This window comes from Triticum urartu, chromosome 6A (genome assembly GCF_056163025.1).
Source record: "Triticum urartu cultivar PI428250 chromosome 6A, HENAU_Tu73, whole genome shotgun sequence".
NCBI lineage: Eukaryota > Viridiplantae > Streptophyta > Magnoliopsida > Poales > Poaceae > Triticum > Triticum urartu.
This window is the reverse complement of record NC_141878.1, coordinates 14,299,150-14,370,608: the sequence shown is the minus strand read 5'-3', so window position 1 is coordinate 14,370,608 and position 71,459 is coordinate 14,299,150. Positions and strand designations below refer to the sequence as shown.

General features: G+C 46.1%; 4 protein-coding genes and 2 pseudogenes across 5 annotated transcripts in view; 4 read left to right on the top strand and 2 right to left on the bottom strand.

The window, feature by feature from the left end:
• Positions 1–833, top strand: part of LOC125513466 (outer envelope protein 61-like) — a 16,450-nt gene extending 15,617 nt beyond the window's left edge. Inside the window, exon 2 of the mRNA XM_087527961.1 lies at positions 123–833. Coding sequence (XP_087384087.1) covers positions 123–833 — 711 coding nt within the window. The remainder of the gene's footprint in view (positions 1–122) is intronic.
• Positions 834–5,075: 4,242 nt separating this feature from the next.
• On the top strand, positions 5,076–8,419 carry LOC125515929 (uncharacterized). 2 transcript variants are annotated; one of them, XM_087527804.1, is made up of 3 exons: positions 5,076–6,382; positions 7,062–7,215; positions 7,346–8,419. In XM_087527804.1, exon 1 carries the CDS (start codon positions 5,170–5,172, stop codon positions 6,325–6,327), a length of 1,158 nt encoding a protein of 385 aa, XP_087383930.1. In that variant the 5' UTR covers positions 5,076–5,169; the 3' UTR covers positions 6,328–6,382; positions 7,062–7,215; positions 7,346–8,419. The 2 variants fall into 2 exon arrangements, with proteins under 2 accessions (XP_087383930.1, XP_087383931.1); XM_087527805.1 differs by lacking the exon at positions 7,062–7,215 and having other exon boundaries at positions 7,346–8,418.
• An 18,578-nt stretch (positions 8,420–26,997) lies between these two features.
• On the top strand, positions 26,998–38,291 carry LOC147963217 (uncharacterized). Its single transcript, XM_087528252.1, has 5 exons — positions 26,998–28,028; positions 34,946–35,210; positions 35,416–35,536; positions 37,199–37,258; positions 37,376–38,291. Exons 1-5 carry the CDS (start codon positions 27,017–27,019, stop codon positions 38,162–38,164), a joined length of 2,247 nt encoding a protein of 748 aa, XP_087384378.1. The 5' UTR covers positions 26,998–27,016; the 3' UTR covers positions 38,165–38,291.
• On the top strand, positions 28,133–34,852 carry LOC125513051 (uncharacterized). Its single transcript, XM_087527617.1, has 5 exons — positions 28,133–28,293; positions 28,499–28,619; positions 34,394–34,453; positions 34,564–34,707; positions 34,802–34,852. Exons 1-5 carry the CDS (start codon positions 28,133–28,135, stop codon positions 34,850–34,852), a joined length of 537 nt encoding a protein of 178 aa, XP_087383743.1.
• Positions 38,292–40,858: 2,567 nt separating the features above from the next.
• LOC125516861 (methylthioribose kinase 1-like) lies at positions 40,859–42,275 on the bottom strand (annotated as a pseudogene).
• A 9,294-nt stretch (positions 42,276–51,569) lies between these two features.
• Positions 51,570–52,274, bottom strand: LOC147963216 (uncharacterized; annotated as a pseudogene).
• Between the last annotated feature and the right edge of the window lie 19,185 nt (positions 52,275–71,459).

Genomic DNA, 71,459 nt, shown 5'->3' with positions numbered 1-71,459 from the left:
ATGTGATATGTTCATCTGCTATGCTAGTTCGCATGATTAGTTTAATCTCTGCTGCTGTGATCATGATTTATATTCTGTTTATTCGGATTAAATCTCGTAGTAATTTGCTCATATTTCCTTCACTTCAAGCTGCCGTCGCTGACTTGAGTAAAGCCCATGAAATCTCTCCAGAAGATGAAACCATTGCTGAGGTCCTTAGAGAGACAGAGGGAGAACTTGCAGCTGAACGAAATCTGCCAAAAGGATTTGTTATTGAAGAGGTTGTAGAAGAACTTCCAAAAGGAGTTGTTATTGAAGAGATTGTAGAAGAACTTCCAACCTTCCAACCTCCGTCTTTGCAAAATGTTGCGGACAACCATGATGAAATAGTAGTAAACAACCAAAAAATGGACCAGTCCCCATCCACAAGTTCCCTACCTTCTATAGTTGATATGCAAGAAGCCATGAGAAAATCCTTGGAAGACCCGGCTATGCGGCAGATGTTTGTGTCCATGATGGAGAACATGAGTCCTGATGTGATGGCAGACTTGAGTCAGAAGTTCGGCATGAAGCTCTCCAAGGAGGATGCTGCCAAAGCGCAACAAGCTATGTCTTCATTATCTCCAGAAGGTCTAGACAGAATGATGAGATGGACGGCCAGAGCACAGCGAGGAGTAGAAGTAGCAAACAAGACAAAGAACTGGCTCCTAGCCAGGAAGGGCTTGGTCATTGCCATTGTCATGCTGATCTTGTCCATGATCCTCCTGCGGCTTAGATTCAGTGTCAAATCCACGTTATGGGTGTGTAGTCAATTAACTACATGGCTTTTCGCCAAAACAAATAAATACAAGTGAAATTTCACATCTAAATTTGTGAAATATTGTAAGATTTAGAGATGGGTTATACTTGACATCATAGGTAGTTCTGGCAACCCCACCACTTTCATTCATCTATATGTTTTGTCCTAGATATCCCTCTGATGCCGACCACACCGTGTATCCTAGAAATTGGGAATGAATACTTAGCCTTGTTTGTTCTTTTGTCATATGTATTTATATATTGTATATATTAGAAGTAATTGGACAAGGTTCTTTTACCTTGAGGTATATATAGGCTGACCGCTAAATTGTGATGTTATGAATGTCTTATGTTATATTATTAATTGATACTCCATCCGTTCCATAATGTACTGCGTATAGATTTTGAAAAATCAAACTAAGCAGACTTTGACCGAGTTTATAAAGAAAATTTGACCGTAAATCAGTGATATAATTTTTCACCCCGCCGTAGTCGGTGTCGTTGGTTAAATTTACGGTCAAACTTGGATCTCGGAAAACATAGGCGCACTACATTATGGAATGAAGGGAGTATGTCCGAACTGTGTTGAATAATGAATATTTGTGTACAAGATATCTATTTCTACTATTAAAGGGGGACTTGATAGTGCGGTATCTACGATTTATTTTTGTCTCACCTCCCACCATTGATTTTTTTTTCTTAATGAACCCCATCTTTCCGCTGGTTTTTCTGTTGTTGCTTTTCTTAACTCAATCTAATCTTCTCAACTACCTAAAAGAAATGGAGTGTTCCGTTTCCCGTCATACGTCGTCGAACCTTCGTCGATCCCCTTACCCACGCGAGCAATGGTTTTCCCGATTTTTCTTTCTCAATTTTTTTGCGAAACAACGAGCGCATGTCAGCCCAGTTTTCTCTCCCGTCTTAGTCTAATGTACCCCCCACTCAAGTTGATTGTTTAGCCGTGTGCGGTGCCCCCCTTCACAGATTTCCACCTCGGTCATATCGTTGCAGTGCTTAGGCGAAGCCCTGCGCCGGTAGCTTCATCATCACCGTCATCACGCCGTCGTGCTGACGAAACTCTTCCTCGGCCTCAGCTGGATCTAGAGTTCGTGGGACATCACCGAGCTGAACGTGTGCAGATCGCGGAGGTGTCGTACCTTTGGTGCTAGGATCGGTCGGATCATGAAGACGTATGACTACATCAACCGCGTTGTCATAACGCTTCCGCTTACGGTCTACGAGGATACGTGGACAACACTCTCCCCTCTCGTTGCTATGCATTACCAGATGGATCTTGCGTATGCGTAGGAATTCTTTAAAATTACTGCGTTCTCTAACAAGTACAACATAAATTAGGAGTAAAAAAACAGATCAACGGATCGAGAAAATTAGAGAACTAATTAACAGGAAGAGGCCAACGGTTGGCCGAAGCTTATGTGATAACATCAGCCTGCTCAGCTCCATGGATCAGGAATTGGTGCAACCTTAAATGAGTCCATAGGCGTAAGGTTTCAGTTGACATTCTTACCAAAACGACCGCCAGACCACCACAGCAGCAAGTACAACCATACAACTAGATCGACAATTCAGCAAAATAGCATAGAGCAACAGACTACAACACCAGAGAATGCTATCTAATCAGCTGAAGAGGCTGCATTTTTTTTACCAGCAAAAAAAAAGAGGCTGCATTTTTAATCACATCAGTTCAACACAAACACCTGATCAACAACATCTGGGGCAATATCTATCCACATAGCTGCATGCATAAACTACAGAAGCTAACAAGCTACATCAGGTAAGAAAAATAGAAGGCACAGGAGTTCGTTCCTGGTGGTAGAATCCTGTCTGCCAACTAAAAACAATTCAAGTACAGATTCAGGAAATTTGTAGTGCATTTTTCATTCACCGGTACAATGGAACATCATATTCAAGTTAAAATAACTTAAAGAACCTGTTGTACGACCGCTTGCCTGTGCATGATCACAAACGTCGACATGGGTGTGCCGCCGAGCCTCCTGGCAGCCAGTGTGTGGTCCTTCCAATGGATTGTGAGGAAAGAAGCAGCAGTGACCGGTGATTGGGTCATGGGAGTAACGAGATGAGGTGTTCCTTGTAGGAATAGGTCGGCAGGGGTGCACCGCTGCAGCCTCCTAGTCGCCGCCGTCGGCGGGAAAGAATCGCTTGGATCGCATGATGGTAGCTGAAACATATCTCATGCTAGTCGTGCCTAGAGAACATCGGACCCTGCGGAGAGAGATTACCGGTCTACCCTTTAAAAAATAATTACAAGTATTGAACCCACCAAAATTTTGCACCGGTCCCATCGTTATATTTAGTTTTCTGTAATTTTAGTTTCGTAATTACTCGTAACTCCTATTTTTCACCATTGGATTAGGGTGGATGGATGGCTCCTAAAATCGCCAATTACCGTAATAGTTGTAGGAATAAATACCCAACTTTTTTATCAAAAAAACGTGTCTGACATATTATAGCAAGTTTAATAAATATCTAATTTTTTCCATAAATAGGATGTGTAGAGGGCGACGAAAAATAAGATCACCAAGCTCAAGAACTCTAATGATAATTGGGTGACATCTCAGAATGATATGGAGGCCACACTAATCTCCGGCACTGGCCATGGCGACGTCATATTTCCAGGAGTTGTTCACACGTGAACTCAGTTTAAACCCGAAGGAAATTATTCAATTGGTCAATCGCAAGGTCTCACATGAAATGAATAAGAATTTGTATGAAATTTTTCCGAATAGAAAATTGTGGATGCCTTATTTGAGATTGGTGTATTGAAGGCTCCAGAGACCGACGGTTTTCCGGCGAGGTTCTACCAGCAAAATTGGCGTATTCTCAATACTAATTTCGTTAAGAAATAAAAATTCGTACAGGATTGACTTGTCGAAGACCTACGACCGGGTGGACTGGTACTTCCTAGCGAAGACGATGTAATGTTTAGATTTCGGTCACCAATGGAAAAAATCTTACGTTTTATGTGCAAAACGCTTAAACACCACCATCTCTTAAATTTGTTAAAGAGTTTTTTTTTCAAATTGGTGACAAAAAAAACTTAAAAACAAATATTTACAAATAGTTGGGTGGTCAAAAAAGATGTTTCGGGTCCGTTAGTTATACATGCATCAGTTGTGTCTTAATTGATTGGTTACTTAATTTTTCAAATATTACATGCACATAATCAGTTTATCATTTTTTAAAACTTAATTCAAGTTCTCGGTGTGCCTAATTAGTATTGAATTAAAGCCAGCATTGTTCAACCAAAATTGGACTCACAAGATGAAACTAAATGTATATATTAATTTTTTAACTTATTTATAACTCATTTTTTAAAGCAGAATATTATATAGTATAGTTAGTTACACAATGAACTAAATGACGATAATGTTAACTTTTAATAATAATATTCTTTATGATACATTTGTGTTATGTTGTTTTCAGAAAACACATTCATAATGTCAAATTTGACCTATTTTTTATGAAAGGTATATTTTTTGGGGGGTACAATGCACATTAAAATAGATATTTAAACCTAATGCGTGTAAATGTGACAAAATAAGAAGGAGCGCAAATGACATGCTATCTTGAAATAATTTGTGTCTATATATGTTTGTTTTGTATCTTTAATATCTTGGTAGAGATCTTTAATGCGACCGGTTCTAAAATATTCGTATAGTGGTTTCTGGATTATCATTAGGTATACGTAAATAGGAAACTCTAGAGCATACTAAAAGTTTTCAAAGAGCTTGCCGTGACGCATTAGCACATTAACATGTTGTTTATCAATTTTCCCTTTGAATAGAGTGATGATAGCACTGCGTGTTGGCTTAACCAACCTCCCCCTTGTCTTGCTGAGCTAGTCGTTGCCAATGGTAATCCTGTGAATCTGGAATAAATACCCAAATTTTCATCGGAAAAAAAGTTTGTCTTCCCCTAAACAAAGTGTGTCTACCCCTAAAAAGAAGTGTGTCTGACATATTATAGCGTGTTTAATAATCTATTGATACAAGTACAAGTGTCTGCTCTACGTCGGGTGTTTTAGGCCTATATATATTTTTTCCTAGCCAAGTAATGTACGTAGGTCTACAATATACTACGATTTCAGATATATTTCTCACATAATTACTGTTTGAAAGAGATTAGTCCTACATATGATTCAGGTGTGGCTCAATAATCAGGAAGAACAAACAAAATCAAAAGGAGAAGAGAAAGAAAACAAATCTTTTGAGCCCGATTAAAGCCCAGCCCAGTGCTACAGAGACTGGGCCAGATGATGGAAAGAAAACTAATCTGCACGAATCTCCTCCGCCTCGCCATCGTTCCCCATTCCACCGCCGCCGCCGGCGTTGCCGCACCCCCGCCTGCGCCATGCTCCGCCTCCGGAGCTGCGTCCTCTCCCACCTCCTATCCTCTCCCGCCACCTCCCCACTCCCCTCTCTCCACCGCCTCCTATCCAGCGCCGCGGCACCCGCCGTCTCCCCCGACTCCGGCTTCGAAGTGGAGCGCTACCTCGTCTCCACCTGCGGGCTGACCCGAGCGCAGGCGCTCAAGGCCTCCGCCAAGCTCTCCCACCTCAAGTCGCCCGCCAGGCCCGACGCCGTGCTCGCCTTCCTCGCCGGCCTCGGCCTCTCCACCGCCGACGTCGCCGCGGTCGTCGCCAAAGACCCGCTCTTCCTCTGCGCCGGCGTGGAGGGAAACCTGGGCCCCACCGTCGCCGGGCTCACCGGCCTCGGCCTCTCGCGCCCCGAGGTCGCGCGCCTCGTCTCGCTCTCCCCCGACCGATTCCGCCGCAAGAACGTCGTCCCCAAGGTGCGCTCCTACCTGCCTCTCTTCGGCTCCGCCGAGGACCTCCTCTCCGGGGTCAAGCGCGGCTTGTTCCTTCTCTCAGTCGACATCGACCGGGTGGTCAAGCCCAACGTCGCGGTCCTGCGGGAGTGCGGGCTAGGTGCTCGCGACATTGCCAAGCTGCTCATCCAAATGCCGAGGATCGTCACCGCAAGCCCGGAGCGCGCCCTCGCAATGGTTGCGTGCGCCGAGCGTATTGGTGTGCCCCGTGGCTCTGGGATGTTTAGGCAAGCGCTGCAGGCTGTCGCGTGCTTCAGTGAGGAGAAGATTGCCGCCAAAGTGGAACAGTTAAAGAAGACATTACGGTGGTCGGATGCTGATGTCGGCATTGCTCTGTGCAAGTGGCCCACTGTGCTGAGGTGGTCAAAGGACATGCTGCAGCGCAAGTCCGAGTTCCTCTTCTCTAAGGTGGGCTTGGAACCGGCGTACATTGCTCACCGTCCGGTAATACTCGGTCTTAGCTTGGAGCGCCGGCTCGAGCCCCGGTACTATGTTATGAGGTTTCTTAAGGAGAATGGATTGTTGAGTCATGGCAGAGACTACAATAGTATGGTCTTGGTCAGCGAGAAGGTATTTGTGGAGAGGTTCATACGCCCCCACAAGCAAGCTGCACCACTCATTGCTGAAGACTATGCAGCCGCTTGCACAGGGGAGGTGCCTGCTAGATTCAGATTTACATGAACCAAGAACAGGCTATGAAAATAACAACAGAATTTCCACTCATCGTATTAAGCTGGTAATTCATGATTAGGTGTTCTTTTCATGACTGAATTTTGGTTTTGTTGTGGCCAATGCTTGACATAAATGATAACTTGATTTCTGAACCCCAATATGTTGATTTCGTCATTTGGTGGAGAAGAAAGCTTGACCTGTGATATATTTTCATGTCAAGTTTATCTAGCATGTTCAGTTGTCATTTCATTGTCTTTTTTGTTCTGTCATATGTCAGTTAGTACTGAAATTGCAGTTCATTGTTTAGTATTTTGATTATGCTTCGAAAAATATATTTCTGTTGGGTGTATGTTTACTTTATGCCTTTGATTTCTTGGCCCTTCTTCTTCGAAGGCTGATTAGTTTTGTTACTAGATCTTGTAGTTGACCTACTTTTGCTAGGAAACAATTCAAATTTGAAAACGTAACCAAAGTGGGAGTAGGACTAAGCATGATCAGCAAATGAAGTTGTCTTATCATTTATCTCTTAGGTATAGACTAGTGTCAAAAACGCTCTTATATTATGGGGCGGAGGGAGTACAATTTTGTCGATAAAGCTGATTTTTCCTGAGCCTGATACTGCCTGTCAAGCGGAGCATGTCTTGTTGTATTTTGGATTTGCCACACTCACAGTATTTGAGACGTGTCTTTGTCTAAAGTTTTACAAATGTATATTGTTCCTCTTGTCTGCCGAGCGGCAACAGGGAGCGGATTGTGATCTCTTGATGAAATCTGCAATGGGCAGCTGTTATGTCCTTCATGTTATGTTCCTGGCTTCCTACCTAGCATGGTCCGTGGTGCCTGGATGATGCCCTGGCATCTGGTGTGTATGTACAGCCTGCGCCTGGACAATGCGTAGTATGTACTGATAACATCATCATCTACATTTTTCTTTCTCTGTAGGCTGATGGCATCTGGTGTGTATGCAGCCTCTTGTTACCATGGTCTCTTGCATAGTATGTACTGATAACATCATCTTTCGCTGTAGGCTGATGGCCAAGTAGATCGGACGGGGCGAGGCCGGCTAAGGTCCTTCGTGCCGCCACGGTGTTGTTCCACTCATGGAAGCCTGTGGTATCCTCGTGAGGCGGACGTCGGTCACCGATGTTCCCGGTGTTGCTAAAAAAAAGCAACCAAGGACGGCGGTGGCGAGGCACCTCTGTTGACCTTGGTTCTTTGCAGTGGATGACGCCACCGCTATTGGTCGTCTCAGGTGTGCCGCCGCCCATCTCCGTCGTCCCTCGCCATTGCCCTCCACTTCTTTTGGTCATGTCGTGTTGATCCAGAGTCGTGGCTACCATCGCCGCCCCTCCGTCATCTCAAGTTGGGACTGGCCATCCGACCGCCGGATCCCACCATCAGACACGGACATCCCGTATCCGTATACGGTTGTTCCTCCTTCGATCTTGTGCTCCAGGATCCACTTGGTTGTTTGCTGGTGGAGCTGGCCTTCCTGTCGCCGGATCCGATCACCCCCCTCGCGGGATCTGTTGCTCCCGCGCGCCCATTCAGCTACTGCTCGCTCGGGATCGTCATCGCCATTTTGGCCATTCAATCACCTATTGGAGGCTCATCTTCTGTTGGTGTTGGTCATTGGTTGCAGGTTGATTTCTGCCTCATCTTTTGCTAGTGGCAGTGTTGGTCGTTGGTTGTAGGTTGTTTTCTGCCCGGGGCGAACCTCGCAATGCCTCCCTCTTGGTCGTCGGCCGTGGCATGCTTTGTCCCCGGCGAGAGTGTGTTCCCCGCTCCCCTCCGGTCGATGCCCGTTTCTTCATGGTCCTCCTTCTATGGCCTAGGTCACGGTCGATCGAGCTGCATTGGGCTGGTGGCCTCTTCCTCGGTGATGTTGTACCTAGGCTTCTACGTGTGGTTCTATCTCAAGGCTGATGGCAGATATGTCCATTTGATGTTTCTCGCTTTTTTGCCTCGTGTTGTACTCTTGCTCTAGCTAGTTTAGTATTGGTCGTCTCAGGGTTGTGGATCGATCGGGTCAGTAATCTTTAGGTCGTGTCGTTGTGGCGCTGTACTGGTCATGCCTTTTTTTTCTCTTCTTAATGAATATGCATGCAGCTCTCTTGCATGGTTCAGAAAAAAAAGTAAATTTAAAATGGTTAAAAGTCAAACATTGTTGAATGTTTCGAGTGCTTGTAAAGTTCCTTGAAAAAGCATCGACGTTGTTTTTTTTTCTTTTGCCACGGCTTTCATAAATGTCACTACCTCATGAAACTTTGCAAGCACTCCCCGAAACATTCAATAATGTTTGCCACAATGATTTTTTAAAACATTTTTAAAAAATTACTGTTCATCCGGTCCATTTGTGCTCGTGCGCAGATACTCTAGAGATACCCATAAAAACATATCCTACAATGGGGTATTTCTTAGTCCCCCGAAACATGTTTTCACCTTGCTTTATATATAAAGCACCCCGGGCAAACGATATGTAAGGTAGTGATGGAGGCCTCATATTATAAGAAGATCAAATAAACAACCGGATAAAAAAAAACTGCACCACAAAGAAAGATCCATGACGACAACCCCAAGAGGATAACATCGCAAAAGCGTTGCCATAGTTGAGTCCAAAGAGATGGACAAGCGTTTCATTTTAAGCAATATGGTACAGAGAAAAGAACCACTATGGCGCCTCGCTAGGGAAATGATACCGGAAGGCACCAAAGCGTAGAGTCTTTCCTTAGTAACTCGCCCATACCTTTCCTCAAAAAAAAAAAAAAGTAACTCGCCCATACCAGTGTACCACGACGAGACACCTTGACCAATGACCATCCGTGAGCACGTCAAATCCTCCTCCAGATCCAGGTCTGGGCGCCACCAATGCCGGCCGCAAGAACCACCCGTCGCCACATCCTTCGCTGCCCACACGGCCAAGGAACGCGACCACCGCCACCACTACAAGACTCACCCGGAGAGTCAAACGGTAATCCCGCCACCCGAAGTCGCCTCCCCTCACCAATGCCATAATTTTTTTTGACGAAAAGATGGCCATAGGGCCATATTCCATTGATTAATCAGAAGGAGAAATACAAATTGCAGTAGAGCTACAATTAGGGCACCAATGCCATAATGCAAGGCCACTGTCAACCACAGGAGAAGCACTGCCACCCCCCACCATCATGCTCATCTCCACCTTGACTTGGACGGAGGAGGCTAGAATACAAGTTATCCTGACTCCCCAGCGACCAACCATCCGACGTCACGCGGAAAAGGCCCACCCTCATGCAAGGGAGCATAGCCCCTGCATCGGCGACCAGCCCACCCCACCAAACCACCAGTACGTCGGTGGTGTTGGCATCAGGTTCTATAATCTCTACTTCTAATGGAGCAGTTGGTAGTCTCGCTTTTAGATTTTTTTTCGTCCCACCACTTTTGTCCGGTTTTTTTCGTAGGTTAACCGTCGTAGATTTTTTTCGTCGCCTCTCTTACTTCATCGGTTTATTTTCACTTCACCCTCTCACACAACGAAAAAAACTGAACGGATCAGAACTTTCCATACTGATGCAAATTATTTAGTAATGTCTTTATGTAAAAGAATCAATCACAATCAATCACAATTAATCTTCATAACGTTTGTTTCTTTCCGAATCATGTTCATAACTTTCCTTCCTTGTTTGGGCAGAAACTGTTTGGTAGCAGAGATTAGGAAGCTTCCTATGAGTGTAGTAATAGGAAGTATTCTTTTTTTTGATGATTCGTTTCCATGCATGATGATAGTAAATTAGGCCAACATTCACCACTATTTATCAACGTCATCAATCGTATCCATTCCTACCAGTTTTAAGGGAATCTGCTCGCTATGTCTTTTTTAAGGGGATCCGCTCGCTAAGTCATCGTCGCACGTTATTTTCACAAGCAATTCCCCTAAAAAAAAGGCGTGGGTATTGATAGTTGAACGCCCGCTAGGTTTTCCGCCTGTCCCATCCTCGCGCTGTGCCGCCGCCACCCGCCGAATTTCCAGCCACCCGAGCCCGTTAACTTCGCTAGCCATCGGGTCGACTGCCCCCGTCCCAAACCCCCATCCCCAAGCACTAGCTATCGCCGCGTTGCCGCCCCAAGCTCCACGCCACCGGGAACGAATCAAGCGCCATCCTGACACCGCCGTCGCCGGCCCAGCACCTCCAGCCTTGCATGGACGGCTTCAATGTGCAGTCTCCCTTGCTGTCTCACCTTCTGCCAGCGCATGCAGCGGCGGGGTTGGACGCGTGCGTGCTTGCTAGCTTGCTCTCCGTGCGTACGTACTTGCTCTGCGTGCGTCGCACCGGCCAATGCGCATGATGCGTGTGTGCCTGCTTTTTTGTATGTGTATGCCAGCGTGATGCATGTGTGCGTTGCTGTGTGTGTATGATATAGATGGCCCGAGTGTGTGCATGCTGTGCTCTGCTCTCTGCTGATCCATGTGTTGGTGCTCCTGCTATATGTTCATGCCATACAAATGAAATTTCTGTTAATCTTCTGACATTTTGAGTTGGTTCTCTCTGTCTTCTGAGGGGGTGAATGCAAAGCAGTCTATTAAGCCAGGCACTATTGCTGAGCTAAATTGACAAAAAAATATTCGTAGCCATAGTTGTAGTTTAAGTAGTAGCGAGTTGTCTGATATGTATAAAGAGCCCGTTGCAACTGAGCCTGTTGCTAAATTGACAAAAAAGGTTGCCAGTGTCACTTGATATGTATGAGAATATTAAATGTATTATTAACATGATTAATATTGAACTCTTAAAGTTAATGTGGCCCCGTTACAACGCACAGGCGTTCTTCTAGTGGTAGGAATATAGGTATTCGGGTCGACTAGACACCCCTCGTACCAAGGGGGAAGAGGAAAATGAATTTGTCTTTATTCTGTCTAAATTCTCTAGCCACCCAAACAAAATGAATGTAATTCAGCATATGTTTTTTCTGTAAATGTTTGAAGCTTGAAACATATTAACTTGGACAAATTTCAGAAAAAAAAGGAATTACTACATTCTTTTCCCTGGAGTAGAATTCAGGAAAGTGATAGCAGCAGACCACACGAATCTCACTCGAATCTCACTCGAGACAACCACCTTCACACTGTAACCCATCACGGTTAAGCTAACCACCGCGCCGTCGCCGCCGCCATGCTCCAAATCAGCAGATGCTTCCTCACCCACCTCCTCTCTTCCCCATCCGCCTCTCTCATCTCTTCTCTCCACCACCTCCTCTCAACCATGACGCCGGTGTCCCCCGTTCCGACAAACCCACCTTCGATGTCGAGGACTACCTTGTCGACACTTGCGGCCTCACCCAAGCACTCACTGCCTCCACCAAGATCCCCCACCTCAAGTTCTCCTCTAATCCGGACATCGGCCTCTCCGGCGCCGATGTCACTGCCCTCACCGCCAAGGACCCCCATTTTCTTCACGCTGGTGTGGAGACAACTCTGGCCCGCTCATCTCGGTCTCACCGGCCTCGATCTATCCCCTTCTGATATAGCATGCATCATCCCGCTTGTCCAGAGACAATTCCGCCATAGATCGTCGTCTTCAAGCTAGAGTACTACCTGCCGCTCTTCGGCTCCATCGATAACATGCTCCGGCCGCTCAATTACAGCCCCGGCTTCCTCCGCTCCCACCTCAAGAGGGTGGTCAAGCCCAACGTGGCCTTTCCTACAGGAGTGCGGGATAGGTACTCGTGATATTGCCAAGCAGTTCATCCAAATGTTGCTGATCATCACCGTCAGCCTAGAGCGCGTCCTAGGGATGGTTGCATGCGCCGAACGCATAGGTGTGCCCCGTGTCTCTAGGATGTTCACGAGCGAGGGGAAGATTGCTGCCAAGGTGGAACTTTTATAATAGATTTGATATTTCGCAAAAAAAAATGGCCGAGCCCGACCAAATGGATCGGCCGGTTGGGCGCACTTCCCAGAAATGTGTAGACTCAGATCTATCTAAGCAGACGAATACAGAAAAAAAAACATGTGTGTTTGGGTCTCTGCGTTGATGTTCTCTTTACGGCGCTACGGCAGGCTTACGCTCAGGACATCGATAAACGTTGCAGGTCCTCTTTTGGGCAGGTCAGGAAAAAGTTCTGTCAGGGGAGGGGGGAGGGGGCAGTGCAAAGTGGCTTCAGACTTTGTTTGTGCGCCGTTGTCAGATGGGGGGTCTAGGTTTGTTCAACACTTAAACTCTGGCTTACTAAACTTCACTCATAAATTGCTTCTAGGAGTAGGTCACACCTTGTTGTTAAATATGGATGGTCTGATACACATGATCTTGATTCTTCGCATCTCTTTGAGACTAGTCACAATGGGTAGTAATTTAGACTAGTAACATACGAGTCTACAACCTAATAAATGAAGTGTTGCATGATATCAAATATATGTTACTCCCCACTATAGAGATGTGTGATGTTAGCACCTATATTAGGCTGGCCATAGTGGGGATAACATAAGTAGTATCATGCACTTGGGACTCATAAACATGCTTATGTGGCAGGCAATTGAAGAAGAAAGAGAAGGTTATAGTAACATAGGTAGATACTGTAACATAATAAATGTGATGCTACTATGTGTCATGCATGGCAATAAATGAGACCACCTACGATACTAATCTATAAGACTACCCACAATGGGAGTAACATAGGTAGTAACATCACACATATCACTAGTAGAAAACAGGGCTTTGGTCCAGGCCGGGTCAGCCCATTAGTCCCGGTTCAGTCCAGAACCGGGACCAATGTGGGCATTGGTCCCGGTTCGTGAGCCCAGGGGGCCGGCCGGGCCACGTGGGCCATTGGTCCCGGTTCATCTGGACCTTTTGGTCCCCATTGGTGGGATGAACTGGGACCAATGGGCCTCGCTCCTGGCCCACCACCATTGGTCCCGGTTGGTGGCTTGAACCGGGACCAAAGGCTCCCCTTTAGTCCCGGCTCATGTCACCAACCGGGACCAATGAGGTGCCTATATATACCCCTCGCTCACGAGAAGAGCACCCCAGTGCTCTGTTTTTCTCTGGCCGAGGGGGAGAGGGCTTTGTGGTGCTCTAGCTCACCTCCTATGCACATGAGGTGTTCGATGGAATGCCCGAGCCACACTACTTAAGCTTTCTCCTCTCGAAGCTCGACCTCCAAACTCCATTTTCCTCGAGATTTGTCTAGATTTAGCGGTCTGTCACGCCCCGTCCCCGTCTTCACCGCCGTCGATCACCCGCGCCGACCTCATCAACGACACCACCGTGGTGAGCCTCTTGTTCTTATCTTCTTTCTGAAAGGAAAAATATTCTTACTTGTATGTTTAGATAGATACTTGTATCATTTTCTTACATTTATTATTGCATCTTATATAGTGCGATGGTTTTGGTATCCGCCCCCGTTGGCCCTCATCCTGTCTATGATTCGGATGTGGTATGTATATTATCTTTATAACTATTGGTTAATTTATTGTTTATGAAAATTATGCCGACCAACGTGACATAGATTTTATTTATCTAGGATGTATGTGAATCGGAAATGCCAACCGACCCTATTGTCGAGAGGTTAAATTTAGTTGAAGAAGAAAACAATTTGTTGAAGGAAAAAATAAAAAAAATTGAGGAGAAGATGATATTGGAGTTGCATGTTGCGGATGTCGTCGATGATCACAAGATCCAGATGGATGCAATGCGCTTGAAGATTAGAAAGATTAGAAAATATGCCATTCATACCGAGGCTTGGTATCATTATGCCGTTGGATCAATTGTTACCTTGGTTGCGATTATGATCGCATTTGTTTTCGCATTGAAATGTTTTACATAGTTTCAATGTATGGTTTAATTAATTAGATGCTCTGGAGAGCTATATGTTGTTAGATGAGAACTATGTATGCACTTTGGTTTTAATATGATGATGAACTTCTATTAATTTGGACACTTAATTATATATAATGCACGCAGATAAACCGGAAATGGATGTACGGTGACAGACACACCCGCGAGTACATTAAGGGCATGCATGAGTTTCTCGATGCGGCTGAGGCAAACAAGCAGAATGGTTTTATGTGTTGTCTATGCACTGAATGTGGGAATACGAGGTCTTACTCTAACCGGAAAATCCTTCACTCCCACCTGCTTTACAAGGGTTTCATGCCACACTATAATGTTTGGACGAGGCACGGAGAAATAGGGGTTATGATGGAAGACGGCGAAGAAGAAGACTACGATGACAATTATGTGCCCCCTGAATACGGTGATGCTGCAACGGGGGGAGCTGGTGAAGATCAAGAGGAACCAGATGATGTGCCCAATGATGCTGCAACGGGTGAAGCTGCTGAAGATTAAGAGGAACCAGACGATGTGCCCGATGATGATGATCTCCGCCGGGTCATTGTCGATGCAAGGACGCAATGCATTAGTCAAAAGGAGAAGCTGAAGTTCGATCACATGTTAGAGGATCACAAAAAAGGGTTATACCCCAATTGCGAAGATGGCAACACAAAGCTCGGTACCGTACTGGAATTGCTGCAGTGGAAGGCAGAGAATGCTGTGGCTGACAAAGGATTTGAGAAGCTACTGAAAATATTGAAGAAGAAGCTTCCAAAGGATAACGAATTGCCCGACAGTACATACGCAGCAAAGAAGGTCGTATGCCCTCTAGGATTGGAGGTGGAGAAGATACGTGCATGCCCTAATGACTGCATCCTCTACCGCGGTGCATACAAGGATCTGAACGCATGCCCGGTATGCGGTGCATTGCGGTATAAGATCAGACGAGATGCCCCTGGTGATGTTGACGACGAGCCCCCCAGGAAGTGGGTTCCTGCGAAGGTGATGTGGTATGCTCCTATAATACCACGGTTGAAACGTCTGTTCAAAAACGAAGAGCATGCCAAGTTGATGCGATGGCACAGTGAGAACCGAAAAAAAGATGGGAAGTTGAGAGCACTCGCTGACGGGTCGCAGTGGAGAAAAATCGAGAGAAAGTACTGGGATGAGTTTGCAAAGGACCTAAGGAATGTATGGTTTGCTTTAAGCGCGGATGGCATTAATCCTTTCGGGGAGCAGAGCAGCAATCACAGCACCTGGCCCGTGACTATGTATGTATAACCTTCCTCCTTGGATGTGCATGAAGCGGAAGTTCATTATGATGCCAGTTCTCATCCAAGGCCCTAAGCAACCCGGCAACGAAATTGATGTGTACCTAAGGCCATTAGTTGAAGAACTTTTACAGCTGTGGAATGAAAACGGTGTACGTACGTGGGATGTGCACAGATAGGAGGAATTTAACCTTAAGGCGTTGCTGTTCATGACCATCAACGATTGGCCCGCTCTCAGTAACCTTTCAGGACAGACAAACAAAGGATACCATGCTTGCACGTACTGTTTAGATGACACTGAAAGTATATACCTGGACAAATGCAGGAAGAATGTGTACCTGGGCCATCGTCAATTTCTTCCGACCAACCATCAATGTCGAAAGAAAGGCAAGCATTTCAAAGGCGAGGCAGATCACCGGAAGAAGCCCGCCATGCGCACCGGTGATCACGTGCTTGCTAGGTCAATGATTTACACTACGTAATCTTTGGAAAGGGTCCCGGTGGACTAGCTGTTCTGAATGACGCTGAGGGACACGCACCCATGTGGAAGAAGAAATCTATATTTGGGGACCTACCCTACTGGAAAGACCTAGAGGTCCGCTCCTCAATCGACGTGATGCACGTGACGAAGAACCTTTGCGTGAACCTGCTAGGCTTCTTGGGCGTGTATGGGAAGACAAAAGATACACCTGAGGCACGGGAGGACCTGCAACGTTTGCACGAAAAAGACGACATGCCTCGGAAGCAGTATAAAGGTCCTGCCAGCTACGCTCTTACGAAAGAAGAGAAAGAAATCTTCTTTGAATGCCTGCTCAGTATGAAGGTCACGGCTGGCTTCTCGTCGAATATAAAGGGAATAATAAATATGCCAGAGAAAAAGTTTCAGAACCTAAAGTCTCATGACTGCCACGTGATTATGATGCAACTGCTTCCGGTTGCATTGAGGGGGCTTCTACCGGAAAACGTCCGATTAGCCATTGTGAAGCTATGTGCATTCCTCAATGCAATCTCTAAGAAGGTGATCGATCCAGAAATCGTACCAAGGCTAAGGAGTGATGTGGCGCAATGTCTTGTCAGTTTCGAGCTGGTGTTCCCACCATCCTTCTTCAATATCATGACGCACGTCCTAGTTCATCTAGTCGACGAGATTGTCATCCTGGGGCCCGTATTTCTACACAATATGTTCCTCTTTGAGAGGTTCATGGGAGTCCTAAAGAAATATGTCCGTAACCATGCTAGGCCAGAAGGAAGCATCTCCATGGGCCATCAAACAGAGGATGTTATCGGGTTTTGTGTTGACTTCATTCCAGGCCTTAACAAGATAGGTCACCCTAAATCGCGGTATGAGGGGAGACTGACTGGAAAAGGCACTCTTGGAAGAGACTCAATAATATGCAGGGACGGATATTCTTGGTCTCAAGCACACTACACAGTTCTACAGAACTCTACCTTGGTGACCCCGTATGTCGATGAACACAAGAACAGTCTGCGCTCCAAACACCCGGAGCAGTGCGACGACTGGATTACATGTGAACACATCAGAACTTTCAGTAGTTGGTTGGAAACACGTCTCAGAGGTGACAACACTGTTTGTGATGAGTTGTACTTGTTGTCCAGGGGACCATCTTTGACTGTATTGACTTACAAAGGATACGAGATAAATGGGAATACATTTTACACGATCGCCCAAGATCAAAAGAGCACCAACCAAAACAGTGATGTCCGCTTTGATGCAGCAACCGGGAGTGGAAAGGATACATATTATGGTTACATAGTCGACATATGGGAACTTGACTACGGACCTGATTTTAAGGTCCCTTTGTTTAAGTGCAAATGGGTTAATCTGTTAGGCGGCGGGGTACAGGTAAACCCACAGTACGGAATGACAACAGTGGATCTGAAAAATCTTGGGTACACTGACGAACCGTTCGTCCTAGCCAATGATGTGGCACAGGTTATCTATGTGAAGGACATATCTACCAAACCGAGAAAAAGAAAAGATAAGGAAGCGAATACATCATACGATGAGCCAAAGCGCCACATAGTTCTTTCAGGAAAAAGGGACATCCTGGGAGTGGACGGCAAGACAGACATGTCTGAAGATTATGAAAAGTTTCATGAAATTCCTCCCTTCAATGTCAAGGCTGACCCAAGCATCCTGATAAACAATGAAGATTATCCATGGTTACGGCGCAATAAGCAAATGACACAAGCGAAGAAAAAGTGAAGACTTTCTCCCGCAACTTTGTAACACACGAACATGCTACCATTGTCCGTTTTGTACATGCACATGCTATGTGGGTGAAATTATGATACCATCCCAACTTTCAACTTTTTCAGAGTTTATTTGAAATGCTTTCATGTCTTATGGTTCGGCCCACGTAATACCATGACCATTAGTCCCTGGCCCATGCCAACTTTCAACTAATGGCACTAACAGAAAGTTTATAATTTTTTTAAAACTAATGGCACTAACAGAAAGTTTATAATTTTGCTAACCTAAAAGCAAACAAAATTAAAAATTAAAGCAAAAAACAAAAGAAAATAAATAATGCAAAAAAACAAATCAAAAAAAAGGAAAAAACTATTTTTATAGTAAAGTTAATCACAAAAATAAATAAATAAAGCAACAACGAAAACAAAAAAACTTAAAAAGTGTTTTCTAATTTGAAAACTAATGGCACTAACAGAAAGTTTATAATTTTTCTAAAACTAATGGCACTAACAGAAAGTTTATAATTTTGCTAACCTAAAAGCAAACAGAATTAAAAACTAAAACAAAAAACAAAGAAAATAAATAATGCAAAAAACAAATAAAAAAACAGGAAAAAACTATTTTTATAGTAAAGTTAATCACAAAATAAAATAAATAAAGCAACAAAGAAAACAAAAAAACTAAAAAAGTGTTTTCAAATTTGAAAACTAATGGCACTAACAGAAAGTTTATAATTTTTCTAAAACTAATGGCACTAACAGAAAGTTTATAATTTTGCTAACCTAAAAGCAAACAGAATTAAAAATTAAAGCAAAAAACAAAAGAAAATAAATAATGCAAAAAACAAATCGAAAAAACAGGAAAAAACTATTATTATAGTAAAGTTAATCACAAAATAAAATAAGTAAAGCAACAAAGAAAACAAAAAAACTAAAAAATTATTTTCAAATTTGAAAACTAATGGCATTAACAAAAAGTTTATAATTTTTCTAAAACTAAAAGCATAAAGAATTAAAAAAAGCAAAAAACAAAAGAAAATAAATAAAGCAACAAAAAAATGCCACCTACTGGGCCACCACGGCCTGAATACGACTAGAAACCCTACCGTGGGCCAGGATTCAGGCCCGCAGCAGGCCCAGTAGGCCCACAGGCATTGCAGTGACAGATTAGGCCCGAAAGCATGCAGTTGAGAGGAGCTCGGGAGGGTGGGCGCAGCAGTGCTTATAAACCACTCCCGAGCCCTCTCAACTAGCGAGGTGGGACTAAACTTTTGGGCGCGGGGCAGCACAAGGCCATTGGTCCCGGTTGGTGGCACCAACCGGGACTAAAGGGGGCATTGGTCATGGTTCGTGTCACCAACCGTGACCAATGCCCCCCTTTAGTCCCGGTTGGTGCCACCAACCGGGACCATAGGCCTCTGCTTCCCGCCCTTTTGGCTGCTGAAAAGAGACCTATGGTCCCGGTTGGTGCCACCAACCGAGACCAATGCCCCCTTTAGTCCCGGTTTGTGCCATGAACCGGGACCAAAGGCGTGGGTATATAAGTAGCACTTGGGAAAATTTGACGAACTCATCGCCAGTTGCCCCCCAGCCCGCCCGACGACGCCGAGCTCATCGACGCCGCCAGGCTGCCCAGATCGACGCTGATCCGCTGCCCCGACGCCGCCCGCCGCCCAGACGCCGTCCGCGCGCCCCCGTCGTCGCCCATGCCCCGTCGCTGCCAGGCTGCCCCGAAGCCGCCCGCCGCCCCCGCTGACGCTGTCATCGTCGCCCGCACCGATTCCGGCCGGCGACCTCGACCCCTCCCCGCGCTGTGAGCCCCTGCCTCCTCCCCTTTTCCTTCTCATTGCCGTCCCCGCACGTCATCCGTAAGCGCGCGCCACCGCCAACCATCATCGCCGTCGCCGTATAATGCTCATGTATATGCTCACTGTATGTATGTATGTATGTATGTATGTATGTTCATTGTATAATGCTCTGTATATGCTGTATATATAATGCTTGTTTTTGCATTTTTTTTTGTTACCAAGAAAAAGGTCTATTTTTTGTTGATATGTATGTTCATATGCTCATTAATATTTAAAAAAATGTTCATATGCTCATTTAAGAAAATGTTCATATGTAACATTTAAGAAAAAAAGTAAATGTATGTATGTTCATATGCAAAGAATTATTTTTGGATGAAATGAGATGAGATGAGATGTGTTTTGTGTTGGAGAAGAAAAGAGGAAGAAGGAAGAAGAAGTAAAAGAGGGTCGAGGGGGGGGGGTCGATATACTCCCTCCCGATAACAATTTTTTCCATGTATATATGCAAAAGTTACATTTTTAGAAAAGTTTTATATATCTAGCTAGAAAGAAGGAAGAAGAAGAAAAAGAAGGAGAGGAAAAAGGAAAATAAGAAGAGGAAGAAAGGAGAAGAAGAGGAGAGGAAGAAGGGGAAAAATAAATAAGAAAAAGAAAAAAAAGAAGAGGAGAAGAAGAAAGGAATAGAGGAGAAGAAGAGAAAATAGAATATATTCCCTCCCCGATAACAATTTTTTCCATGTATATATGCAAAAGTTACATTTTTAGAAAAGTTTTATATATCTAGCTAGAAAGAAGGAAGAAGAAGAAAAAGAAGGAGAGGAAAAAGGAAAATAAGAAGAGGAAGAAAGGAGAAGAAGAGGAGAGGACGAAGGGGAAAAATAAATAAGAAAAAGAAAAAAAGAAGAGGAGAAGAAGAAAGGAATAGAGGAGAAGAAGAGAAAATAGAATATATTCTATTTTCTCTTCTTCTCCTCTTTTTTTTTCTTCTTTTTTTTCTTCGATCTTCTCCTCTAGATATTCCTTTCTTCTTCTCCTCTTTTTATTTCAGGGTCGTCTAGGGGTCGAGGGTTCCAGGGTCGTCGAGGGTTCGAGGGGTCGAGGATCGCCGAGGGGTCGAGAGAGGTTTCCTAGTGTCAAAGTATTGAAGAAATCCATGGCTTCATCATTAGCCGGAAGTAACCAGGGCATGACGAAGTCCTCCAAAGTTATTTTGGAATGGTGTCCCGGATAGGATAATTTGCCTTTTTGTATGAATTTCAGCAAAGGCCTTCCAAATCACGATATTTGGAAGGTTCTTGCTGAACTTTGTACCAAAAAGCGAATTATCCTATCTAGGATTCCGTTCCAAAATAACTTTGGAGAGCTTCGTACCATCATGCACCTGTTACTTTCGCCTAATGATGAAGACATGGTTTTGTTGAATCCTTTGATGCTAGGCAACCTTCCGACCCCTCGGCGATCCTCTCGAACATGAGAGGAAGAAGAGGATAAAAAAAGAAGAGGAAGAAGAAAAAAAAAGAGGAGAAGAAAGAATAGTCTTCTCCTCTATTCTTTCTTCTCCTCTTTTTTTTCTTCTTCTTCCTCTTTTTTTATCGGGAACGAGGGTCGTCGAGGGACATATAGATGTAGTGTCGTCATTGTCGATATATACCCCCTCCCGATAGCTTCAACACGTGGGGGGGGGGTCGAGGCCACTAATTAATATATATGATTCCTAACTATGATTAGGTAGCTAGTTCTACGTTTGGCACTAATATATCCATCTGTCATGTTTGAATAATAATTGCCATGTTGTAAATATTTGTAGAAACTATGGACACTGCCCGAGACGAAGCAAAAGAAGCGTTGTTGAGGGACATAATCGCAGAAGGAAGTGATGCCGTCTCGTTGTTTCTCAATGACACCGATGGTCTGGAAGGAGAGGGTGAAGAAGCTGGCTACGGTGACCTAATGCCGGTGCAAGAAGAAGAACATGAGGACGGCTCCGGTGACCCAATGCCGGTGCAAGAAGGAGACCGTGATGACGGCTCCGGTGACTGAACCGAGTCTGGCCAGGTATATATATTAGTTAAGCCTGTGCTGACTAGCTGATTGATGCATTCATTGTTTTGGTATGTACACATATTAATTAAGTCTTTGTTCTTTTTTCTAGCCCCCCGGATCGAGCACAACTTCGGTAAAGAGACGAGGCCCGAAGAAAAAGTTGAGCTCGGATGAAAAGTTTGAGATCATAGCAATCGCGCCCGACGGCCAACCGATTGAACCCCTCCGGACAAAGAGTGCATTTGTTGCTCAGTGCGGGGTTCTGGTTAGGGACAAGATCCCGATAAGCATCCAGCAATGGTTTAAGCCGGCTACAGAAGACCCTGAGGTGTCTTATGTCAATGATATGCAGAAAAATGATCTTTGGACTGAGCTGAAGTCAAATTTCACCCTACCGCCAGAGGATAATCCAGAGAACCCAGTTAAAGAGCAATTAATCAAGTCTTTTGCTCTTAAGAGGATGGCAGAACTATTCAGGAGGTGGAAGAAAGAGCTGAATAAGTTTGTCAAAAATAATGAGACACTAGAATTCAAGGGCAGATATGAGAAGATCAGAGATCACTGGCCCGCATTTGTGGCCCACAAGACATCAAAAAAGAGTAAGAAGATGTCGGCGACAAACAAGCAAAATGCTGTGAAGAAGATGCTTCACCATCACACGGGGTCAGGTGGCTACCTCGTACCCCGGTCTAAGTGGGCCAAGACTGAGAATGATCTGGTTGATAAAGGGATCGAACCAGAGACAATTAGTTGGCCAGACCGTTGCCGGACTTGGTTCTTCGGGGCTGGCGGAACCTTGGACCCTGTAACAGGGAAGTGCATTTGGGCGAACGATCAAATGGACATACCAGTCAGGAAGCTTAATCAGTATATCGAAGCAGCGCAGCAAGGGAAGTTCTTTCCAGACAGAGAGAACGACGAGCTCACAATGGCCCTCGGGAATCCTGAGCACCCTGGACGGACACGAGGCACGCCAGGCTCCATTCCGTGGAAGGTTGGGTTTCCGGACTCAGGCGGTTACAAATCCCATGAGAGGAGGAAAAAAGTGCAGCAGACCCAAATGCAGGCGCTGCAAGCAAGGGTAGACACCATAGAGGAACGAGAAGCAAATCGCAGCAAACGTACTGCCGAAGCTTCTCCCGAAGCTACCCCGCCATCTCAGCGCAGAAGCAGCGTGGCTTCCACCGAGCTGCTTCAGCTGGAGCATGCCTTGATGGCTCCTGCCAGCTATCCCGTGGATGCTATCACGGAGTCTCAAAATTGCCACCTTATGACGCAATGGATGAATTTGAAGGTCAGGGCGGCTGTTGGCTCTGTTTATCCTACTGAACCCGGCGCAACTTTTCACTGCCGGCCGATTCCAGAAGGATATGCTAGGGTGATGGTGGATGAAACAACGGAGGGATTTGAGGACCTCCAGCTTGACCACCCTACCGGTGAAGGGGAGACTCGGCTAGGGTCTGCTCTGAAGACTCCATGCCTATGGCGGAAGGAGCTCATCAACCTTCCGAACTGGACGCCTCCGCCTCCTCCTCCTCCTCCTCCTCCTCCGGCGAGTCAGGGCACTCCGCCTCCTCCGGCGCGTGGCGGCACTCCGCCTGCGCCGGCGCGCCCGAGCAGCCAGCCTCCTCCTTCTCCGCCTCGTCAGCAAGGGCGGAAGAGACCCGCCGCCGCTCCAGCAGCTGCTCCGGCGCGTCGTAGTCCTTCTCCTCTGCCTCGTAAGCAAGTAAAGAAGACAAGCGCTTCGTCTGCTCGGCCGACATCTAGCAGTACAACCAGAGGCGGGAGGACATACAGATTCGGTCCTTCTCTGAAGAGTCCACAGAAGTTACCATACGAGAGGACCCCAGAGGAGAACGCGAAGATCGCGCGAACCGAAGTGGATGACTGGTTTCAAGGGTTGAGAGCAAAGAGACATCCACCTCCGGAGGAGAAGGTAGATCCGGTGAAAGTGAAGTGCACTCTGGCTGCCCTGGCAAAACCACCCAAGTCTCCGCCGAAAGGCAACTATGAGCGCATTATTGCAAAGACATGGGCCGAAGCGGAGCGGTCGGGAAGTATAGTCAGTGATCAAAGGCTGAAAGAACGACGAGCAGCTGAGAAACAAATTGCCCAGCTCGGCAAACAAGCGAAGCAATCGTGCCCCCCCCTCAAGGTGCCTAGCGACATCGTCGATCCGAGGATGGTGCCCGGTTATGGCAATGCTGACGATTACCTGCCCGACGATGTACATTATGATCCCATGGAGGTGCAGATACACAGATACGAGTACAGGAAGCCTCTCGTCAAAGATAAAAAGTCTTTAACAACGATGATGCGAAGATTATATGATTGGTACTTGAAAATTTGCAGAGAGTCTGGGGGAGGAGTACTTTGTATGCGAGAGTTAAACTGGAGCATGACCTCGTTGGAATTGAACTGTTGCCTATTCCATTTGAGTTCTATCAGTTTTTCAATCAATTGGCCCTCGATAAAACAACGATCACCTGCTACTGTCTGTAAGTACTACTACTTCTGTCATTAAGTCTCTCTATATAGCTCATCTCTTTCATTGCATGTATTTATAATTATCCTCACTATATTATGCAGAATGAAGATCGCCGAATTGAAGAAAAGACAAATCGGTGATATTGGGTTCGCTAACACATATCTCATAGATGCAACTGAGGTTGAACATCGTCCCGGAGATACCGAGGCCAACTTGCTACGATCATTCAAAAAAATGAAAACAAAGATATAATACTCTTTCCTTACAACTTCAAGTGAGTGTTACTGTCTTGTGCATATTCGGTTTCCCTTATATATTAGTCCAGGTTATAGTAATGTAATTGATGAGTTATGCATGCGTGTGCAATTTCCACTATATTCTCCTAGAGATTAGACTTGAGCAGGGAGTAGTAACCGTCTTGGACTCTAAACGAAAAGATCCCCAAGAGTATGCGGACATGACTGAAATCCTCAAGAAGTAAGTTAAATCGATCATTATCCACCATATCAGCAACTTTGTTCATTTCCTGATATCAAGTAATTGTTTTCTTTGTCCGGCAGGGTTTGGAGAAAATTCACCAAAAAAGTTCCGGGACTGCCGAAGGAGCTGAAATTTAGACACCCGAAAGTAAGTAGTATAGTAGCATGTTCCGTGCATCTCCTAGTGATTCAAGCGCTAGTTTCATCAATACCATTTAGCATTCTTGCTTATCAATTTGATTGACCTTTATTTCTTGTAAAGTGGTTGTGGCGGGACCAAGGGAATGATTTCTGTGGATACTACGTCTGCGAGTCCATCCGCCACACGACCTATGAGCGGGGCGGGTACTCTGACGAACAATATGAAGTACGTAAATAACAACATTCACAATTTTATTTTATTACCATTATTTGTATTGAGTTTCATTCATTCATATATATATGTATTGACCCCCTTCTTCAAATTAGATGTTTCGGAAGCGGAATGAACTCCTAGCACCAGCTCGCATGCGAGCAATTCAAGAGGAATTGGCGGCATTCTTTCTTGACCACGTGATCGCTGAAGACGGAGAATACTATGTGGACCATGAGTCTGTATGATTATATTTGTAAGAGATAATTATTGTATATATGTAGCCGGTAGTGTCGGATAGATATACGAGAACTTGTTGTTCGACCAATCTCTCGGAGAAGGAGAGGTGGTCGATATCACTTCTCTCTGTATGCATATATATTCATGACGATCTTCTATTTCCTTCGTTTGCTTACTAGCTAACTAGCGTGTCTAGTCCTCTCTATACGTATGTATAGTACGTAGCGTCGACCAAGCACGGACATAAGAGAGGACACTTCTCTCTATTAATTATAGCTAGCTAACACAATATATGAAACACTTAAATTAACTCCCCAAAACCCCCAACCCCCCCCCCTTTCAAAACAAAAAACAAAAACCCCAGCCACAGAAATGCTGACGCGTGGATGCCTATTGGTCCCGGTTGGTGCCACCAACCGGGATCAAAGGGTCTCCTGCCTGGGCTCCGCGCACAGGCCATGTGGAGGCCCATCAAAGGGACAGGGCATCAGTACCGACACTTTAGTCCCAGTTCAGGAACCGGGACTAAAGGCCCTTATGAACCGGGACAACAAGCCCTTTTTCTACCAGTGTATCTAGGTTAAATAAATGATGTGGCATGCAATAAATGAAAAAAGAGATGAAAGTGATAACATAGCTAGTTACTACTGGTATAAGTAACATCACACATATCAAAGCAAGATGTATCTATAGCCTAATAAATGTAGTGATCCATGTTACCACACATATGTTACTCCCCACTATAGAGGTAGTAACATAGACTAGTAACATGGACATGTTACTAGTCTATGTTACTATCCATTGTGGCTAGTCTTTCACTATAGAGGTGGTAACATAGACTAGTAACACATGCATGTTACTAGTCTAAGTTACTCCCCACTATGACGAGCCTTACTCCCATCGTGGGTAGTCTGAGAGGGTGCTTGGATCCAAGAGACTTATTTTAGTCTGGCTAAAAATAATCTCTTTAAGAGGCTAAAGTTCCAAGCACCCCAGACTAAAGAGGGCTTAAACTAGTGTTGAGACTAAATTTTTTTAGTCAGGGGTACCCCTACTAAAATGTGGATTAGTCCTCTCTCTCCTCATTTAACTCCTCTCCTTTAACACAGGCGAGTTCTGGATTGCAGGGTTTGGAGAATAATAAATGCTCATTAACTTGATTTTAGTCTTTTTAGTATTTGGATCCAAACATGGGTAAGGCTAGCAAGTTTTAGTCTCACTAAAGTCATGAGACTAAGAGGGTGCTTGGATACGTTTTATTCTCATGACTAAAAGTAGTGGGACTAAATGTTTTATTCTCATGACTAAAAGTAGTGGGACTAAAACTTGCTAGCCTCACCCATGCTTGGATCCAAATACTAAAGACTAAAATCAAGTTAATGAACATTTATTATCCTCCAAACCCTTCAATCCAGAACTCGCATGTGTTAAAGGCAAGGAGTTAACGAGGAGAGAGCGGACTAATTCACATTTTAGTAGGGGTACCCCTGACTAAAAAAATTTAGTCTCAAGACTAATTTTAGCTTCTCTTTAGTCAGGGGTGCTTGGAACTTTAGTCTCTTAAAGAGACTATTTTTAGTTAGACTAAAATAAATCCTTTGTATCCAAGCACGCTCTAAAACATGATATCGCCAAGGCGCTAAAATTGAAGCTTTGGCCCCAGGCGCGAGCTGCGTCCAAGGAGTAAAGATCGGGTTGAGGGAAAATACTAGTATTAAAAAGGAAACCCAAGCGTCAATTTTGCCCACGCCGCCGTCTGCTCGTCTTCAAATCCTCGAAAAATACAGGAGAGCGAACCCTAGCACGGGACTCCGCTCCGCCATCGCCGCCCTCCGGCCTCCGCGCCGGGCTCTACGCCGCCTCCACCCCGTCCGCACCGAGGTGAGCTCTCCGGCACACGCCTAGCAGTTGGTTTGGTATATGGCGTGGTAGCAGAACCCTAGCCAGTTAACTCCCTTCCGCCATGGATTGGTCTCTCGTCTCACCTGTAGCAGCGCGATGGAGCTCACGAAGCAGGGGCGGCCGCCATTGCCTTCGCGGCCGCGGAGAAGCTCCGTGCCCATGACGAGCCAGCAGCCAGGGCGGCCGTCGCAGCCGTCGCCGCCGCCCAAGGCCAATCCGCAGATGCTCGAGTCCCTGAGATCCAAACTCAGGGAGGCTCTGGCCGCTGCCTTGAGCATCATGGATTCTTGGCAGCAATCCTCTGGAAATTCGGGTTCAGCTGGCGAGTACAGGATCCGTAAGGCCCGAAGCCTAGCATCTAACATTGAAGAGGAGCTGTTCAAATTGTTCGGAGGGGTCAGCAGGAAGTACAAGGAGAAAGGCGCGTCGCTCGTGTTTAATCTGGAAGGTGAACACAATCCCGTGCTGAGGGAAATGGTTTTGTCCGAACAAATATCACCTAAATGGTTGTGCGCAATGACTATTGGAGAGCTTGTAAAAATGTTTCGGCTTAAGATACAAGTCGATGATAGAGGCTTGGTGAGGAAACCACACATGGGAGAATTTCTAGTTGAGGAGGAAGAAACTGACGACGATGTTTTTCGGGTATCAGCTCGGCCTCGGGGTGATTCACTTCCTTGTGTTGTTCCATCAGAACCCATTATTGCAGCTCAAACCAAATCTGAGGATGATAAAACAGCAAGTGCACAATGCAGGGAGATCGTCAAGGAATTGGACGGCAGTACTGTGCAAGATGATGAAGTTGTTGGGACGTGGAACAGCAACACATCAAGTGATTTAGAATATCTAGCGGGTGAGATGAATGATCTTGTGCTGCAACCAAGGTATGATGTCTTGAATGGGCCAGAGATTGTCTCATTCTCTGATTTCCTGCGGATCGTTGCTTCAGAACCACATTCTAAACATCGGCCCATTGGTGCCCCACTGCAAGATGATCGTAATACTAACAAAGCTGAGAAAGTCAACTCAGCAAATTTCCCCAAAACTATGGACACGGCTGCTGAATCAGAATTCCAATTTCATTCTGACGGTGTGTCATCTCCACAAGGTTACTGTCAATCCAAGTTAGAATCACCCATAAACAAACCAGCTTCAGTTCGGGATCCAGTTGATGAACCAAAGGGAGATGTGTTAGCCAAATCCTGCCCACAAATGGTGGATGCTGAAGAATCACGTGTTGTTAATGGCTTGACTGCTGAATTTGGTATGCAGTGTGAGATAACTCCTGATGTTGCATTGACGCATGACAGTATATGGGAGGCAACGCTTCGACACGAGTCTTCGCGCACAAATATTGTTGCTCTCTTCAAAAGGTTTGTTTCATTAACCTTGCTTATAGTAATTGTACGCAATTAAATTTTGGTAAGAGAGATACACAATTAACTACAAGATGTACTTCATTTGTAATTTCTATATGCATTTTTAACAAACAACACACCAGTTCATTAAGTACGTAGAGCATCACATAAAGTTTTGGCAGCATTCTTAATTCATTGTTATGTTGTTTCCGTTTTGCAGTGGTGAAAAACCATGTACACGTGAGTGGCACCGCTTTCTTGAGATTGAGGAACCAGTGAGGCTCAGTGCTCTGAAAGAATTTCTTATAGAGCTTCGTAAATCGAGGAACCATACTATAATGGTAACTATTATTTCCATGTGTGGTTTCATATTTACTATTCTAGTTTAGTGCATCCATTGCTTATTAAAATTGGCAACTTGACTATATTCTTTCTATTACTGACATACACACATCCTTGCACTTGTTTCCTTGCAAACAATTATGTCTATCACTTTGACAGGAAGATAATTGATCGTAAGAACCCGGTGGAAGCATGTGCTCCTAAGTTTGCTTTGTTGTGGTTAAATCATAGCTACATAAGCACTAAGTTGAAAAATAATAAATCCCAGAGATTCCATCTGATGTAAGCCCGTGCTACTTACAATTTACCAAATATCTGAAATGCCACGGCAAAACAGACCCTCCTTATTTTATCACCACATCTTGAAACTGTACCGTTTTTGTTAGTATCGTGGACAGCGACAAATGCCCAACTTTAGTTATTATCATGTGATCAATTTATTATAGATTGACTATGTCATGTCTTAGACTCTACCACCTTGGACTCTGAGTCGTATGGTTGCTTTTTTTAAAATTACTTTATCATAGCCAGTTATACAAGCTATGCTTTGTATCATAAAATCATAATGAAGTGATAACAATTATCTATTGTGGTCTCCACAAATCATATCCCATATCAATAGTCTCTCATCTCCACCCAGTCAAGTTGTCTTGGTAATCCTCTCAGCAATACCCCTCAGGAATATGACCGGGCAAATGCGGCGCATTGGATGGCTGGGCGGCATGCCTTGTATGGGTTGAGGAGAGACTGTATTAGAGAGACAACTTAGGGCTTAGGGGGAGAAATGCAGATAACTCACATTGCTTGATTACAGAAGCAATAACACTCTATAATGCAGGTATCTAATTTGCTGTAAATATTAACTTGCTGATAGCAAAATGATAGGCAAACTTGGATATTTCCCTGTCGTACTTTTATATAGTACCCATCTCGCCGTGTGGCTAGGGCCCCATCCCCTAAAACCCTAAACCATTGAAGCTGGTACCACCATCCTACATGTAATTCCTTCATCGTTCAACCCCATTGCTGCAATACAGTTGTCGCCTAGACCTTGTTGCTCGCCCTCATCATTCTTCCAAGCCTTGCCACCGCTATGCTTGAGCCTCGTCTTATCGGCTCTCTCTCTCATTATGAGGTCCTGCCTCTTGGCATTCAAGCTGCCAAGAGACCTTCCTCGTGCTGCCACCTGCTGGAGTTAGTCGCTGCATTGCCAGGTTATGATCCTAGTCTGCCATTGCATGGAGAAGATCTCTCGAAACAGACTTTCGTCCCGCTTTATATATAAAGCCACAACCGAACAAAGTACACGGCTGAATGATACAAGTTAAGGGGCATCCTTCTTACAAAGCCGATCCTAGGATAACCAGATCATGCAGAATGCACGCGACTTCAAAACTGAAAGATCACAAAGGAAGAAATGATAACAACGCCATACTATGCCCTCAGCAACTGGAGCCCACCCGGGCCATGAAGCAGCACAAAGGTTGTGGAGGAGCAACTCCACTTTGTTTCTACAATGTGTACAACACAAGTGTTGAAGGAACAACTTCAACGTGTTGCGCTAGATATCACTGTAGAGGCAAGTGTAGGCCGATATGGCAGCAAGTGTTCAATCCAGAACTCCTAGAGCACAAGATCTACTCCAAGACCTTAGATAAGAACAACAAGTTCTATTATAGGTAGTGGGTACATAGTCTGGTTTACAAAGTAGAGGTGAGGACCTATATTTATAGGGCTTTGGGAAGCCTTCATGCACTTCTACTTATAGCTGGAACACTCTAGAAAACATTGTTTAGGACTCATCTCACAACTACTTATAACTAGAGAACTCTAGAAACATCGCATAGGGTAAAGAAAACAAAAGAAATACTATGCTAGAAGTGGAAGCATCTAGAGGTAGCCAAACAGATCTGGCATGTGTTTTTCTTTCTTCTCATCTAGTGTTCCTCATCATTCTCCCCCTGGTTGTTTGGAACTCGCCCCCGAGTTATCTTCATAGAGCGCTTCTTCTGGATGGTAGAGAGTCAAGTCCGCAACACTAAAAGTGTTGGAGATACCCAGCACAAAGGTTGTGGAGGAGCAACTCCACTTTGCTGCTACAATGTGTACAACACAAGTGTTGAAGGAACAACTTCAACGTGCTGCTTCAGGCCACCCACCGCTAACTCGCTCATCGCCCACACGGCCAAGAGATGTAGCCGTCACCGCAGCCATGGAGCCCGTTGGAGAGCTCATCATGCGACCACCTTCCTGGGCGGCTGCCTCGGCCTCCAAGCCATGAGATAGCGCCAACTGCCCGCTTCACAATGCCCAAACCGTGACAGGTAAAGTCCGGCATCAGTCACTGAGCCAGGGTCAGCACCACCATCGTAGGTCACTCCAATCCTGGTGAACTAAGGGCGACATAGCCTAGTGACTGTCGATGACCATCTTGAGAATAGATCAGACGACGCCAAGCAACCTAAGACACCGGTCTGACAGTCGGCACACCGTTGTCCTGTCTACCACATCCATGGATCGACACCGATCCTACAACAAAAGGATGACTCCCCAACCAAGCCGCAAGCACCCACCTCGGCTTAACCGGTGGCAACCCAAAGCCGAGAAGCCCGACTCTAAGGCGACACTGTGCAGGACCTCATTCAGGGAGCACCCAACCTCGGCCATGAGGACCATGTTAAATGCCATACCCGTTGGCCAGTCTGTGTCACCGGCCCACTGACAACAAATGAAACCGAACGAGGTGAGAGCCGCCCCATCAAGAGGGGGGGCGCTCATGGCGACTAGCAACTGCTTCCGTTGAGCAGTCACGCCAACGCCAGCCTCGCCTCCCCATGCCAAGATCCGCCACCACCAGTCCAAGCCACGACCACCGCCCACCTCCCACTATCCCGCCTCCATGCCGGCGGGAAGGCCCGCCGAAATCCACCGCTTTCAACAGTCGCGCCAGTTGCCCCATGGACACTTGACCACGCCACTTCCAGCCCAAGCCGTGGGGTCACGCAGGGCACCACCGTCGCAAGCCTCCCCCCATTAGGTGCCAGACGAGCCCCGCCCTTCGCCCCGCGCCACCTATCGGCGCCCCGACGACAGATCTGGTCAGATCTGGCCGGGGACGAGTAGGCTTGCTACCACCTGTTGGGGAACGTAGTAATTTCAAAAAATTTCCTACGCACACGCAAGATCATGGTGATGCATAGCAACGAGAGAGGAGAGTGTTGTCTACGTACCCTCGTAGACCGGCAACGGAAGCGTTGACACAACGTAGAGGAAGTAGTCGTACGTCTTCCCGATCCGACCGATCCAAGTACCGAACGTACGACACCTCCGAGTTCTGCACACGTTTAACTCGGTGACGTCCCTCGAGCTCCGATCCAGCAAAGTGGTGAGGGAGAGTTTCGTCAGCACGACGGCGTGATGACGGTGATGATGTTCTACCGACGCAGGGCTTCGCCTAAGAACCGCTACGATATGACCAAGGTGGAATATGGTGGAAGGGGGCACCGAATACGGCTAAGGAACGATCACGAAGATCAACTTGTGTGTCATGGGTGCCCCCTTGCCCCTGTATATAAAGGAGGGAGAGGGGGGGGGTGCGGCCGGCCCAAGGGGTGCGCCTGGAGGAGTCCTACTCCCACCGGGAGTAGGACTCCCCCCTCTTGCCTTGTTGGAAAAGGAAGGGGGAAGGGAGAAAGAGGAAAGGGGGGCGCCGCCCCCCCCTTCCTTGTCCTATTCGGACTAGGGGGGAGGGGGCGCGCGGCCTGCCCTGGCCGGCTCTCCTCTTCTCCCTTAGGGCCCATGTAGGCCCAATAACCCTCGGGGGGGTTCCGGTAACCCCCCGGTACTCCGGTAAAATCCCGATTTCACCCGGAACGTTTCCGATATCCAAATATAGGCTTCCAATATATCAATCTTTATGTCTGGACCATTTCGAGACTCCTCGTCATGTCCGTGATCACATCCGGGACACCGAACGTCACCGAACTTTAAGCGTGCGGACCCTACGGGTTCGAGAACTATGTAGACATGACCGAGACACGTCTCCGGTCAATAACCAATAGCGGAACCTGGATGCTCATATTGGCTCCTACATATTCTACGAAGATCTTTATCGGTCAGACCGCATAACAATATACGTTGTTCCCTTTGTCATCGGTATGTTACTTGCCCGAGATTCGATGGCCGGTATCTCAATACCTAGTTCAATCTCGTTACCGGCAAGTCTCTTTACTTGTTCCGTAATACATCATCCCGCAACTAACTTATTAGTTGCAATGCTTGCAAGGCTTGAGTGATGTGCATTACCGAGAGGGCCCAGAGATACCTCTCCGACAATTGGAGTGACAAATCCTAATCTCGAAATACGCCAACCAAACAAATACCTTCGGAGACACCTGTAGAGCACCTTTATAATCACCCAGTTACGTTGTGACGTTTGGTAGCACACAAAGTGTTCCTTTGGTAAACGAGAGTTGCATAATCTCATAGTCATAGGAACATATATAAGTTATGAAGAAAGCAATAGCAACAAACTAAACGATCAAGTGCTAACCTAATGGAATGGGTCAAGTCAATCACATCATTCTCCTAATGATGTGATCTCGTTAACCAAATAACAACTCATGTCTATGGTTAGGAAACATAACCATCTTTGATCAACGGGCTAGTCAAGTAGAGGCATACTAGTGACACTCTGTTTATCTATGTATTCACACATGTATTATGTTTTCGGTTAATACAATTCTAGCATGAATAATAAACATTTATCATGATATAAGGAAATAAATAATAACTTTATTATTGCCTCTAGGGCATATTTCCTTCACCACCGGCACCCCAGAACGCCAGATCAAGAGAGGAGGTTCGCCGCCGCCCGGATGCACCACGCCTAGCGAAGCTCTCCACGCACCACCACAAGCTAGCGGCACTGCCACGAACAACGAAGCCACGTAGTTGCGCACCCATCAGCGTTGCGGCATCGGCCAAGCACAAAGCCCCACCCTGCTGACAACCGAGCACTCGCGAAGGAACCTCGCCACTACCAGCACTAAACTGGCTATGCTCGATGGTGCGAATGTGCGACGGCGAGGGAGGAAGACGGAGGGAGGGGGTTCCGGCCGGCCTGCGGCACCCTAGGGACCCCCCCCCCCCCCCCCCCCCCCCCCGCGCGCGCGGGTCGACCCGTGGGAATGACGCGGGAGGGAGAGGACTGGGTCGGGCTTGAGAAACAAGGACAACTGCTTCCTGCGTGGAGAACATAGGGATGGTTAGGAAGGGATCAGCTGACTGGTGGCCCAGTTATGGCGTGTGAAATATGTTGCCATGTGTACTGCCTTGTGGAACTGGAATCTGTATGCATGTATTGACATCCAGTTTTTTTGTGAATTGAATATTCCCTCTAATCCATATTAAGTGTCACTGATTTAGTATAAAACTGTACTAAATCAGCAACATTTAATATGGGTCGGAGGAAGTAATAAATAAACTACTCCCTCCGTCCCATAATATAAGAGCATTTTTTAAGAGCATTTTTTACACTACATAATATGTAGTGTCAAAAATGCTCTTATATTAGTGTCAAACATGCTCTTATATTATGGGACGGAGGGAGTACTATCTGGACTTCTAGTAGATTGCCATGTGCACATTGTACTGAATTCAGATGTTGAATATTTTGAATCATCTGTGCAATTTCTCGCCTTTCTAGCTTTCTTGAGTTTTAGTCCTGAAAATATATTTTTCTTACATTGATTATCTGTCACTTGTTTTATAGGTAACCGAGTTACGTTGGAAGGAGGGCTCTCCTGAGAGTGGTCGACATCATCTCTTAAAGGTTCCTCCCTACTATCCTAAAATCACTGTTCTCTAGTACCCTTGAGTCAAAGCTTAGCACGGCAACCGGTCGAGGTCCTGATTTGCTAACCATCTATTATTCTTCTGCAGATTATTGACTCGTATGTCGCTGATGAGACAGTAGGGCTAGTGAAGCCAGCTCAAGGGATCACATTGTACCTATGTCCTTCTCAAGGGAAGGCAGCTCAGATACTTGCTGACCACCTGCCAAAGGAACACTTGGGTAGTTTAACCGTGCTTGGAACATCTATCATTGGAGTCGTCGTGTGGCGAACGTCCCATGCCTCATCTATGGCGCAGAATATTAATCCAGAACCACATTCTACAGGTCAGCCCATTGGTGCCCTTCTGCAAGATGATCGTAATAGTAACAAAGTAGACAAAGTGAACTCAGCAAATTTCCCCAAAACTATGAACATGGCTGCTGTATCAGAATTCCAAATTCATTCTGAGGATGTGCCATCTCCACGAGGTTATTGTGAATCCAAGTTAGAATCACCCATAAACAAATCAGCTTCAGTTCTGGATCCAGTTGAAGAACCAAAGGGAGATGTGTTAGCCAAATCCTCCCCTCAAATGGTGGATGCTGAAGAATCACGTACTGTTAATGGCTTGACTCCTGAATCTGCTATGCAGTGTAGTATAACTCCTGATGCTGCATTGACGCATTACAGTATATGGGAGGCAACGATTCAGCATGAGTCTTCGCGCACAAATATTGTTCTTATCTTTAAAAGGTTTGTTTCATTAACCTTACTTATAAAAATTGTATGCAATTAACTTTTGTTAGAGAGATCCATGATTAACTACAAGACGTACTTCCATTTGTAATTTCTATATTTATTTTTAAAAAACAACACACCAGTTCGTTACATACGTAGACCATCACACAAAGTTTTGGCAGCATTCTTAATTCATTGTTACGTTGTTTCTCTTTTGCAGCGGTAAAAAACCATCTACACGTCAGTGGCACCGCTTTCTTAGGATCGAGGGACGAGTGAGGCTTAGTGCTCTTAAAGAATTTATTATAGAGCTTCCCAAATCCAGGAGCCGTACTATAATGGTAACTATTATTTCTGTGTGGTTTTATATATACTATTCTAGTTTAGTGCATCCGTTGCTTATTAAAATTGGCAACTTGACTATATGCTTTCTATTACTGACATATACACATCCTTGCACTTGTTTCCTTGCAGACAATTATGTCTATCACTTTGACAGGATAATAATTGATCATAAGAACCCAGTGGAAACATGTGCTCTTAAGATTGCTTTGTTGTGATTAAATCATAGCTACATAAGCACTAAATCAAAAAAATACTAAAATCCCAGAGATTCCACCTGATGTAAGCCCGTGCTACTGGCAATTTACTGAATAGCTGAAATGCCACGGCAAAACAGACCCTCCTTATTTTGTCACTTCTTGAAACTGTATCGTTTTTGTTAGGTTCGTGGACAGCGACAAATGCCCAACGACTTTAGTTATTATCATGTGGTCAATTTCTTATAGACAGACTATGCCATTTCTTAGAGATAGAGTTTGTTCTTTTTATGTATAGATTAGATTTTACTACCTTAGACTCTGAGTCATAAGTTTGCTTTTTTCCAAATTACTTTATCATAGCCAGTTATACAAGCTAAGCTTTGTATCATAAATTCATAATGAAGTGATAACAATTATCTCCTGTGGTCTCCACAAGTCATCTCCCATATCAATATTCTCTCATCTTCACCCAGTCGAGCTGACCTGGTAATCCTCTCAGCAATACCCCTCGGGAATATGACCGGGCAAATGTCGTGTATAGGATGGCTGGGCGGCATGCCTTGTAACGGATGAGGAGAGACTCTATTAGAGAGATGGCTTAGGGCTTAGGGAGACAAGGACAGATAATTCACATTGCTTTATTACGGAACAATAACACGATAATGCAGGTATCTAATTTTCTGTAAATATTAACTCGCTTATAGCACAGTGATAAGCAAACTTGGGTATTTCCCTGTTGTACTTTTATATAATACCCATCTCGTTGTGTAGTGAAGGCCCCATGCCCGAAACCCTTGAAGCTGGTACCACCTTCCTACATGTAATTCCTTCATCGTTCAACCCCCTTGCTGCAATACAGTTGTCGCCTATACCTTGTTGCTCGCCCTCCTAATCATTCTTCCAAGCCTTGCCATCGCTATGCTTCAGCCTCGTCTCATCGCCTCTCTCTCGTTATGAGGTCCTGCCTCTTGGCATTCAAGCTGCCAAGATACCTTCCTTGTGCTGCCACTTGCTGGAGTTTATCGCTGCATTTCCAGGTTATGATCCTAGTCTGCCATTGCATGGAGAAGATAGGGATGGTTAGGAAGGGATCAGCTGACTGGTGGCCCAGTTGTGGTTTATGAATTGTGTTGCCATATGTACTGCATTATGGAACTGGAATCATTATGCTTGTATGGACATCCAAATTTTTGTGTGAATTTGAATACTCCCTCCGATCCATATTAAGTGTCACTGATTTAGTATAAAGTAGTACTACTAAATCAGCGACATTTAAGATGGATCGGAGGGAGTAAAACTACTATCTAGACTTTTAGTAGGTTGCTAGGTGCACATTGTACTGAAATCAGATGTTGAATATTTTGAATAATCTGTGCCTATGTCGTGCCTTTCTGGCTTTCTTGATTTTTGGTCCAGAAAATATTGTTTTCTTACATTAAGTATCTGTCACTTGTTTTACAGGTAACTGAGTTACGTTGGAAGGAGGGCTCTCTTGAGAGTGGTCGACATCATCTCTTAAAGGTTCCTCCTCCCTACTATCCTAAAAACACTGTTCTCTAGTATTTGCCCTTGAGTCAAAGCTTAGCACGGCAACCGGTCGAGCTCCTGATTTGCTAACCATCTATTATTCTTATGCAGACTATTGATTCGTATACCGCCAATGAGACAGTAGGCCTAGTGAAGCCAGCTCAAGGGATCACGTTGTACCTATGTCCTCCTCAAGGGAAGGCAGCTCAGATACTTGCTGATCACCTGCCAAAGGAGCACTTGCATAGTTTAACCATGTCTAGAACATCTATCATCGGAGTCGTCGTGTGGCAAAGGCCCCATGCCTCATCTAGGGTACCCAGCAGGCAAGATTGCTCCAAGAGGCAGGCCACGATTTCCAGCAGTTCACCCATGATTTCCAAGCCATCATCTCGCTCTTCCAATGCTTCTCATCACGAAGTTCTAGCCGCTGACATTCCTCCGGGCGTTGGTTCTGGTGTTGTTAGGCACCAGGATGGTCTATCTGCTGAATACAATTTGGTTAGCGTCTCAAACTCAGCTGCCGATGTGACAAGGACACAGTCCTACAGGAGCCATCAGCATCCAGTGCACACTTCTGACCCGATAGAAGAAATTATTCGCAAGTATGACAAGCCATATTCTGAAGGTAATCTCCAGCAGGAGCGGATTGTTCAACAACCACACCACCCTTATCAACAGTATCATCAGCAGCTGCAGCACCATTCCATGCGTCAGTATCACATGGCACGGAATTCACAAAGCCCACTGGCATACACTCAGCACCAGCATACTGCCATGCCTGTGCGTGCACGACCCCTGATTTACGGGCACCCCATGCAGCCTGCTCAGCAATCCAACTCTGGTGTGCCCGACGATGGCAGTCAAACCCATGTCACCCGGCCATGGTATCTATGGTAGTTTTGTGCGATCTGTTTGTCATAGATCGCTCGAACCAGGACCTGTCAAGCAAGTGGTGAACTTAGCTAGTATGCTTTTAGTCGTATATTTGTTGCAGATTGCTCGAACTATCTATCTTTTGTGTATGTCCGACGCTATGCTATGCTATATCGTCTATGTGTTACAATTTGGTACTGTGTTCATATATGTTGCATTTGGAGTTGAGGGTTTGGATATGAGCAGGGCGGCTGTGGATGTGGGCAAACGAGGGTTTGGACGGGTCACGGGTGATGTCCGGTCGTTACTGTGAGGAAGAAACCAAAGAGATTATAGTGAGGTTGATCATTCGTGTGTCTGTGTAACTGGGAGGTCCAGCTGGCAGAATTTTTGTGGCCATGGGTTTGCTTTATGTGTTAAGTTGCATGTGCTAGCCCTGTTTAATGGTATACGCCTCGTTCATTGTGCTTTACACTTCTATTGAACTTCTATAATTAATAGATTTCATATTTCGCAAAAACAAATGGCCGAGCCAAACCAAATAGGTCGGCTGGTAGGGTACACTTTCCAGAAATGTGCAAGTGCTGTCCCGGGATGGCGGTCGAGCTCATCGGCGGGCAATGCACCATTGCAGCCTGGAGCGCCTGCTTCGATGCTGATTCAGTGTTGTCAAGTTTCTTAAGGTAATAGCTGAATAATGGTGAGGGTCAAGGTATTTGTTGATAACCTTACAAGGAAGCTGCCTCACGCTGCTGAATGGTATGCTGGCGCTCGCAGAAGGCAATTGAGCAGTAGATTCAGATTTGCTTGAAAAAAGTAATCAGTGAGTTCTTTTTCCCCGACTAAGGGCATTTCTAACCGACCCCCTATCCGCTGTCAGAGAAGGAGATTCGTTTTTCCTCTAACACGCACCTAGCCGATCCCCAATAACTGTTAGCGGAGGATAAATTATCCTCCGGCCCCTATCCCACCCCTATTTTTACTCCACAGCTTCGGTTCGGAGCAAAATTCATGGCCTCTCTCGCAACTCCTCACCCCCCACTACCTCGCCACCTCGGCGCCTCGGCGCCTAATTCCGACTGGCTCCACTGCCCCCGTTGTCCCCAAGCCGCCACTGTCTTGGTCGGGAATCGTCCCCAAGCTGCCGCCGTGCCATATCTCCCTCGTCCCCGCACGCCTCGTAGATGCGCCCGTCGTGCTGGGATGCTCCCTGGCGGATGGCGGCGCAGGGCCGTAGCACTATGACGGGCTAAACGCCTTAAAAAAGTTAGTAGGGAGCATAGTTTAGCGCACGTATCCAACAGGACAACGAATTTTCTGGTTCAAGAGAAAGAAGAAACATTCACTTGTATGAGAAGCAAGGTATCATGAGTTTCAAGATGGTCATGGAATTATAAGGCCGCATCAAGTTCAGTGTGTTCATGAGACTACAAAAACTAATCACTTGACACTAAATCAGTTTTAAGAGCATAAACATGCGAGAGCAAGTACTAAGAGTAAGAGCATTATAAACTGCACTTGAGACATACACCAAGTACTACATACAAAACTTGGAGGTGTCTTTTCTTTTCATAGGTACACAACCTTTAGTATGTCTCAACCAGAACAAATAAAACTATTTCGTAAGAGAATGTTCTACTGACAGAATGGGTATGGTAAAGTCTCACTGGCACATTGATGCAGAATCATCTTGTTACAAAAGAGGAAAGTCGTAATCACCAGCTGACCTGACCAATGGCCATGATTTTGTCTGTTAATCAGTCACACCTGCAATGAAGGTATAGTAGATCTATAAGTCACCAATTGTCTATTTACATAAAGCTGGGTAGAATTATGTATTTGACCTGTCAAAAGGAAAAAAATGAATCATATATTCGTACTGTTTAAAAAACTAAACTTTGTATTGTGTGACGATACTTGTCCTCGGACTCAATTCCAAGCACTTACTGCCAATCTGAAGACCAAAAACTAAATGGAATCATTAAGTTTAGACTTTTGTGCTTGCTCTGTGACAATGTTAGTGTAGCTGTGCAAATATAAGAACCAGCCAATTCCTCTTATGCATTTTCTTGGAAGAGAACAAATATATATAGTTAATTTAGTAGACATAATGGGTTTGGTTTGTTTCTAAAAGCAGAGGTACCCAATAAGCAGGAAGGATGAAATGAACCTGTTGGTAGGCTATGCTCTTAGAACACAAATGTTCATTTGTAAAACGAATCAAACTATTATTGCACACAGAATTGAACAAAGTAATGGTTTTAGTTCTCCCATGGGGCAACCTGGTGAACAATTGATCATGGAGGAAGGGGTAGGGAGACTAGTAGAAGCGTCTGGTATACCTGGAGGTGGTACAGAGATGACTCGGGAGCGACGTCTTCTCGACGCCGAGGAGCGCGGCGAAGCAGCTACCAATGAGGCTGCTTCAACATGTCCCCTTCTCGTAGCCACAGCTGTGTCCTGCAAGACACATTGAGTTATCAATTCCTATTTTCATGACATTACCCGATAGAAGGAAGAGAGTACCAAGATTTGATCAACAATTTTATACAACATATGGGAATCTAGTTAAACCCCAAATACTCCCATGAATCCTAAGAAACAACACATAGATTCTAGCATGACATATTAGTTTTATTTGAAGACGCAAGGTATCAAACATCTAGCACCAAGAGAGATTTAGTACAATTCCCACCTAACCAGTAGGCAAATACCAAGCTAGTGTGCAGGTGTACAAATAATAATGCACCCCCCACCAGAGCTGTGGCCGACGGCGTTTCCCTTTTGGGCCTTCTTGATGGTGTGCTCCTCTATGCGGAGCAGCGACATAGAAGTGCACCATGTCATGTAGTTCTTCTGCACAACACTCCAAAGCTTTGGGTTTTTGTATATGGCAGGCAGGTATGCCTCCCCATTCCCATATTTGAGTTTATTTCAGAGTCCCAAAAATTTCTGATGGAACAAATCCCGCGATTCTTCTATGTTCTTCAATATACATTACTTATAAGCCTGCAAAAGGTGGGCAGTCAAATCGCTTATTTTATAAATGGGGCAACAGGAAAGAACTAACACTTCTGCAACAGCCATGACGTAATACTGAAGATACCTGAGATTCTTATGGACTTCTAATAAGGCAAGTCATTCCAAACACGACAATCTTTTTAGGTGATAAACTCTTTCGGCAACCACCCTCCTCTACATATCGTACGACATCAGTTATTCATTCTAGTAGTAGAGAGCAGTGGCGATTCTACTAGGGGGGCTTCAATAGGCTGAAGCCTACCCTCCAAAATTCCTATTTCAACTAAATATACTACTTGCCAATTATACCGAGGTGTTTTACATCCAATAATTGCAATGCATTGCTAATTAGACCTAGGAACTTGCTTTGAGCCTACCCTTCATTTCCGTGCTAGATTCGCCACTAGTAGAGAGGACCATCGTATTTAAGCTGGGTATATGCCTTCTTTACAAAAACCATATTCATTCCTAAATAAGAAAGCCATATTCCAAATATTTATATTAGGAATTTCTAAATAAATAGTAAATGGTTGACAAGGTAATCACATACATGCATTAAAGAAACAAATTAGTTAACATAAAAGTACTACCGCAAAATGCGTGTACGAGTAAAACTGGGTGCCAGCAAGACAATGTTAACATAGAGTTGCTGTACATACTTTATGATCAATTTTTTTATTAGCGTGCCCATCTTGTGCAAACTATGCCATTAATCAGGTTCCCCAAGAAGGCCCAATGTCGTAACCCATTGGTGCGTAGAAGGCAAACTCTGGATCAATCACTTGAGCGAAATCTGTGGTCACCATGATGAAACCAGTATGGAAATCTCCATGAATCAGAGCCTTGGCTCTCTCAATAAACCTGCAGTCCAAACTTCACATAAGAAACACAACATATGCATCACCAACCAATCTGCACAAATTCAGAGCTAGCTGATTACATTTACTTCAATTCAGCAATTTCCATTTCAGCCCATCATCCTCTCGAACCGCTTCAGCGTCAAGAAGAGGCGAATCCATCAACTTTATTTAGAAGCCATGTATGGATCTGAGAATACAACCTGCTCCGTGAGCCAGCACATCTCCACGTTCTCACAGTACCGAGCAACTGCAATTCAATCACAGCAAAACAAGTAGTTTGGTGATTGCAGTCTATTTTGAAACTAAATTCAGATTTAACTCATGAGCATTGTTCAGTACAAAAGCATAAATATGTTAGGTACCATAGGATGTAGAGGAAATCAAAAGGAAGAAAAATAATTTCCTTTCGGCAAGATGTGTGTAAACAGCCTATAAATCAAAGCTATCCTATCTATTTATTATATTATTAAAGCGATAGAAAACGAACGGTAATGATTTGTCGTTTGAGAGTTAAGATATTTGTATGGCCATGATTCATTAACATATGTGATAGTATTATTTGGTACATACAAAACACAAGGTAAAAAAGTAACCTGAAAGACCAATGTACGTCCCGTGCGTGATCAAGAGTTCAAGACGGACACATCCTGCAGCTCAAAAAAAATAAAATAAAGGACCGAGACAGACAGGGTACGGACTAAAGCAAACCGTAAGGACTCACCTGATGTGCAATTAAAAAAGGAGTATCCTGTCATGTGTCCATTGTAATCCAAACAGGATCCCACTAAAAAATAGAATTCAAACACGATAAATCAAGCAGTAAAAAAGGCCCTGTACGGGGGCCACCCCACCGTTCCATTACAAAAACAAGCACTAAAAATTCACCGTTGGCGAATCCAATATTGAGAACACTCATCAGTATTTGAAGACTCAAGTATTCAAGCCAACCCACAGAACATCAGTATGGTACTTTTATCCGCTGGTCAAAACCATCGGACCAACTTACATCAACATGAATAGAACGGAGGCCAGTGAGAGCCTGCATCGGTTGACTAATGTCCAGGATAGTGAGAGAGAAAAGTGGCACTAGGAGGAACTAAAGGTTGTATACATGTTTTCAAAAGGTAAGACACGACATCGCTGTATCAACCAAGGATCACTCGAGTCATGCTCATGTGCCATAAGCAGAAGTAAGAATATTGCACAAATAAATTATTGTGTTTGTCACAAAAAAAACTGTTGCGGCCATATCAAGAAGCAATAAATTATATCATTATCAAATAAGTCACTTTGGTTGTCCACTGAAAAAATAAGTGGGATTAATTTCAGTTTCGCAAACAAAAGCTGAATAGAACATGGACATGAGACGACACGACAAACTATGAAAAGATTGCCTGGGATAATATTGATTGATGTTTGAATTTTAAATTATAACAATCCGACAAAAAAATGCAAATTCCTTTTCATAGAACATTATTTTATAAAGCATCTAAAGTACAACCAGCGCCAAGGCAAGTAGTATAAAATACATTATTCGCATACGAGTCATCAACTTTTTCAGCGAAAAATCTTACAAAATATTGGTTGAATCAATAAAAAGTAAATTGATACAAAAATAAATGGTTATGCAAGCTAGGCTGCTGACCTCGGTCAAACAAGCCAGTACATTCATCTATATTTAGACTAATACTTATGTTTGTTGACTGCGCGAACGACCACCCAAATATATTCACCATGAGCTGATTGGGCTGTATCCTACAGGCACATGGAAAAATGCACATAAACATAACATGTGTCCTACGCTATTGTTCAAACATGAAGATTTGTGGTATAATTAGCATCTGCACTCCATATAAATATGGTAGATATGAATCTGATTGTTCATAATTATAACCCGGTAACGAGTCATATCAATTGTAACCCAGAAATCTGATTGTTCACAAGATCTTTGGATATGGCACTCTTTTTTCAGCATGACTGGTTCTCACAATGATATCAACGTGCTTCAATGTTATCCGGTGTTCGCAAGGCCTGCAGAAGGCCACTGCCTAGAGGTCAACTTTAAGATCATTGGCCACCAGTACAACAAGGATACTACCTAGCGGATGGTATTTATCCTCAGTGGTCAACTCTTATGAAGACAATATCCAATCCGGAAGGAGAGAAGAAACAGATATTTGCCCTAGAACGAGAGTGCTAGGAAGGACATGGAGCGTGCTCTTGATGTGCTTCAATCTCGACGGGCTATCGTTCTACACGCTGCACTGACATGGAGCACCGAGAAGCTTTGGGGGTGATGACTACTTGTGTGATCATGCACAACACAATCGTGGAGGATGAACGTGATAAGAACATGTATGACCAAGGGTTTGAATTTTAGGTAGAAAATATTGTGCCTAAGCACCAAGAATCGGCAACATTTGAACAGTTCACGAGTTTCATCATGAAATGCGTGATTGGCAAAGTCATATACAATCCAAAATGACTTGGTCGAGCACATGTGAAATCACATTGGCAAACAATAATGTATCGATTCCATTTCATTGGATGTATTTGAGACAATTCAAATTTGGTTGTAAACTTTATGATTTTTATTCGGTTGTGAAACTATTTATTATTAGGGTTAATTATCCTTTTGCCCTCAGTGGTGTCCATGTGCTCAGTTTTGCCCTCAGATGTGAATTGTCCTCAGTTTTGCCCCTAGTCCGAGCACAGCAACTATGACGAGGCCAAGGCCATATTTGAGTCCATTCCGTCCGCCGGCGTTAGTGGTTGTGGGTCCGGAGCTTACACGTGGGACCGCGTGGACGTGGGTCCGGAGCTGACATGTAGGCCCGTGCAACTAAATCCCCAAATCATTGCAACCCATCCGCCCGGTCGGCTGTCCTACGCCGCCGCCGCCACCTGCGCCGCGGCCAGCACCTGCCCCGCCACCAGCTGCACGGCCTGCTCTGCCGCTACCTCCCTGCGCCTATGCTCCACGGCTACCTGTGACGCCCACCACCTTTCTGCGACGCCACGGGTGGGGCGCCCGCCACCTGCTCGATCCGCGGCGCGGCCTCATTCCGTGCGCCCGGCCGGAGCGCTCAAAGGTGGGGGGCTGTTGGAGCTATTTAAACTAGGAGGAAGAACCCTAGGGCAAATGGTGAGCAGCGGCAACCCCGGAGTATTTGGCAAGGCAGGCATCGGGCCGGAGATCCGCCGCGTCCACGACTGGGTTCCCGAGGGGTAAGTCTCGCCTCTTGTTTAGATTGAGCTTAGTTCTGCATTTGAACACTCGATTCGAGTAGGTTTGCCCAATTAGTGTGCTGATTGCGTCTCTGTTTTTCGCCGGTTAGGATGGAGTTGCGGTTTGCTTTCATGGTGCACATTAGAAGGGACCGGTACATGTTCGATGCAAAGGATAAGAAGAAATATCAAGGAGGTTTTGATTATCGGTTGCCAATGGCTAGTAATTGGAGTTTCAGACAATTTGGGGAGGTAATTTGTAGCCAATATCCTTGGGGTTTGCTTGATGAAGTGGTATACAAATACTATGATGGGGAAAAGAATTGGGTGACAGTTAGTAATGATGAATAGCTAGCTACCATGTTTGTTAGGCATAAAGAGAAAGATAATTTTCATGTGAGGCTGCAAGTTGATGTGCTTGAGCAGGCATTTGGACCTAGGATGGCGGGTGCAACATCTCAGGGAGAACCAAGTCGTCGTAATGGCATCTCTAGCCAAAACAGTTCAGTTGGTGCACGGCGACGTGGTGGCTCGACAAGTGTGGGCAACAGCAGTAGGGTCCCCCTTGAAGTGGAGCCTGATGGCTACAATTCTGGGGTTGATGAAGAGAAGCTATATTCTGATGTTATTCGGAATTTACGACGGGCACCTCGGACTGAAAATCAAGATGAGGCACACAATGCAGTCCGTGTGGATGATGACGCGATGGGTGAGGACGAAGACCTTGCAGCTGTTGAATGGGACCCTTTGAACCCTCATATGGAAGAAGGTACAGTTTTTGCATCCATGAATGAGTGTAGAAATGCACTTGTGACATACTGCATCAAGGTAGAACGTACTTTCAAAGTTGACAAGAGTGATCAAGTACGTTACAGAGTGCACTGTCCGACTGAAGGTTGTCCATGGAGGCTGCTTGCATCTAAAATGCGGAATAGCACTAATGTTCAGGTCAAAGTGAACCCTTTTAAGCACACATGCCAGGAATCAACCCTTAGGAAGGATACAATCAGTAGAGCCAAGTCAAGATGGGTGGCAGAAGAAGTAAGGAAGTGGGTGAAAGAAAACCAGCAAGTGGGTCCAAAGGAATTGCAGAAGAACATCAAAGATAAGTTCAAGATAGATTTACCATACATGAGGTTGTTCGATGGTAAACAACATGCTATGGATTCTATTTATGGTAACTGGCAGGAAAGTTTTCAATTGTTGTATTCATTCAAAGGTGAAGTGGAGAGGACAAGCCCAGGTAGTATTGTAGATATTGATCACCACACCGTGGAGTACACATTCAGGGGAGTGACAAAGACCAAGGAATGCTTTAGGAGGGTTTTTATCTGCTTTGAGGCTTGTCGCCGGGGTTTTTTGGCAGGCTGCAGGCCTTATTTGGCTATTGATGCCACTTTTCTCACAGGGAGGTTTAAAGGACAGTTACTAGCAGCTTGTGCAGTTGATGCACATAGTTTTGTATTTCCAGTTGCCTATGGTGTGCTGGAGACAGAGTCTGAGGAGAGCTGGACTTGGTTTTTGCATAATCTCCGCCGGGCTATTGCACATCCCAATGGGTTGGTCATTCATACAGATGCCTGCAAAGGTTTAGAAGTGGCCATGGATAATGTGTTCCCTGGAGTAGAGCATAGGGAATGCATGCGTCACCTTGCTGCAAATTTCATGAAGAAATTCAAAGGAAAGGTGTATACCGACAATTTATGTCCAGCATCTTTGACATGCAGTGTGAAGAAGCACAACTACCACTTGAGGCAGTTATACATGAACCCCAAAGTGAAAGAATACTTGGAAACACACCACTCCAAGTTATGGGCCAGAAGCCAATTCAGTGAAGTGAGCAAAGTTGACTATGTGCACAATAATCTAGCAGAGTCTTTCAACTCAACGATCCGGAAACTAAAGGGTCATTATGTGGTGGATTTGCTTGACAGGATAAGGATAGAATACATGCAGAAATTTCATTATCGTGCAGGAATAGCCGAGGCAAAATTCATGGGCCACATTATCATCCCTGCCGTGATGAATGAACTGAAGCAGAAGACAACAGGCTTGGAAATGAACATGACTCTTTGCTCGGGTACCACAGCAGAGATATCATATTTGGATAAAGAGAAGAGGGAATGGTGATATCCAGTGTATTTAGAAGCTAGAACTTGCAGTTGTAGGCAATGGCAGATAACTGGGTTGCCATGCATTCATGCCTTGTTTTTCATCACTTCTCTCCCAGGTCCAGCAGGGACATACAGCAGTATGTGCATGATTACTACTCTGTTGCAAGGTTCAAAGCCACATATGCTTATGCCTTGCCTGCTATGGAGGGAAAACAACAATGGGACATGGTGGACCCTGGATTCAAGCTTTGCGCTCCAATTCTGAAGAGAGCAGCAGGTAGACCAAGGAAGAGTTGAATCAGACCTCGCAGCGAAGGAGCTGGACTTGGAGCGAGGAAGCATAAGTGCACAAGGTGTGGTGGGTCTGGTCATTTTGGTAAGTATTGTGATAACACAGTAGATCCAGCGTTCGGAGAGAGTTTCGTTGAAGGCTTCGATGAAAATGTTGGTCAGCAGCCGATTGCCTCAACAGATGATGAAAATGATGGTCAACAGCCGGTTGCATCAGATGAGGATTTTGATGAGGTTCCAAATGATGATGGTCAACAACCGCATGATTTTGATGATGATCCAAAATATCCTCCAAATAATGATTCAAGTGAGGCTCCAAATGGTGATCCAAGTGAGGCTCTAAATGGTGATCATGGTGATCCAAGTGAGGCTCCAAATGATGATCCGAGTGAGGCTCCAAATGGTGACCAACCTTCTGTTGTTGTGAGTTCTGCTAGGTATGTAAATCTTGCAAGGGTCAAATACTACTGTACATCTATCACTTGACATGATCTCATTACCGTTTATGTTTTGCACAGTTCTATGGTAGGTTTGAAGAAGACGCGCAACGTACCGACAACCAAGAGAAGAAGAGAAGAAACAATGAGCACAAGGTGCACGAGGAGCAAAGTGATGGCAAGAAGCTCAAGGAACAGGCAGAAGCCCCAACGCTATCTATGAATAATTATGAAACATTATGAATAAGGGATGACGTTGTATTATGAAACATTTATCACTTGACATGTTGTATTTCTGTTGGATGATGTTGGACCTATGTTAGAAGTATGTTTGACATGACGTTTGAATGAGCACATGGTTTTTCCTTTTTTGATTTTTTTGAATTTTGTTTTGCTCATTTAAATTCTGGTCAAACCTAACTTTGACCAAGATTTAAACAAGTCTAAAACATCAAAATGAAAAACTAAGCCTGGATACTTCTTAGTCAATCCAAAATGAAGTTGTGGTGAGCTTTTTGAAATTTTCATGAAAAATGTGCTAAAAAGAGGGGTCCAAAGGTAGGGTAAACGACCTCATTTCTAAGCAAAAAAAAATTCAACCTTGTCTAAATCAGCCAAATAACTTTCCTACATATATATTCTATATGTACAGACTATGTGCGCTGGTTTTTCCATTTTTTTGATTTTTTTTAAATTTGTTTTGCTCATTTGAATTCTGGTCAAACTTAACTTTGACCAATATTTAAACAAGTGTAAAACATCAAAATAAAAAACTAAGCCTGGATCCTTCTTAGTCACTCCAAAATGAAGCTGTGGTTAGTTTTTTGAAATTTTCATGTTCATTTCCCCAAAACACTTCTCTTCACTTCATACAAGAGAGTTTGAGATACTCGAGATATCATACAATACACATGAACTTATCATTTAAATGTATGTAAAGCTTGTTTATCAACTTAAATCGTTAGTATATGACATAAGAAGACTATGTGCGCAGGTTTTTTATTTTTCTGATTTTTATTTAATTTATCATGCTCATTTGAAATCTGGTCAAACATAGCTTTGACTGCTCCAAACCCCTCCCAAACCCCGCTAACCCTAGCGCTGAACAAGGACCGTTCATCTAAACCTAGCGGCGATCAAGGGCCGTCGATCTAACCCTTCTAGAAGGAATTTGCGGGGAGGAGGGGGGCGATCCGCGAGATGCAATCTGATTGGCTGGGAGACCCATTGTTTTTTTAACAAATACTGGGCGCGCTGGATGGACCGTTGGGCCGTCTCGTGCTCTGGGCCTGAGACCGCAGTAAATAGCCCGTCTCAGCCTTTCCAGGCCTTGCATGCATGGAGGCGGTGACGTGGGTTTGCATGCACGGGAGGCGGCGACGTGCATGCATGCGAGCGAGGCACGCTAGGTGAGCTAGGCTAGCGAGGCGAGCTAGGTGGTTCAGTGCAGTGGTTCAGGGCAGCAATTCACATGCACCGCCCGGTCAAAGAGCTATGCAGTGATTCAGATGCACGCACGCGTCCCATGCATTGTTTTGTGCAAAAATTTAAGTGTGCAAAACGTAACGGATACACACATGCGTCCGGATTCACACACGCACCGTTCTCATCCTTTCTCTCTTCCTCTCCCACGCACAGGCCTATAAATGGGGTGCCTCTCTTCCTCTCCCACCCACAAGCCAGATCCGATCCTCTCCAACTTCAAACACCCAAGCGACCGAGCCCTCCCCAAGCGAGACCAAGTGAAGATGCAGTTCAACGGGCCGACCTTCAACCGTCTGCCTGTCATGCCGGAGCTGCGCTACCCACCGGGCGTGCTCGTGGAGAGGGAGCTCCGTGTGTGGGCTATTTCAAGGTGGAGGGGTTCCGTCGAACTCACCCGTGCCTTCCTCAGAGCCGGCTATGCCCACCTCCCACGGGGCTCGCCAAGGATGTTCACCCTCAACGAGGTTCGTGACCGCGGCGGCATCCTCCTACTGCTCACGGTCACCTTCACCAACCCGTTTGACGCGCGCGAGCTCCTCGGCCAAGTCTTTTGGTGCGGCTGCGAGGCCATCTTCTTCACCGTCTACAACATCTACACCAACTATGAACGCATCTTCCCCGCTCCAGGCCAGATGCACTCCCTTCCCTACGACGAGGAGGAGGAGGTGTGAAGATGAAGACGGTGTTCAAGGGGCGCGCGCGGCCAAGGTGGAAGAAGAAGGTCAAGATGAAGATGTTCAAGCCCGGAGTCAAGCTCGTCATGTTTCGTTTTTTATTTTGTTGCTTTTCTATGTCGTGTCGTGTCGTGTCATGTTTCGTCATGTGTCTGTGAACTGTGAACTTATCTAAGTTATTGCAATGGTACGGTGTGTTCCATCTTATCTAAGTTATTAGGGTTTATTATGTGTGTTAAAAAATGTCCGTGCCCAAACATATCATTTCTTCCCTAAACAAGTCATGAACTTCGAGAACTTGTGGTTTTCATTAATGAAAATCAGAGGGGGTGAGAAGCCCTCTGTTTCATTCAAACAAAAAGTCATGAACTAACATGCAAATTTATTCCCTTTAAATCCTAAACCAAGTGCCACTCTATCCCTAGACCAAGTGCCACTCTGACCAAAATCATGTGGTAGTGCAACATACATTTTCAACCTTCCAACCCTCCAAAATTTAAGTGCAAAACAATGGAAAAACACTCTCACGCGTGTCCAAACATTCACGGTCTCACTATTTTTTTTAAAAAAATTCAAAATCTCACTATGTATACCTTCCTTCCCTATCCATGTCAAAATCTTGCCATTTGTCCTAGCGGTTACCAGCGCAGCCCTAAACACCACACACCCACGCGGTCCTGGGTTCGAGTCCCCAACCGCACCAATTTTTTGTGCATTTTCCACCCTTCATTTTTTAGACAAATTATGTTTTTCTCAATGTAATGCCCTTAAAAATTGTTCATTTATTTTGGCACCTGGCGTAAACCTCTACCAGAGCTGAGGCACATTTTCCATGACATTTTGGTCTTTGATTTAAATCACGGTGTATTTGAATTGGATTAATTAACAGCTCCAAAAAATTTCTAACCTTAATTGTTTGGCTCCGGAATAATTCAATTAGCTTCCACAAAAAGTTCCAGCATTATGATTTACTGCCTAAATTAAATCAGAATAGAAAACAGAAAAATACGCAAGAGAACCCCTGAATGGGCCTAATTGGATGCAGTTGGCCCATTAGTCTAGCCTGCACTTGGCTCTACGCTCTGAATTTGGCCCAAGAGCAACCTTTTTTTTGGACAGAAAGGCAGAGCAGAGAGCTGCATTTCATTGATCAAAAGTTTCTGAATTCCTAATTTCTTCTCTTTTTTCCAACATATTTAAATGTTGGTCACTTCTTCTCTTTTTGTTTCAACATTTAAACAACCTTTAAACAACTTTAACCAACATTTAAACTAGGTGGATTTCTCAAACAATTTCAAGATTACAAATTCCTCCATAATTCATGCCTTTCCATACATTTTCAACATTACAACCAGTGCAATTACCATACCTACAAATGCCCAAAAGTATTTGCAAATGGGTATTGGTAGTGCTTGATCTTCAAGCTTCCTAACCTTCTTCTTCAACATCCTAAGCTCAACAGCTAGCTCTCTATCAGTGCGTGCTTCGCCCTCCATCCCTTCTTCCGGAGCTCGTGGTGCGGCCACTGCCGTTCGTGGCAGCATGCGCAACCATTCTTCATGCTCTTCTTGCAGTTCATTCATCAGTCTTGGCCAGAGCATCGACCCAAAGAAAGAAGCATGTCACCTGCATGAACACCAAACAGATCAACCCACTGCTCAAAGATCCTGACCACGAAAATGGTGCAATTGCCTCGATTCTTACCCCATTCTCGCTGCACACGTAGAACGGACGATTCTGGTTCCTCGGTGTCTGAGAAACCCTCCGATCAATGCCCGCCCGGCACCGCGGACAGACGAAGACAGGCATGTCCACACGCGCCCGGCTCTGCATCCGCGAGGTGGCGCGGGAGCTTGAGGAAGACATGGAGCTCGGAGCCGAAGGGATCTCAACGCCGCCGCGCCCTCCACTGCTAGCTTCCCACCGCCGCGCCCTCCACAGCTAGCTTCCCGCCGCCGTGCTCTCTCTCTCTCGCCGTGGTCACTGCCGTCCTCTCTGTCGCCGTGGTCACCGCCGCTGTCGCCCGCTTATATAGCACACCCGCCAATGGCTCTCTGCTCAACGGCTCTCTGCTGGGTCCCACAAGCCACGCGTGCAACGGTCTGAATAAAATTGGCTGTTTCTGTCGCCTGGTCCCACCTGTAAGGGCCGAGTCAAAAGGTTGACTTGACGGAGACGGCAGAGTTCACGGAACGAGTCGGTGCGCACGGACTAGGGACAAAACTGAGCACAATTCGCATCTGAGGGCAAAACTGAGCACATGGACACCACTGAGGGCAAAAGGATAATTAACCCTTATTATTATGATACCATGTGATTTATTATGTTATAAACTATATGCCCACCCTGCCCTTGGCGTGTGACACATTGGGCGAGCGCCTGTAGGAAACACATCTTCCGGTCGACCACCTAGCTAGGCCGGCTCATGGAGCAAAAAAATGCTACAAAGCTTTCACGGATTGGTTTTACGGACTCTTCTCTCACCAACCAACCACCTGATTTTAGCTGATGGGACCTCTCCTTCCTAATATTCTCCAACCATAGCTCTTCACGTGATCCACCACCCACAGGTCACGGCATCATGGTGGACGGAGCAGCTGCTTCACGACCTTCTTGTCTTCGCCGATGTGCCCGGCTGCTTCTTTGAGGTGCTCCGGTCCCTAAAGCAGCTTCTCACCGAGATGCAGGACGCCCTTCGCCACCGTGACGCCGCGCGCCGCTGCTCCGACCACAATTTCTCCGGCCCTGCCTCCACATTGCGCACCTTCTCGCACCGTTCTTCCTCCCCTTCCGGCAAGGCCGCGCTAGCTGAGGCCGTCGAGTACGTGATGTGCTCTGCGGCTGCTGCATCTGCCGCCATCTTCGCGGCGCTTGCCTCCTCTTCCTCCTCCTTTGCACTGCGAGAATTGACCTCTACGAGTGCTGCATCTCCCTTGAAGGCCATGGAGCGGCTGCGAAGCCTGGAGGAGTGCGTCGTGGTGGCGGCGGACGGCTGCGAGCAAGTGCACCGCACGGTCTTGAATGCGAGGGTGTTGCTGCTCAAGATACTCACTACAAATTAATCTGTTTCCACTGATCTTAACTTCTATTATCACTTGGTGTATGTTTAGCATAAAAAAATTAAAAGTCTGTTTCGCCCTAATTTGAAACAGCAAAACAAGAGGTTCGTTACAAAGGTGCAAATTAGGAAGAAAAATCCATGGAGAAACAGTGGCATCCTCACTAAAGTTGTAGCTCATTTTCTTTAGGTTTTTTTTTGAAAATAACGGGGGGAAATCCCCACCGGTTGTTATATTACTCGAAGGATTCGGCTGTCATACAATGTTTTCATGGAAATGATAAAACAACAGGGTAAGACACACAACAAAGTCGGGAGGAGAGGAGAGAAAAAACTGTCTATGCTAAGCAAAAGCAAGGAGCAAGGTGCAGATGATCATCAGCTGCCCGTGCCCATGGTCATAAAAACGCCTACACCAGATAAGAAGGTCGTCGGACGCCTACACCGGGAAGGTGGGGGGGGGGGGGGGGGGGGGGGGGGAGCCTCACTAACAGAGCGTAGGGAGTCCATGTTGAGCTGCCTCAAGATCTCGGCAGCACGCGTACATGTGATGAAAAGGTGGTCGGTGGTCTCGTCGCCGCCGCAGGACTCACATGACGGGGTGGGGAGCACCTCTTGACGTTGAGGTTCACTCGCATGGTCAGGCGACCAACGGTGAGAAGAAGCGCGAACACGTTGATCTTTGAGGGGAGGCGGGAGGCCCAAATCTCGGAGAAGGTGCGGTCAGTGCAGCTCTGTAAAGAGAGCACTCGGTACACCACACGCAAGGAGAACCGCGTATCTGGGCCTGGCCATGATCCGGTGATCTGGTCTGGGGGAGAGGTGGACGGAGCATCTCATGGACCGCCTCCAGTTCCCAGGCGTCCACAGCGGACAACCGCGGCTGGACCGAGATGCCGCCATGTAGGACATTGGCGTGGTGTTTGGCCGATGTCACAAATGTACTCACTGGATACATTTATTCCATGAGGCTTGCTTCGGTAGACCCCCCTTACAAACCGTATAAGAACAGCATGATCATTTGACCATAAGGTATACCTACACGCCTGTACGTAGACGTACATATCCGATCCACTTGCCCATTGCACAAACTGGTCCATTTTTCTTTTTATTTTTTTAGGCCTCTTTTGGTTCATAGGATAGGATTATCATAGGAATAGGAATCTTGTAGGAAATGAGATGACATGTATCTCAAATTCTATGAGCAGGAATAGGAAACAAGATGTCATTTGGTTGACACCAAAGGAATTTTTCCATTGAGTCTAGGCTTATTTTTATTTTCCTATGAAATGTGGAGGATAGGAATCAATCCTATGTAGGAATAAGAATCCATTCCTATGAATCAAAGGGCTCTAAAGGAAAAAAATCCTATAAGAATCCTATCCTCTAGGGCCTCCTTTGGTTTGGAGGAATTTCATAGGAATTTTAGAGGATAGGATTCTTGTAGGATTTTTTCCTTTAGAGCCATTTGGTTCATAGGAATGGATTCCTATTCCTACATAAGATTGGTTCATATCCTCCACATTTCATAGGAAAATAAAAATGAGCCTAGACTCAATGGAAAAATTCCTTTGGTGTCAACCAAATGACATCTCGTTTCCTATTCCTACTCATAGGATTTGAGATACATGTCATCTCATTTCCTACAAAATTCCTATTCCTACGATAATCCTATCCTATGAACCAGAAGAGGCCAGAATTCCTATGAAATTCCTACAAACCAAAGGAGGCCTTAACCTTTAAAAAATATGTGCAGAAGGTAGGATTTGAATTCACAACCTCTTCCTTTATTTCCACCCACTACAATCAACTAGGAGAACTTAATTGTTGTTTCTAGTTACTGCTTTTACTTTTCTTACCCTTCACACTCACGCGCTACTCCAAATTTTGAAGCAATACTGATACAACTGGGAAGCATCCAGTAACATTTTTTGAAGCAATCGTCCATCGGATGGTGATCATGACGGAGCGTTCGCTTCGTCACATGGGCCCGGTGCCACCATCGGTGGTGAGCGTGAAGGAGGAGCCACCATCCCCGCCACATGTCCACGTTAAGCGGGAGTCGGCATCCCCACTTCGGCAGGTGAAGGACGAGCCAACGTCCCCGCCGCACAACCGCGGCCTCCACATCGGTGGGCGCGTGAAGGAGCCGACAGGCCGCCAGTGCCTCTGCCACGTGAAGGATGAGCATGCGTCGCCCCCGCCACATAGCCGCTACACACGGATCAACCCCTCCTCACCACCACGATGCCACTGTCGCCCCATACAGGAGGAGCTGCCGCCAGCGCGATCGCCAACGCAAACTCCACTACCTAGGAGGATGCGGTTACGATGGTGCCTCCGGCTCTCGTGCCATGGTATCCGTGGCGGAGCGCGCGGCGCGACAGCAGGTGAGGTACGACCGGTGCAATGCCGGTCACCGCTCCACGTTCGCCAAGATGGGTGTGGCGTCAGAATGGGTCTGCAACGACCTGGACCTCGCCGCGACATTGGCACTTGACCGCTCCGTCACCACCGCGGAGACAGCCCTCGGGCGCCGCCGCCACCTTAACTGCGAGCTCGCCAAGATCGACAAGGAGTGGTCGCTTAGCGCCGATAGGGTGCCGCCGGCGCATTCGGTAGTGGGCAAGGCCGCCCTTCGCACCGCGCAACAGGAGTCGGAGCGACACCTCCGCAAGCATCATGCGGCCACGGCCCTCCGGCATCCTTGAGCCGCTGGAGGGATGATGACGATGACGATGGTCCGGACGTCAATGGCGGTAAGACAGGATAGGGCGGTCACGCTTATGAGATGGTCGTTTGATATAGGATTTAGTATTTTATATATTTTAGTAAAACGGTCGAAATATGGTTCATTTATGTAAATTATATCCGAACTTGAATGAAATCTGCCCGATTTGAACAAATTCCGTTTGTTTCGTTCCAGTAGTTGTTGAAATATATGCAGGCAATGTTGGATGGTGCCCTCCCGTATCCGTGTCGAGGGACTGACCCCCCTGTCTGCGGACAGATGCGGGAGGAAATTTGCGGGTCGTTGTTGGAAATGCCCTTACACTGGATATAGATTTTATTTTTACTAGATCAAAACAATTTGTCATGGAAGCAATGTAAATTGCAGTTTGAAAAAAGATGTTTCTGCATAGAAAGGACGATACGTTGCACTGTGATCAGCTGGAAGCAAAATGTTTTTAGATAGGAAGCACGAAAAGACACATACTATACAAGAAAAATAATCAATATGTTCAGCTGGAAGCATATTTTGTTTGTATGGAAGCAAATCAAAAATCAAAATATATAGTTGGAAGCATATTTCCTTTGTATAGAGGCAAATCGCTTTCCATGGAAACAAAATGCATGGCGTAAAAATCAGATCTTGCGCAGGTTATTATCTTGCATAATTTAGGGGAGTTGTTAGTACGAAATAAACGTAGTCAGTGCAAATTGCGTTTTTAATGGACCATCCTGCCATCGAGAGGCATCTAATCTAATGGTGTTGGAGTAATCTGATGGTAAGATAAGAATCACTAGTCCGATCCCTAGTTGTTCTCAAGACTAAAAGAAGTACGTAATCAGTCTGAATAAGTGAGTTGTTATAGTGGTCATAGCGGGTGGAAATATTAAAGAGGTCTAGAGATCAAATTCTTGTTCTGGCACACCTTTTTTTGAAGGTTAAAAAAACAAAAAACTACTCTCTATAGAGCGTATACGCAAAAAGTTCTTGTTCTGGCACACCTTTTTTTGAAGGTTAAAAAAACAAAAAACTACTCTCTATAGAGCGTATACGCAAAAAGTTCTTGTTCTGGCACACCTTTTTTTGAAGGTTAAAAAAACAAAAAACTACTCTCTATAGAGCGTATACGCGAAAAGTTTATGAAATATGACCATTATGCCCTTTCTTATGAAGAGGTATCAGCTAATCTGAACCGTCCTTGTGTTTAAAGGGGGTTTACCGAAGCAGAAGTGGAGGTCAGAACCATCGGTTGCTAGTAGCCTAGTACAGATTGATCTCAACAATGCTAACTTTCACCGACTCATGTTAGTTGCACTGCGTCATCTTTTGTTTTTTTATTAAAACGTGTGCCATGCCAAAATGAGGCCAATTTTTTTCAGGACAGACTGATGATGAGACACGTGGTAGGCTAGGCAATCAGGCATTTTGCCAATAAATCGGCCTCCGTTGCTCTTCTCTCCGGCAAATGTAGGCGGCGGAGCGATGACAACTCTTTGCTCGGAGTGGTAGCGTCCCTGGCAGTAAAGATTTCAGCCCGATGTTGGAGCCTTGTGGAAGATGGACCGGATTGCAATCTACACCTTCTGTCCAAGGACTTTTTTGTAAAGTTTCTGGACTAGGTTGTAATTTAATTTTATCCAGAGGTCTTCAACTGACTTGTATAAAATGCAAAATGAATGAGAAGGTATGGGTCCTTCCAGACCCATCTTCCTTTCAAAAAAATGCCAACTTTCGCCGAACTCGCATTAGTTGTGCCATGTCATGTTTTGTTTTTGATTGAGACGTGTGACCTGCCAAAACATTGCTAATTTCTTTCAGGGCAGGTTCATGATGAGACACGTGGTAGGCTACACAATCAGGCAGTTTGGCAACAAATCGGCATCTGTTGCTCTTCTCTCCGGCAAGTGTAGGCGGCGGAGTGATGGTGAACTCTTTGCCCAGAGTGGTAGCGTCCATGGTAGTAAAGATTTCGGCCTGATTTTGGAGCCTTCTACAAGATGGACCGGATTGCAATCTACAGCTTCTGTCCAAGGACTTTTTTGTAAAGTTTTTGTACTAGGTTGTAATTTAGTTTTATCCAGAGGTCCTCAAATCAGCTGTACTAAAATGCAAAATGAATGAAAGGTTCTGGTCCTTCGAGACCCGTCTTCTGTTCAAAAGAAAAAAAACAACTTTCGTGGGCGTCATGTTAGTTGTGCCGCATCATGTTCTGTTTTTGATTGAGACGTGTGCCATGCCAATCATGGCCAATTTCTTTGAGGGCAGGTTCGTGACGAGACACATGGTAGGTTACACAATCAGGTAGTTTGGCAACAAGTCAGCGTTCATTGCTCTTCTCTTCAGCAAGTGTAGGCCGCGGAGTGACGACGAACTCTTTGCCCAGAGTGGTAGCGCCACTGGCAATAAATATTTTGGCCCGATGTTGGAGCCTTCTGGAAGATGTACCGGATTGCAATCTACAGCTTTTGTCCTAGGACTTTTCTATAAAGTTTATGTGCTAGGTTGCAATTTAGTTTTATCTAGAGGTCCTCAACTCAGCTGTACTAAAATGCAAAATGAATGAAAAGTTCTGGGTCCTTCCAGACCCATCTTTTGTTCAGAAAAATGCCAACTTTCGCAAATGTCATGTTAGTTGTGCCGCATCATGTTCTGTTTTTGATTGAGACGTGTGCCATGCCAAAACGTGGCCCATTTCTTTCAGGGCAGGTTTATGACGAGACACATGGTAGGCTACACAATCAGGCAGTTTGGCAACAAATCAGCGTCCGTTGCTCTTCTCTTCGGCAAGTGTAGGCGGCGGAGCGACGGTGAACTCTTTGCCCGGAGTGGTAGCGTCCGTGGCAGTAAAAATTTCGGCCCGATGTTGGAGCCTTGTGGAAGATGGATCGGGTTGCAATCTACAGCTTCTGTCCAAGGACTTTTCTGTAAAGTTTTCTGAAGTAGGTTGTAATTTTGTTTTATCCAGAGGTCCTCAACTCAGTTGTACTGAAATGCAAAATGAATGAAAGGTTCTGGGTCCTTCTAGACCCATCTTCTATTAGAAAAAATGCCAACTTTTGCGAACGTCATGTTAGTTGTGTCGCATCATGTTCTGTTTTTGATTGAGATGTGTGCCATGCCAAAACGTGGCCAATTTTTTTCAAGGTAGGTTCATGACGAGACACGTGATAGGCTATACAATCAGGCAGGTTGGCAACAAATCGACATCCGTTGCTCTTCTCTCCGGCAAGTGTAGGCGGCAGAGCGATGATGAACTTTTTGCCCAAAGTGGTAGCATCACTGGCAGAAAGATTTCAGGCCGATGTTGGGGCCTTGTGGAAGATGGACCGGATTGCAATCTACAACTTTTGTCCAAGGACTTTTCTGTAATATTTCTGGACTATTTTGTAATTTAGTTTTATCCAGAGGTCCTCAACTCAGCTGTACTGAAATGCAAAATGAATGAAAGGTTCTTGGTCCTTCCAGACGCATCTTCTGTTAAAAAATGCCAACTTTCGTCGACGTCATGTTAGTTGTGCCGCATCATTTTCTGTTTTTGATTGAGACGTATGACATGCCAAAACGTGGCCAATTTTTTTCGGGGCAGGTTGATGACGAGACACGTGGTAGGCTACACAATCAGGCAGTTTGGCAACAAATCGGCATCCCTTGCTCTTCTTTCCGGCAAGTGTAGGTGGCGGAGCGATAGTGAACTCTTTGCCCAGAGTGGTAGCGTCCCTAAGATTTCAGCCCGTTATTGGAGCCTTCTAGAAGATGGACCGGATTGCAATCTACAGCTTCTATCCACGGAATTTTCCGTAAAGTTTCTAGACTAGGTTGTAATTTTGTTTTATCCAGAGGTCCTCAACTCAGGTGTACTGAAATGCAAAAATTAATGAAAGGTTCTGGTTACTTCCAGATCCATGTTCTGTTCAAAAACAGATACCATCCTTTGCCGACGTCACGTTAGTTATGCCGCGTCATGTGTTCTGTTTTTGATTGAGATGTGCGCCACACTACAAAGTTGCCAAATTTCTTTGAGGAAAGGCGGATGACGAGACACGTGGTAGGCTACACAATTAGACACGAGGACACTAGGGGCCCATGGTTGTCCACTCATTTTTATTTCTTTATTGAGATAAGTTTGCTCCATCGTGTAGGAGCACGTTGGCTCCGGAGAGTGGTCGTGTCCTATAAAAGACATCTTCCGCCCAACAGAAGGCACCAAGCCCAAGCCCAAGCTCAACTCTAACAACAGTAGCAAGCAAGTCCACATCCACATACGCTGGCAACATCTTCACTTCAGTAGCAAAATGGGGTTCCGCCGACGGCTCGCGGCTCTGACCACCGCCCGCGCTTGCTCCACCAGCCTTCACCGCTGCTCCGACCCGGCCATCGTCGCCCTCCACAACTCCGCCAACGCCATACTCGAGTGGACCAAGGCACCGGCAGAGGCATCGCGCACCGTGTGGATTGGCGAAGGGGTGGACCACCTGAGCCGCCTTCTGGAGGGCCTGGTCGACCAGCTCCGCCACCCGCAGATCAATGCATCGCCGTGGATGGGGCAGTTGCTTCAAGACCTCCTTGTCCTCGTTGACGCACATGTTTGCTTCCGCGAGGTGCTCCAGTCCCAGGAGCTGCTCCTCATCGAGGTGCAGGCCGCGGTGCGCCATTGTGACGCCGCGCGCCTTGCGGCCGCGCTGCACGGGCGCCGCAGCTTCGACCGCACTTTCTCCAACCTTGCCTTCAATTTGCGTGGCTTCTCACTCCGTGCTTCCTTCCCCACCGCGGCCACGGCTGGTTCCGGTGAGGTCTTGCTCGCTAGGGCCGTTGAGCACGCCACGTGCGCGGTAGCTGCTGCGTCCGCCCCCATCTTAGCCGGGCTCGCCATCTCCTCGTCTTCCTCTACCCTGAAAGCATCGACCTACACGATGGCTGCGTCTCCCGCAAAGGCCATGGAGCGGCTACGGAGCCTGGAGGAGTGTGTCGTGGCGGGCGAGGATGGATGCGAGAAGGTGCACCGCGCGCTTGTGAACGCGAGGGTGGCGCTGCTCAACCTACTCAGTGGAGAGTAACCTTCTTCCATTGATCTTAGCTTTTATGTACAATAGCAGCACTGCACTTCAGTTAGCTACGGAGAGTGATTAGAATATACTAGATCACACTGTGTACTGATCCTGGATGTCGATTTGCACAAGTGCAAGTTAGGAAGAAAAATCCGTGGAGAAACAATAGTATCTTCACTAAAGTTGTACTAGCTCATTTTCTTAAGTTTGTCACAAATGTATTCCCTGGATACGTTTATTCCCTTAATTAATGGTACATGAACACATATATTTGTACAAACGTATAGCAAATAAGAGAACCAGATGAACATCACCTCCTTTAAGATATCCTTTACATCTCGGTTGATTTGTAAGGGTGATGTGGCCTTCGTCTCGGTTGATTTCGATGAGGAGGAGGAGGAAGAAAGCGCGCAGGAGACGTGGAAGCTCATGAGCCTGTACAGATCGCAAAGACGGCCTAGTGCAAAAACCCTATCAAAACACTTTGAGAAGATTTGGCAACTCAGAACGGGGGTCGAGTTTCAGCCGATCAGGAACAATTTCTACACCATTACTCTCTTCTCCGAGGGTGATTACAAGTTCTTCGCAAGATGGGGGCCTTGGATCTATGATGGTGACGCGCTGCTAGTTGCTCCGTTTGACAATGAGGCTAGGCCATCGGAGACTCAGCTGGACGCAGTTCGTGTTTGGGTGAGGGTCTTTGATATCCCGTGGAAAAAGCAGACGCGGGCATATGGTAATGCAGTAGGAGGTGCACTAGGGGGAGTGCTGGAGGTGGATGCTCCGGAGAACGGCCACGGCACTAATGAGTTCTTGCGTATCCGCATCAAGCTGCCCTATAATAGACGACTGCAGAAAGAGATAACGCTGGAATATAAGGCCAAGGGGGTGATCAAGCGTAGTACTTTCAAGCTCAAGTATGAAAGGGTGCCTCACTTTTGTTTCCACTGGCTTTATGGGCCATGACAAAGATGCGTGCGAGAAGAGGAGAATAGGGATGGCCACCAAAGGATATGATTCCACTCTCCGCTGCTCCCCGTTTAAGAAGTTTGAGCAGAGGCCGGCGTACACCCCATCGCCGGGTCAACCTAGAGCCCGCCGGGCGATGGACTTCTCCCTGGGAAGTGCGGGATCGGCGTCGCGGTACTCGGCGCGATCAGAGACGAGCAGGAGCCAGCAACAACAACAACAACAACAACAACAACCCGAGATCCCTCCCAGAGTAGATGCGCATGATGGTTTTGAGAACACTGAAGGGACGTTAATATACTAAATTCCATTAGTTGTGCCATGTCATGTTTTGTTTTTGATTGAGACGTGTGCCCTGCCAAAACGTGGCCCATTTCTTTCAGGGCAGGTTTATGACGAGACACGTGGTAGGCTACACAATCAGGCAGTTTGGCAACAAATCGGCATCCGTTGCTCTTCTCTTCGGCAAGTGTAGGCGGCGGAGCGACGGTGAACTCTTTGCCCAGAGTGGTAGCGTCCGTGGCAGTAAAAATTTCGGCCCGATGTTGGAGCCTTGTGGAAGATGGATCGGGTTGCAATCTACAGCTTCTGTCCAAGGACTTTTCTGTAAAGTTTTCTGAAGTAGGTTGTAATTTTGTTTTATCTAGAGGTCCTCAACTCAGTTGTACTGAAATGCAAAATGAATGAAAGGTTCTGGGTCCTTCTAGACCCATCTTCTATTAGAAAAAATGCCAACTTTTGGGAACGTCATGTTAGTTGTGTCGCATCATGTTCTGTTTTTGATTGAGATGTGTGCCATGCCAAAACGTGGCCAATTTTTTTCAGGGTAGGTTCATGACGAGACACGTGATAGGCTATACAATCAGGCAGGTTGGCAACAAATCGACATCCGTTGCTCTTCTCTCCAGCAAGTGTAGGCGTCGGAGCGATGACGAACTTTTTGCCCAAAGTGGTAGCATCACTGGCAGAAAGATTTCAGGCCGATGTTGGGGCCTTGTGGAAGATGGACCGGATTGCAATCTACAACTTTTGTCCAAGGACTTTTCTGTAATATTTCTGGACTATTTTGTAATTTAGTTTTATCCAGAGGTCCTCAATTCAGCTGTACTGAAATGCAAAATGAATGAAAGGTTCTTGGTCCTTCCAGACGCATCTTCTGTTAAAAAATGCCAACTTTCGTCGACGTCATGTTAGTTGTGCCGCATCATTTTCTGTTTTTGATTGAGACGTATGACATGCCAAAACGTGGTCAATTTTTTTCAGGGCAGGTTGATGACGAGACACGTGGTAGGCTACACAATCAGGCAGTTTGGCAACAAATCGGCATCCCTTGCTCTTCTTTCCGGCAAGTGTAGGTGGCGGAGCGATAGTGAACTCTTTGCCCAGAGTGGTAGCGTCCCTAAGATTTCAGCCCGTTATTGGAGCCTTCTAGAAGATGGACCGGATTGCAATCTACAGCTTCTATCCACGGAATTTTCCGTAAAGTTTCTGGACTAGGTTGTAATTTAGTTTTATCCAGAGGTCCTCAACTCAGGTGTACTGAAATGCAAAAATTAATGAAAGGTTCTGGTTACTTCCAGATCCATCTTCTGTTCAAGAACAGATACCAACCTTTGCCGACGTCGCGTTAGTTATGCTGCGTCATGTGTTCTGTTTTTGATTGAGATGTGCGCCACACTACAAAGTTGCCAAATTTCTTTGAGGAAAGGCGGATGACGAGACACGTGGTAGGCTACATAATTAGACACGAGGACACTAGGAGCCCATGGTTGTCCACTCATTTTTATTTATTTATTGAGATAAGTTTGCTCACTCGTGTAGGAGCACGTTGGCTCCGGAGAGTGGTCGTGTCCTATAAAAGACATTTTCCGCCCAACAGAAGGCACCAAGCCCAAGCCCAAGCTCAACTCTAATAACAGTAGCAAGCAAGTCCACATCCACATACGCTGGCAACATCTTCACTTCAGTAGCAAAATGGGGTTCCGCCGACGGCTCGCGGCTCTGACCACCGCCTGCGCTTGCTCCACCAGCCTTCACCGCTGCTCCGACCCGGCCATCGTCGCCCTCCACAACTCCGCCAACGCCATACTCGAGTGGACCAAGGCACCGGCAGAGGCATCGCGCACCGTGTGGATTGGCGAAGGGGTGGACCACCTGAGCCGCCTTCTGGAGGGCCTGGTCGACCAGCTCCGCCACCCGCAGATCATGGCATCGCCGTGGATGGGGCAGTTGCTTCAAGACCTCCTTGTCCTCGTTGACGCACATGATATTTTTTCAGAAAAAAGAATCATAAACTAAATTCCATTTGTTTTGTCCTTCGTACCGTTAATATACAGTCGAGCCAAATATCAGATGTCCACCACCACCAGCCGCGATGGGCAAGAAGGCACATGTGGAGAAGACTCGGCGTGGTTGTTGCTCGGCGACTGCTGCTGAGCCTTCGTCCCCTCTACGTAACCATGATGTCTATAATGGACGTTGCGTCAAGGATGAGCCACGGTCTTCATCGCTTCGCCAGCCGGCCATCCAATGACGCCCGCCCCTCCCCGTCTAAGTCGCACGCCCCTCTTGGACCACTAGTTCCTAAATCGTAGGTCGCGCAACTCGACATCATCGTTTGATGGCTCCAAACCCCTCATCCCGATCGATTGGCGTTGTGCCTCCTTCGCGAAAACGCTAGTGGCGTCGGACTAGGTCCTCGCCAACCTCGGCCGAGGACCGCTTGAAGACCATATCAAAGAGGGACACCTGTCACTGGAGCCGGACCAGCCAGGAGCTATTCTAGCTCGGCGTCGCAGAGTCGGAGCATGACACCTACGCCAAGCATGACACCTACGCCAGCCAGAGGCTGGGCGGCTTGGGTGCGAGCGCGTCGCCGTGGCTGGCCGGTCCTTTGCAAACGCCCTAACGATGACAACAACGACATGCCAAGTGGCCTCGACGGGCATGCCAAAGAGGTTACCGTGCACTGTTTAATTTAATTTTAGTTTATACTTAATTTGGGGTAGTTTGCATGTAATTTCAATAGCTTGTGTATAATATATCATGGTGCGGAGAGATACTCAACTAGGAAGGGACGATATGATACCGGCGTTGCATGATCTGGACAATCTGGAGGTGTCCTTCGGCAGTGTTCGGGAGTCGATGGACTTTAATGATTCCCTGTTGGGCAAGAGACATATGGAAAGCCTGAGGGGCCGTCACTTGATAGCACATGATGGCAATGCAGTAGTGCCTTTCGAGGAAATGTCAGAGGGAGGAGACCAAAAAAGAGGGAAGTTAGGGGTGCAGCACATCGAGGATGAGGTTAAAAGTTTAGAGCGTGAGGAGGATCGGGAGGCAACCAGTCTTGGGGCCGCTGGTAAGCTGACGGGGCCAAGTGAGGCGCCCCGTCAGTCGCAATGAGTTGCTTATTCTGAAACTGTCGAGGGGCGGGGAACCCTCGTACAGTTCGTGACCTTCAGGCTCTTTGTCGAGCCCATTCCCCGAAGCTGGTGTTTTTATGTGAAACTAGACAACCAAAACAGAAAATGGAGAGAGTACGTAACAGACTTGGACTGAAGGGTTTTGATGGTGTAAGTAGTCAGGGAAAGAGTGGTGGCTTAGCCTTGTATTGGGATGAATCCTTGTCGGTCAACATTGAGGATATAAATGAAAGGTGGATTGATGTTCTCGTAAAACTTTCTGATGACGAACTGTTATGGCGGGTGACGTTTGTTTATGGAGAACCAAGGGTGGAAAACAGGCATTTCATGTGGGAGGGCTTATGCAGACTAAGAGGCAACTCAGATTTGCCATGGCTGGTGGCCGGGGATTTCAATGAGGCTATGTGTGACTTTGAACACTTGTCGTCGACTCCTCGCCCCCGAGACCAAATGGTCGCTTTCAGGGAATGCTTAGAGGTCTGCCAGCTTGCAGACTTGGGATTTGCGGGCCACCCGTTCACATATGATAACAAACGCGGTGGACGGGCCAACGTCCAAGTGCGGCTGGACCGGGCGGTGGCGGATAGCCAATGGCGTGACCTATTCCCGGAGTGCGAAGTGGCGCACCTCACGTCCCCCTGCTCGGATCACTGCCCCATCATCCTACGATGTGCGCGGGAGACTCGGGTGCGCACCGGAAAGACGCGTAGATACGAAGTTATGTGGGAAAGAGAACGGGCACTGCCGGAGGTAGTCAAAGCGGCCTGGAAAGCACCCGGTGCAGAGGGCCACCGGGGCAATATCAGTGCAGCCCTACGGTCGACATAGCTGGCGTTACACAAGTGGAGCAGCAAGAAGGTGGGTAACATCACAAAGGAAATTGAGAAATCCAGAACAAGATTGGAGGAGCACCGTAATGAGATACAGAGGGAATCTGATCATATGAACGAACTGCTGTATAAGGAGGAAATGATGTGGCTTCAATGATCGTGAGTAGAATGGCTAAAGCATGGTGATCGAAACACTAAGTTCTTTCACCGCAAGGCCAGGTGGAGAGCACGCAAGAATAAGATCAAGGGGCTGCTTGATGCTGAGGGAAATTACCAAACAGCTCAAGGTATGGCGCTCGCCTATTTTCGGAACCTTTTTGAAGCTGACCAAACTTTGCTCCCTGAGACTGTAGTGCCGCTGTTTGAGGAGGTGATCATGGCCGAGATGAATACAAAGCTCTGTGGCCAGTTCTCCGAAAAGGAAGTCAGTGACGCGTTATTTCAGATCGGCCCCCTCAAGGCGCCGGGACCGGACGGCCTCCCGGCCAGGTTCTTTCAGCGCCATTGGAGCATTCTCAAGGATGATATCATTGCAGCAGTCAGCAAGTTCTTTGCTACGGGTATTATGCCGGAGGGAGTAAATGCCACTACAATTGTCCTCATTCCAAAAGTGGACAACCCAAAGATGATGACGGAGTTTAGGCCCATCAGCTTATGCAACATGGAGTACAAAATCATCTCAAAATGTCTGGTCAACCGGCTCAGGCCTATCCTTGGTGATGTGGTGTCTAAGGAGCAGAGTGCCTTTGTCCCCGGGAGGCTCATCACAGATAATGCCCTCATTGCATTCGAGTGTACACACTATATAAGGCAGGAAAAGGACTCGGAGAGGAGTTTTTGTGCTTACAAGCTGGACTTGTCAAAAGCTTACGATAGAGTGGATTGGAGATTTCTCGAGCAAGTGATGCAGAGAATGGGTTTTGCGAGCCAATGGGTGAAGTGGATTTTGGCATGTGTCGCCTCGGTTCGGTATTGCATAAATCTTAACGGAACCCTCTCAGATTCGTTTGCACCGACGCGCGGGCTTCGGCAGGGAGATCCCCTTTCCCCTTTCTTATTTCTCTTAGTGGCTGACGGTCTTGCTGCCATCTTGCGTCAGAAAGTGCAGGTCCAAGAGATCACGCCCGTAAGGGTCTGCCCAAGGGCACCCGGCATCTCGCATCTGTTGTTTGCCGCTGATACTTTGCTATTCTTTCACGCGACTGCAGCTGAAGCAAACAACGTCAAGGAGGCACTGAATTCTTATGCCCGAGCTACTGGCCAACTTATCAATCCGCATAAATGCTCCATCTTGTTCGGGGAGCACTGTCCTGCTAATATTCGAGAGGAGGTCAAGCAAGTGTTGGGGGTACAGCAGCATAGTTTCGAAGAACGCTACCTTGGGTTACCCACCCCATCCGGACGCATGACCAGGGATAAGTTCCAGAACTTGCAGCAGAAGTTTACAAAGAGAATGGTTGAGTGGGACGCGGCACAAATGCTAGCTCAAAGTGGGAGAGAAGTCTTGGTCAAGTCGGTGGCCTTGGCGAGCCCCACATACATTATGAGTGTGTTTCGCCTCCCCGCCTCCACCTGTGAGGATCTCATGCGGATGATACGTAATTTCTACTGGGGCGTGGAGAAGGGAAAGAAGAAGATGCATTGGAAGGCGTGGACTCACCTGATCAAACCGAAAGCACAAGGCGGTCTCGGCTTCCGACATCTAAGGCTCTTCAATCAAGCTCTACTGGCACGACAAGCCTGGAGGCTGCTGTCCAACCCAGACAGCTTGTGTGCGCGGCTTCTAAAGGCGCGGTATTATCCCAATGGCAAGCTGGAGGACACAGTATTTCCGTCGGGAGCTTCGGCTACGTGGCAAGGGGTGCAATATGGTTTGGAATTGTTGAAACAAGGGCTTATTTGGCGTGTGGGGAACGGGGAGTCCATTCGTATATGGCGCGGTAGCTGGATCCCGAGGAATGGCTCCGGCAAACCTATCACCCCGCAGGGCAGATGCAGATTGAGGCGAGTGGCGGACCTCCTTGACAACCATGGTGCTTGGAGGACGGCCGTGATAAACCAAGTTTTCTACCCGGCTGATGCGGAAGAGATACTGAAGATAAGAACGTCTCCCCGGTTGGGCGGGGACATTATTGCATGGGCTCCGGAGAGAAGTGGCACCATCACGGTTCGAAGTGCTTATCGACTAGCTCTGGAGGTTTGTTTGAGGCCTTCATCAGTCGCGGTGAGCAGGGCACCGGACGGGCGACGGGCCATCTGGTCTTTTATATGGAGGTGCCCTGCCCTCCCAAGGTGCGCACCTTTGTTTGGAGACTCGTCACTGATTGTCTACCCACCTGGGTGAACAAGAAACGTCGGGGTCTCGAGGTTTCTGACTTGTGCCCTCTCTATGCTTCCGAGCCGGAGGACACGTTTCACGCGTTTTGCAGGTGCCCACGGGCTGTCGGGCTATGGCAAGCTATGGGAGAACACTGGCGCATCCCTGAGGTACGGTCGTTCCGGAGGACGGGGTCGGAGTGGCTTGCCCAAAGCCTTTGCGATCTCCCGGACCGGGAGTGGCTGGAGATGATGATGCTGCTATGGCACTGCTGGCACGTTCGGAACGAACTCACGCACGACAAGAAGCCGACCCCTGTCGAGGTTTCTTGCCGCTTCTTGTTGAGCTTCGTGGAGTCCATCATCGGAGTGCAGAACCGGCCGGAGGCTGACCCGGTGAAGGGCAAGCAAGCGGTGGAGTTGCTGCACATGACGTCGCCTGCTCGGACTCCGACGAGCATCCCGCCCCCTGCCAGATGGTCACCTCCCCCAGCGGGTTGGGCCAAACTCAATGTTGATGGGTCCTTTTGCCCCTCGACGGGATCGGCTGGAGCGGGCATGGTGCTCCGGGACAGCTCGGGCACGATCATCTTCTCATCATGCCGCCAACTTCGGACTTGTGCGGATGCACTGGAGGCGGAGCCGTCCGCGTGTGTGGAGGGTTTAAACTTGGCACTTCAATGGACACCTCTGCCGGTGGAGATCGAGACTGATTGCCTATTTGGCATCAATAAGTTGAGGGGTAACATTGTTGACCGCTCCCGTTATGTTATGTTGATAGATCAGACCAAACGCCTCATGATGGGAGGACGAGAAGTGAGACTAGCTCACATCCCTCGTGATCAAAATACAGTTAGTCATTTCCTTGCAAACTTTGGTAGAGTAGAAGTGCGCACTGCTGTGTGGCTCGGTTCTGGTCCAGGCGATGTGCCTGATCTTTGTAAGCAAGACTATCAGTCAGGGTAATCAATAAAGCTTTACCCTCCGCAAAAAAAAAACATATCCTTAACGTTGCAAACTATAGTTTTTTCTTTTGAGAAGGTGCAAACTATATTTTTTTTCTTTTTGAGGAGAATTAGTTCTGATTATTACGCTATAAAGCCCAAGGCATCAGGGTAGGCCAGCAACAATGCCACAGGGCACACAAAATGATTCGATCGGTCTCATACGTACGTTCCCTGCCTACGCCACGCACTGGCGCACGCACGAGCAATCCATCCATCTTCTCCATCCCCTGATTACTGATTGAGATAAATACACTCACAGTCACTAAAATTGAGTCGAAAGCACGATACGGGTCACCAAACTTTGAAATACACTTGTTACGGTCATTGTATATGATGGGATATAAAAATACGGTCATTGTTGCGCGTATCCGGTGCGTACAAGCTTGGTTTGACCACTTGTTGACCGCCTCGTTCTCTTCTCTGATTAGGCCAATCTTGTATGAAAGGGTTTTGTGTACAGAAATCTCTAATTCATCAAATCCCTAGCCGACGGCGGCCCCATCTTCAATCCCTAGCCTCCACTCTCTCGCGTGTTGTTCCGCCACTACCTTGTTCGCCGCCGCCACCACCTTCATCCCACCCCGTTCTTCTTTCCCCTCGCTGCTCATGTCTGCCGCAAGCTCCTCCGTCTCTGTTGTCCGCTGTAGGGCATTGGCGCTGCCCCTGATCTGCTGCCCCAGCTGCAAGGAGAAGGTGCGCATGTACGTCTCGACGACTGAGAAGCATTACAGGAGCTAGCATTGATGAATACATCCAGCAGCAGGTGCAACATGGCTGTGAATAATGAAGTAAGCCATGGGATGAGTAGGCAGCAAGCTTGTGCATTGATGATGTCAGGGAGGGAGCTGGTGAAGCTCATGAAGATACTGGTTGGTGTTGTGGTAGTGCTAGGTGTTGTTGTTGTTGTGGTCATATTGAAAAAGTGATATTTCAGAAGTTAACATGCTGAAGATGTGGTCAAGATGTTCATTTTGGATGATGTTGAAGATGCTTTGTTGCAATGTTGTTAGTTAGTAGCTGTTGTGATGTACTAGTGTCAGTTAGTAATGAGTCTATGGTGTGTCAGGTTAATTTGGGATGAATGTGATATAATGGTGTGTATGCTCAACTGGAGATGCTTGAACCTATGCTATCTTTTATCAAGTACCATGTTATCTCAAGGCAGCCGCCGTGTAGCAAAAGCTTCATCCATTACCTAAGTTTAATTCTATTATATTCCTTCTGTCCCGAATTATTTGTCGCATAAATGGATAGAAACGGATGAAAGGAATGTATCTAGAAATGGATGGAAAAGGACAATGTTCAACACTTGGTATGACAACGGTCATTTCGCAAACTGGTTGTGGAAAATGGATATATCTTATCTTGATTTTTTTCAGGTAAGTGAATTTTGGTAGGGCATTGGGCGTGGAAATGGGTATATCTTACCTGAACATTTTCCCCTGTGTAGATTAGATAGTTGCACGGAAGCGTCTTTTTATTTTCTTCATGTGAAGAATGCTTTAACTGAAATACAAATTTGTACTTGTAACATTCAGTGTTCATATTTGTACTGAAATCCTTTGAACACGATCGTAGGATGCATCATGCATGAAACAAAAAAAATACAATGTCATTTTCGTTTAAAAAAATCACAACGTCAAATCTATTACCCATGTCCTAAGTATACAAAAAAAATATTAAATACCACAAATTGAAAAAAAATATAGGTTAAATTTCAAACAAATATGATGAATTATAACACATATAGATGACGGTGCCGAGCTTGGAATTGCAAGGTGATTCCATTTCAAAGGTGTGTTTGGATGTTTTAGACTACTTTTGTTTT

What these genes read in the sequence shown, in the direction of transcription:
- LOC125515929 (XM_087527804.1), top strand. Translation starts at nt 5,170, where the DNA reads ATGCTCCGCCTCCGGAGCTGCGTCCTCTCCCACCTCCTATCCTCTCCC.
- LOC125513051 (XM_087527617.1), top strand. Translation starts at nt 28,133, where the DNA reads ATGGTGGATGCTGAAGAATCACGTGTTGTTAATGGCTTGACTGCTGAA. An exon ending in ATTGTTGCTCTCTTCAAAAG is followed by an intron (nt 28,294 to 28,498) that starts GTTTGTTTCATT and finishes TCCGTTTTGCAG; the next exon opens with TGGTGAAAAACCATGTACAC. An exon ending in AACACTTGGGTAGTTTAACC is followed by an intron (nt 34,708 to 34,801) that starts GTGCTTGGAACA and finishes CACATTCTACAG; the next exon opens with GTCAGCCCATTGGTGCCCTT.
- LOC147963217 (XM_087528252.1), top strand. Translation starts at nt 27,017, where the DNA reads ATGGAGCTCACGAAGCAGGGGCGGCCGCCATTGCCTTCGCGGCCGCGG. An exon ending in CGGTGTGTCATCTCCACAAG is followed by an intron (nt 28,029 to 34,945) that starts GTTACTGTCAAT and finishes CATCTCCACGAG; the next exon opens with GTTATTGTGAATCCAAGTTA. An exon ending in CCAGGAGCCGTACTATAATG is followed by an intron (nt 35,537 to 37,198) that starts GTAACTATTATT and finishes CTTGTTTTACAG; the next exon opens with GTAACTGAGTTACGTTGGAA.